This window comes from Pan troglodytes, chromosome 3 (genome assembly GCF_028858775.2).
Source record: "Pan troglodytes isolate AG18354 chromosome 3, NHGRI_mPanTro3-v2.0_pri, whole genome shotgun sequence".
In the NCBI taxonomy this organism is placed as follows: domain Eukaryota; kingdom Metazoa; phylum Chordata; class Mammalia; order Primates; family Hominidae; genus Pan; species Pan troglodytes.
In genome coordinates, this window is record NC_072401.2 from 4,500,237 (window position 1) to 4,572,325 (window position 72,089).

Genomic DNA, 72,089 nt, shown 5'->3' on the forward strand with positions numbered 1-72,089 from the left:
TGACAGATGGCTACAAACCGGACATAGGCCATCACATTCAGGAGCATGTGTCTCTTCCATGCCTCCAAAAATGGCAAAGAGAGACATCTGAGTCAGGCAGCCTGCATAGGAGATGACTCTGCTGTGAGATTGGATGTCCACAATCATCTTGGGGACCGTGGTGGAGGTGAAACCGATGTGAGGCAAGGACAGGTTGGAGAGGAAGAAGTACATGGGGGTGTGGAGGTGGGAGTCAGGGCTGACGGCCATGATGATGAGCAGGTTCCCCAGCACCGTGACCAGGCACATGGACAGGAACAGCCCAGCAAGGACCGGCTGCAGTTCTGGATCCTCTGAGAGTTCGAGGAGGAGGAGTCGAGAGACATCCGTTACATTCTGTGGGTCTGTAGAGTTTGGACACCTTTTGCCTAGAAAAGAGGGTTGAAAAATCGGAAACAAGTAAACCAACACCCAGCATTGTGTCTGCATTTTGGATAGAAGCAATTCACAAGTCATGTTTTCAGATTTCAGAGCAATCCACTCAGCAATATTTTGCAGTTCTGACAAACTCAATTGTCTTCTCATGCTTTCTTCATTGATTTCTGTGTTATTCACTTGCTGTACACACCTGCCTTAGAGACACTAGATTCAAGAATGTTCCAAGAACCAGATCATCATATCTAACAAATTCGTAATTGCTAGAAAATACAGCCTATCTTTTCCGAAGAAAAATATGTAATGAAACCATTCTCTTCACTTTAAGAAAATGGTTATCCTAATTAAAGGAAATTAAGAACTCAAATATTTTATTTGATTCAAAAAGATTGATACAAATTCCCTTGATGTAGAACATTTGTAAACACTGTATAACAGCTGAGACCATGCCATCTGGAAATGAAATGAAAGTTGATAGTTCCTAAGCAGAAAATAGTTCCACATGCCAGTTAGGTCCTAGTGATTTCGTCATTACGTTTTCTGACTTTTCTCTTTCAAGAGAGTAATTGCTTCCTCCAATCTGTGGGTCTTGTTTTAAAATTCATGGAAGCTCTAACTCCTGTCCTTAGCTTAGGTGGACTTGGAGTTCTCATCAGAAAGTTTGGCCGGACGCCGTGGCTCACGCCTGTGATCCCAGCACTTTGGGAGGCGGAAGAGGGCAGATCACGTGGTCAGGAGATCAAGACCATCCTGGCCAACATGGTGAAACCCTGCCTCTATTAAAAATACCAAAACGTCACCCGGTATGGTGGCGTGCGCCTGTAGTCCCAGCTACTCAGGAGGCTGAGGCAAGAGAATGGCTTGAACCTGGGAGGCAGAGGCTACAGTGAGCCGACATCATACCACTGCACTCCAGCCTGGGCAACAAGAGCAAAACTCCGTCTCAAAAAACAAACAACAAAAAGAATCAAGTAAGTCGAAGTCACACGGATGACAGCCAATTTTTGTGAACCAAGGAAGCGTCAATTCAATAATTCACATCGATTGTTACTTTTGCTATCTCCTATGTGCCAAGCAAGATATCGGCTCTGGGGAATCAGAAACAAAAGAGACTCACTTGTTCCTCACAATACTCAGTACTTACTGAGATAAGGACAAAATAAAATGTCCTGTCTGGAATGCAGGGATACCAGAACTTTGGCTCAGGGGATATTTCTGTTGAATTGTGTGGAGTTGAAGCTTAAAATATTAACTAATGTATCTAAAATTCACTTTGCCTTGACTTTATGCATCCATCACATAGAGATCACGCAGCGGGCACCCACGATCTGTTTAATCATCTCTCGCTTCCATTGGATCAACTAGAAATCAACTCAGATGAGAGTGCTGAGTCCAGGCTGGAGTGCAGTGCAGTGATCTCGGCTCACTGCAACCTCCGCATCCCAGGTTCAAGCTATTCTCTTGCCTCAGCCTGCCCAGTAGCTGAGATTACAGGCTCTCCCCACTACACCCAGCTCATTTTTTTCTGTTTTTAGTAGAGACGGGGTTTCATCATGTTGGCCAGGCTTGTCTTGAACACCTGACCTTGTGATTCGCCTGCCTCAGCCTCCCAAAGTGCTGGGATTACAGGCGTGAGCCACCGCGCCCAGCTTCAAAATGTTTTAAGCAGAGCTCAGAGGTCTTAACCACAGGCACATCGGAGGAGCATTTTTGAACTGGTTTCCAGCTTCCTCAATAGGAATGGAAGCCAAACTCCGAATTGATGACTCCTTTGAGGAAGTCGAGAGCTGTAAGGAAAGCCAGGAACAGGGGCAAGGGAGAGATGCGTCCCGAATGATCCTGTGCCAATTCTTTCTGGAATCTTTGACACAGTGATTGTGGCACCCACTGGTCTAGCTGTGCTCTCCAAGGAACCCCCAAAGGGAAGGGCACAGTGAGCAGGGGCATCGTCCTGAGTGACAAGGATTTGAGAGGGCAGGTTGGATGCAGGGAGAGGACTGGCCAAATGCCATGTGTCTGGCCTTAGACTGCCTGGTTCAAGTTGGATTTCACCCTTTTTGACTTCATGATCTGGTGCAAGTTCTATGAAAATGCGTTGCTCCTTTTCTTGTCTGTAAAGTCATCATGAAATGTGCACTCATAACTGGGAGACTATGCAGATGAAATGAAACAAGCTGCATAGAGCACAGAGCTCAGAGCCTGTCCTTTAGGAAGCCCTCAGTTAAGGGTTCATGATGCCATGGTGTCTGTCATGATCCTCTATCCTCATCATCACCTTCATCATCTTTTTGTTGTTCTGAGGGAATAGTTTAGAGGGACTCATTCCCTGCTATCATGGGTGAGATGTCTATGAAAAGGACAACCAGTGGGAGAGGAAAGCAAAATTTTAAAGAAGATTTCTGAGAGAGACCCCCCACCACAACCAAGAACAGAATCTCCACACTCTGCTGAGCTAACAGTTTGCACATTGGTCTCCTCCCATCTGCCCACCACACTCTCCTGTTTGTCCTGAGGATGAGGAAACCAAACAAGGCTCCCGACCATCCCTCAGCACTCACTGAACCGCCCTTCCCCTCGGCTGGGCCATGACCACGGAGAACAGGTCCACTGTCCTCCCTGCGGGTGCACGTTGGAGGCTCAGACTCCATCCTCAAGGCTGGCAAGAAGACAGGGTGAGACAGAAGCCTCCTGATACAGGTGATGGGTGTGGAGCCCACAGTACTGGAACCTCACACTGCAGGGCTGGAGGCACAGACTGACTATTTACTATTCTATGGCCTGGGGGGCTCAAGGCACAGAGCTCCTCATTAGCCAAAGTCACCCATGTTCCCCAAACTCTAAGGATTTCCTCAATATTGCATGAAGAACAAGAGAAAAGTGAGTATCCATAGAAGCTTTGGGGTTCTTCCTCTCATCAGGAGAAAGCTTGTGTGGATTATTCGCTTCCTTCTTTTCTTTTTAAAGATCCAACTGCTTTCATTTTCAGCTTTTATGATGGGAAAATATACCACGTATAAATATTAAAAATTATAAATATATTTTATTTCATATAGAATGGCCAGTATCAACATTGACAATTTCCGCTATTTCTCAGTTTACAGTTTAATCACATTAAGTACATTCACATTGTTTAGCAACCATCGCTGCCATCATCTCCAGAACAGTTTTATCTTTCAAAATGGAAATCACACCCATTAACCAAACTCTCCGTTCCTCTCTCTCGCCCACCCCTGGGGGCCACCATTCTATTTAGCAACTCTATGAGTTTAACTACTCTAGACCCTTGATATAAGTGGAATTATACTGTGTTTAATTTTTTTGTTGTTGCTGTTGTTTTGGAGACAGAGTCGTTCTCTGTCACCCAGGCTGGAGTGCAGTGGCCTGGTCTCGGCTCACTGCAACCTCCACATTGTGGGTTCAGGTGATTCTTGTGTCTCAGTCTCCCGAGTAGCTGGGATTACAGGCGTGCGCCACCACGCCTAGCTAATTTTTGTATTTTTAATAGAGATGAGCTTTCCCCATATTGGCCAGGCTGGTCTCGAAATCCTGACCTTAAGTGATCTGCCTGCCTCAGCCTCCCAAAGTGCTGGGGTTACAGGTGCGAGCCACTGAGCCTGGCTGTGTTTATCCTTTTGGGATTTATTTATTTCACTGATGATAATGTCTTCAAAGTTCATCCGTGTTGCAGCCTGTGTCAGAAGTGCCTGTCTGGTTTTTCGGGGGTTTTTTTGTTTGTTTGTTTTTTTGATTTTGTTTTGTTTTGTGCTTACATGGATTCTCACTCTGTCGCACAGGCTGGAGTGCAGTGGCACAATCTGGGCTCACTGCAACCTCCGCCTCCCGGGTTCAAGCGATTCTTGTGCCTCAGCCTCCCGAGTAGCGGGGACTATAGGCACACGCCACCACACTCGTCTAATTTTGTGCGTTTTCAGTAGAGACAGGGTTTCACCAAGATGGCCAGGCTGGTCTTGAATTCCTGACCTCAGGTGATCCACACACCTCGGTCTTCCAAGATGCTGGGATTCCAGGCGTGAGCCACCGCACCGGCCAGAAGTGCCTGCCTTTTGAAGGCCGAATAGTCTTCCATTGTATGAATGAACTGCAGTGTGCTTTTTCATTCATCTGTCCACGAACCCTTGGGTTGCTTCCACATTTTGGCTGTCGTGAATAATGCTGCTATGAATATGGCTGTACAGATATCTCTTCCACTCCTGGCTTCTAATTCTTTTTGGTAGGTACCCACAAGTGCATCTGTGAGATCATCTGATAATTCTGTTTCTACTTTTTCCAGTACACGCCATACTCTTTTCCCTGTTCCTTCACGATTTTGCATTCCCTCCAGTCATATTCGAGCATTCCTACTTCCCTCTAGTTTCACCAATGCTTGTTTGTTTATCATATCCTTCCTAACTTGTGGTATCACATCCTTGGTTTGATTTGTGCTCCCTATGATTAGTGATTTTGAACATCATTTTCGATGCTTATTGGCCATTGCTATATCTTCTTTAGGGACACGGCTACTCGAGTCTTCTGACCATGGTTAATGGGATGCTTTGGGTTTCTTGTTGTTTAGCTCTAGCTGTTCTTTACATAGAATGGATATCAGCCTCTTTCCAGATAGATGATTTGCAAATACTTTTCCTAATCCGTGGGTTATCTTTTCAATCAATTCACAGTGTTTTTTGATGCACAAAAGTTCCTGTCATTTCGATGTAATCCAAGGAATCTAATTTTCTCTTGTTGCCTATGCTTTTGGTGTCAGATCCCAGAAAGCATTGCCCAATCTGATGTCATGAAAGTGTGGCCAATGTTTTCTTTTAGGCATAGTATACTTTTAGCGCTTGGGGTTAGGTCTTTGATCCAGTTTGTGTTAATTTTTGCACCTGGTGTGACATAGGGTCCACCTTCATTCTTCTGCATGTGGAAATCAAGTTTCTCCAACACCATTTCTTGAAAAGGCTGCTTTTCCACCAATGAACTTTCTTAGCACTCAGGTTAAAAGTCATTTGAACATATAGGTGAGAAGTTATTTCTGGGCTCCAAAACAAGCAAACAACGACAGATGACAGATAAGGATACAGCATGGGCCGGGCACGGTTGCTCACGCCTGTAATCCCAGCACTTTGGGAGGCCGAGGCGGGTGGATCACCTGAGGTCAGGAGTTCAAGACCAGCCTGACCAATAGGGCGAAACCCCCGTCTCTACTAGAAATACAACATTAGCTGGGCGTGCTGGGGCATGCCTGTAATCCCAGCTGCTCGGGAGGTGCAGGCAGGAGAATCGCTTGAACACAGGAGGCAGAGGTTGCGGTGAGCCAAGATTGCACCATTACACTCCAGCCTGGGCAACACGAATGAAACTCCATCTCAAAAAAAAAAAAAAAAAAAAAGAAAGCACGATTTCAAGAACAGAAAGAGAATAGCTTACAAACCAGCATAATGAGAAAGTTAGGAAGCTTCTTACCAAAGCATCTGGAAATATGCAAGAAATTCTTGTGAACTAAAATTTTCATACTGTGCTATCAACCACTAGAACTCACTTATTCCATCCTTCTGTATTTTGGGACCCAATTATCCACTTCTCTTCATTCCCCATCCCACCCATTTTCTTCCTAGTGAAAAGCCTTTTCAAGTATAAAGGAAAACCACCTTTATACTTTCCGCCTTCTTGAGATTCCTTTTGTGTGTAGGTGTGTGATGGAGTCTCTTTCTGTTGCCCAGGTGGGAGTATACAGGCACAATCCGGGTTCACTGCAACTTCCACCTTCCGAGTTCAAGCACTTCTTGGGCCTCAGCCCTCTGAGTAGCTGAGACTACAGGCACGCGTCACCACGCCGGGTTAATTGTTTGTGTTTTCAGGAGATACAGGGTTTCATCATGTTGGCCAGGCGGGTCTTGAACTCCTGGCCTCAAGTGATCCATGTGACTCGGCCTCCCAAAGTGCTGGGATTACAGGCCTGAACCACCACACCTGGCCAAGATTTTCTTGTTTGTTCCTACATATAAGTGAGGACATGAAATATTTGTCATTCTGTGCCTGGCTTGTTTCACTTACAATACACACCTGCAATCTCATCCATTTTGTCTGCAGTGGAGAGGATTTTAATCGTTTTTAGGCTGAATAATACTTCATTGTGTGTGTATACAACAGTTTCTTAATTGAAACCAATTTCTAAAAAGCAAATATTTTTAAAATGTCCCGGAATGTGAAACTTCAGGGATACTGTGCCCATTTTATTCTTTTCTATTTCCCATTTTATGTATATGCAAGTGTAAAACAAAGCAGCAATCAATGTGTGTCTAAATGTATAACTTCGACAAACGTAAAATGAAAATGCTAAGTGGTGGCTGGGCGTGGTCTCTCACGCCTGTAATCCCACCACTTTGGGAGGTGGAAGTGGGCAGATCACCTGAGGTCGGGAGTTCAAGACCAGCCTGACCAATATGGAGAAACACTGTCTCTAGTAAAGACACACACACACAAAAAAATTAGCCGGGCGTGGTAGCCCATGCCTGTAATCCCAGCTACTTGGAAGATTCTCTACAGGAGAATCGCTTGAATACGGGAGGCAGAGGTTGCAGTGAGCCGAGATCATGCCATTGCACTCCAGCCTGGGCAACAAGAGTGAAACTCTACCTCAACACACACAAAAAGAAAAAGGAAAAGAAAAAGAAAAAAATAGGAAATGCTAAATGGTAAGAAAAAACAGCATAATAAACGTTTGTATAGTGTTGATGGACAATGCATTTGAAGATCATATTTGAAGATATATTACTATTAACTTCTGTTCTTACTCATTGGAGCTTGATTCCTCTAAAAACTTCATCATTGGAACCACCTCTGGTGCTTAAAAAAAAAAAAAAAAAAAAAAAAAAAACCCACATACTCACACACGTGCAAGGAAATCAGAATTTCATGTAATGAGACCCAGGCCTCATCGTTTGTAAGTTCCCCAGGTGATTTCACTCAAAGCCAAGATTGAGGATGGGTGACACGGATCTCTACACACAACCTGCCAAAACAGACTCTCTAGAAGCAGTTTATAAAGAAATTCCACGTGAACTCTGGGAGAGGATATGAATATGATGTACAGTATGTCCTCACTTAACATCTTTGAAAGTCTCTTGGAAACTTCACCTTTCAGCAAAATTCTGTATACTGAAACGTTTTTAGCAGGTGACCTGATTTGATTTACATTTTTTAGACATGTAGCTTCACTATCATGGTTATGGTGGTCCGTGTGTTACTAACATTGCTGAAGCCACCATGCCAGAATTACCCTCCCATTTGTGGGTTACAACACTGTGCCCATCTCTCCCTCCCCAGAGTCCTCTTGGTGGCTACTCTTAGGAGGAACTAACATCGCCTACATTCCCCCATCACACCCAGCACAAGTGCCCTCCCAGCCAGCTGCCCCAGCCTCCCCCACCCAACTCAGTCCCACTCACACCCAGCATGCCAGGGACTCTCCCATCAGGGGAACACCCTGTAACCCCCAAGTTCCTCCAAAGCCTATTGAGAGGGACCAGAGTGCCCTGCAGGGAGTGGGTCCTGGTGGGTCCGGTGGAGGGAACGTCCTTGCTGAAACTGGCTGGGTCTTAGCCAGGAAGTGGTGACAGGTATCTCTCACATAACGCTACGGGAACCCAGCGCAGCCAATGGAGTCCAATCAGCACACCTTGCGCCCACCCATTCGTTTGGTACCTTGAGGCCACTGCCCACCTTCCAGGTACCCCGTCTCAAGCTTGCCCTGAAGTTCAGGGAAAGGCGCTGGCGCCCCCTGCTGGTTGCGCTCTCCCATAGCAGGGCTCACATTTTTGGAGAAAGAAACCAGCTGTTAGCAGCTTTCACTCTTCACCATGTTAAGCAAAGTGCAGCATTTTATAACTGGATGAAAAGCCAGATATTCTGTCAGCTGACTAGATTGTTCTGTACGCATATCCCTGAGCTATTGTTTGAAGGATATTTTTACTAAGTTGACTTTCTTCATAAGATGGTATGACTAATGAAAAGGCAATGGAGTTTTTAAAACCGGCATCAGGAACCAAATGCTGCCACTGACCAGCTATGTACATGTGATCCAAAGGTTCCCTCTGTTCAAACAAAATAACAGTGCTTACCTAACCAGGTCATCTGTGAGCTGGGACTTCACAGGCAGGCGTGGAGGGAGATGGATGCGAGAAGGGCTTCGTTAGCTGAGAGGGTCGTGCAACTGGAAGGTAATAGCAAGCATTTTCCAGTTGGAACTTTTGGCCGACATTTGTGGTGGGGAGACAAACAGGTCTAATTTGCCCCCCCACGCATGGGCAGGTAGGAAGATGCTGGTGGGTCTGGTTCGACAGTTTGGAGAATGTCTTGTGGAAGGGGTGTTTTTTTAATGCACACTCAGGCACCGTGGGAGCCTGTTGTCACCCTGGATATCTGGCTCCGTGCCCGTGCCCTTCCACTCTGCCTCGACAAGAGTCATGGCACCCAAAATAAATGAGTTCAAATCTGAGTTTCACATGCCTAGGGAAGAACCCAAGCTACCAAATGCACAGGCCCCTCCTGTATACGGTTACAGCAGGTAAGGGAATAACTTACTCAGTGCAAGCTGCTACAACAAAATAGCACAAGCTGAGTGGCTAATCAACAACAGGCATTTATTTCTCACAGGTCTGGAGGCTGGAAGCCCAAGATCAGGGTGCCAGTGCTGGCATGGTCGGGTTCTGGTGAGGGCCCTCTTCCGGGTCACAGACAGCTGTCTTCTCATTTCATCCTCATATGACAGAAAAGAAGTGCACAAGCTCTCTGGCCCCCTCTTACAGGTGCTAATCCCATTCACAAGGGTCCTACCATCATGACCTCATTACCTCCCAAAGACCCCACCTCCAAATACCACCACATTGCCATTAAGCTTCAATATATGAATTTAAGGGGGAAACAAACATCCAGTCCATTGCAGATTGTCCTGATAATATGTGTGCCCGGGGCATTGTCCCCACAGCAAAGAGCGACATTGGAAGGCAAACCAATGTCAGGTTTCCTAATGTGCACAGAGTCATCCCTGGAAGAGTGAGTCCGGTGATCTTACCAGCTAATTGCATTGAGCTACCCCACCTTGGGGATTTACCTGCCAAGGAGAACAAAACACCACTGGCTTTGACACCCATCTCTCAACAATGATGGATGAATGCTGGAAATTTACCTGCTTGGGTAGCTCTGTCTAAGTTCATCTTCCTTGTATGGACTTTCTTTTTTTCTTGCTCTCAAATACTTGTATTATGAAATATCTCATTTAAAGTTTCTTTAAAATACATTAAAAGTATATTTAAAGAGTATGTTTTAAGAGTGCAGAGAAAACATAATGAATACCTCTTTGCTTAAGAAAAAATATTTCAGACACAGCATGAAATCAGTTGCTCGTTCCAAGCCCTTTCCCTTCTCACTACACTGAACTTGGCGTGCATTCTTTATTCAGGTGTGTTTGTAATCTTACTACATATGGACATATCCCCCAGCAATATCAGGGATTGTTTTGCTTGTTCCTAGACATCATATTAATGGTATCATACCAATTATATGCCTGCGCTACTTAATGTTTCATTCAACATTGTTTTGGGGGACTATCCATGTTGATACCTGAATTCTCTTGTGTTCATTTTTTCCTTTTGTGAAATAGTCCATCATGGAAATAGTCCCTGGTGTGCCTATCTGTACTCCTAATTGACAGGCATTTAGGCTGTTTTCCATTTTCCTAATTACAAGTGATGCTGAGTGAACATTCCTGAACACAGGTGTGAGGCTGTCTCTGGAGCACATGCCAAGGAACAGAATTCTTAGCTCATAAGGAATGTGTACCTCCAGCCTTAGTCAATATTGCCAATTGCTGTCCAATCTGATTTTATTCATTTACGCTCCCACTAGCAGTATATATGAGTCTTTCTTTCACTTCTTGCCAACTCTTGCCAGTCTAATGAATGGGAAGTGATAACTCATTATTATTTCAATTTGTATTCCCTGTATTAATCCCTGAGACCTTAACACTTGTGTATTGCACATTCTGGTTCCTCTTTGGCAAATTGCCTTGGCATTAAGATAGTAAATTTTCCTTGCCACCTAGGCTGGTTGAATCACGATGCTTAATTACTTGGAGGTAAAAAGCACCTGGCTGAAATAGCCATCCCTGAGGCTGCCTGTTGAGGATAAGAGATGCTTCATCCATCTTTAGATCCTTTCTTGGAAACGCTGAGCCCAGCCAGCCATGCAGGCTTTTCCAAGCTCTGATGCTGCCATGTGTCCACAATAGCATCCCCACAACCTGGATCCATCATTCCCAGCATAATGATGGCTCCTTTTTTTCTCCTTGGCAGAGCCCAGAACCCACAGGTGAGGCCTCAGGGCTGTTCTAATGTGCTTAGAATGGGGGTAAAGGTAATGCCAACCAAAATGAGGAAACCGGTATTCCCACTCAGTCACTGCTGAGTCAGCATAAATCACTCCAGAGGACAGTTTGTCACTGACCTCAAAGACTCAATTACAAAGATGATCACCATAGCATTGTTTACAGTAGCACCAAAAAAAAAGGAACCACCTAAATATCTCTAAATGTCCAACATCACGGTTTGAAAAAATAAGGAATTCTTCATCCTTCCATGGAATGTACTTTAAAGCCACCCAAAATCATACTGCACATGGATATACAATGTCAAGGAAACTTGCTCAGGAGTCCTAGCTTGGGGTCCATGGACTCCCAAGGAGATGCTTATCAAAGGGAATTGGCATCCCCTGAGATATTCATGAAAGTGCAGACTTCCGGGCCCCCCTCCAGACTGAATCTGCACTTCCATATTGGAGGGCAGGAATCCTACCAAGTTCCCCAGATGAGTCTCAGGCACACTAAAGCCAGAGCGTCGATGCCTGGGACCCAAAACAGGGAAGAAGCACTCTGGTGTATCAAGAGGAAAAAAGCAAGTTACATACAAACGCAGTATATAAAAAAACCACCCCCTTCATGTGGGTGTGGGTGTATGCGTACTTTTGAAAAAAAAAAATTATCGGCTGGGTGCAGTGGCTCACGTCTGTAATCCCAGCACTTTGGGAGGCCAAGGTGGGTGGATCACCTGAGGTCAGGAGTTCGAGGCCAGCCTGGCCAACATGGTGAAACCCTGTCTGTACTAAAAATACAAAAATTAGCTGGGCATGGTGGCAGGCATCTGTAATCCCAGTTACTCTGGAGGCTGAGGCAGGAGAATCTCTTGAACCCAGGAGGCGGTGGTTGCAGTGAGCCAAGATCGTGCCATTGCACTCCAGCCTGGGTGACAAGAGTGAAAGTCCTTCTCAAAAAAATAAAAATAAATATATATATATATAATTTTTTTTAATTTTTATTTTTTAGAGACAGGGTCCTGCTGTGTCGCCCAAGCTAGAATGCAGTGGCACGATCTTGGCTCACTACCCAATCTCAAACTCCTGGGCTCAAGTGATCCTCTCCACTCAGCCTCATGAGTAGCTGGGACTACAGGCATACTCCACCGCAAATGGGTTTTTTGTTTTGTTTTGTTTTGTTTTTTGTACGGACAGGGTCTCACTGTGTTTGTGTTCCCTGGCTGGTCTTAAACTCTTGGCCTCAAGCGATCCTTCCGCGTCAGCCTCCCAAAGTGTTGGGATTACAGGTGTGAGCCACCACGCCCAGCCTGTGTGCATGTACTAATAGCTACCTAGATAACAAAACTTAACAGCAGTTACCTCTAGATTACCTCAGCACCATTGACAATCAGCCCAAAGACTCTTTGTGGTGGGGCTGTCCTGTATGTTGTAGGGTGTTAGCCGTATCCATGGGTGCAGTAGTGTAACAATCAAAAATGTGTTTGGTAGCACGAAAGCGCAACTATAGTTAACAATAATTTATTGTATATTTTAGAGTAACAAACATAGTGAAATTAGGTTGTTCCTAACACAAAAAAAGATATATACTTTAGGGTATGAATATCTCAGTCACCCTGATTTGATTATTACTTATTATATGTTTATATCAAAATATCACATGTACCCTGTAAGTATGTATAAATATTATGCATAATTTAGATTTATTTTAATTTTAATAAAAAATAAATATTAAAAAAATGTCCTCAGATATTGCTAAATGTCCCCTCAAGGAACAAGGTCCCCAGGTGGAGAACCGATTCTCTAGATGGGACATGTATAGATGATGTTTTCCTTTGTTTTTTAGTATATATGCCTATTTTTTAGTTTTTTCTAAAATAAGTGTACTTTAGTCATATTTTTAAAACTTTGTATTTATTACTGTCCCATTGCCTGCACTGTCTGAAAAAAATACACTCAAATGAAAACATATTCACATTAATACTTACAGTAAGAAAATTAATTTTATTATTATTTTAAAATAGCTATGGAAAAACTATACAAAGTCCTCCCAAATGTCAATATTCCTTAGGCACCTTTGAAATATTTGTAATCTTAATCTTTGGGCTAGGCATCCTAATTGTAATTTCATATCTTAAAGAAGCAATTCTAAATATAGGAAATGCTTCACAAATATGGTTGATTTTTCAGAGTTACTTATAAAAGCAAAAAGTTATAAACACTGTAAAACCAACCATAGGAAACTATGTTAATTAAGGTACATTCACTTGATAGACTATCATACAGCATTAAAATGATATTTATAAAGAATTTATAACAATATGGGGGCAAGGTTTATGCCATATTGTTAAGTGGGAAAATAACTGAATACAAAATCAAATATGTTACGTCATCATTCAAAGGTATAATAATGACAATAAAAAGAATCTCATCAACATGGTTGGAAGAAATACACCAAGATATTAAAAGTAATTGTTAATTGAACAATGGCATCATAGGTGACTTTTTCTCTCTACTTTTCTGAAATATCCAAATTTTTTACAATAAACATGTAAGTATTTACAGTGAAAGAGAGAACAGTGAAATTTCTTTTTAAAAATACTTGAAAATGATCACAAAAATGTGTCAACATTTCAGGTAAGAAATATGTTTTTATATTGGTCTGTACACAAATTTCTATCTAGATGATAAAAATAACTTCAAGAAATTAAACCTATTCAGAAACAATATAAACTCATTGTGATTGTGTCTAAATTCATAGGCTTTGAGAAGGATAAATTTTTAAAGTGTAAATTACTATGCAGGTGGTCAGGAAAAGGTTGTATGGAGTCACGTGATAAATGACACAAAGAAAATGCTTTTTATGAAAAACAAACTGGATAGATTTTTTCCCAAGCCAGAATCACATTCTTCTAAATCATTTAGAAGGAAATAAAATAATTTGGGCTTGATTAGCATTTAACTAACCAAGGACAGATTCCAGCCACCTCATGGATTTTGATCTAACTTGTTTACATTCATCAGGGGTGATGGGCAGTTCCAGCCCACAGGAAGCACAATCTTTGCAGACAAAAGGTGGCCCTTCTCATATTTGTCAGGCAATATTTGCCCAACCTGGCCACTCCTAGTTGGCTCCAATGAACTCTTGTTAGCTCACTCCTAGGTCTCTTGTGGACCCAGACTATATCTTACAATAGACCTCAAAGAGGGAGGCAGCTGCGTGCATTCGATAGAAAATAGAAAAAGGCATGGCCAGGTTGACCACAATTATCCAGGGTTCAAAGCCAAAGACAATCTCCTCCAATCCGTTGTCATACTCAGGTCGACAGCCAAAGGCGGGAGGTATCCAAAGCTGCAAGAGAAGAGAAAATGGCATGTGGTGGGGAGCAGCTTCCAAGCCACCACAGAGGCCCCACTCAAGTCCCAGGCCTCATGGGAGCTGACCCTAATGCACAGGGACTGAGTCACCCCTGACAGAACAATAAGAAGACCTCACGGCATTTCCCATCTCCACAGAAACCACCAAATCCATGTCTGCCATGATCCTGCTCACTTCCTCAACCACCCTTCCCTGCAATCCATCCTGAATGAGCGCTTTCTGAACCCATCCAACTCTTTCCATCCCTACAGCCCTCGCCCAGCCTCGGTTTCCTCATTTGAAAGATGGGAATTCTAACACGTGTCTGAGAGGGCTTAGATGAGAATTAAGTTTGCAAAACTGAAAGCAATGACTTTTGTTTGTGTTGCTCACGGAACCTACACACTGTTCCCTGCTTCTCAGACTCTTTTGTGTCCCAGTTCTCTCCCCCTGTGCCACCTCTTGAGTTGTCAGGCTCCTCACTCCCGCTTCAGGCTGCACCCTTCTTCAGCTTCCTCCACTCCCTGGCTGTGGCAGGCAGCCTCTAGGATGACCCTCAATGATCCCCAGCTCCTGCAGTCACCCCCTTGTGGAGTCCCCACCCCTTGAGTGTGGGATGCACCTAACGACTCAATTCCAACTCACAAAATTTGGCAAAAGACAGAGGAAGTCACTTCTGAAATTAGGTTGCAAAAGGACCTGCTATCCCTCTTGCTCATCTTCTCCTGTAAGACAGGTGGCAGAGCTGCCATGCTGTGAAGCACCCTATGCGGCAAGGGGCCCAGGGAGTACTCCCGTCAACAGCCAGCAAGGAACTCAGACCCTCAGTCCAACAAGCCACAGCTGAATCCTGCCAACAGTCACATGAGTAGATTTGGAAACAAATCCTCTGCCACCTCTCGCAAAGTCAAGCCTTGAAATGAATGCAGCCCCAGCCAACAGTTTCAGCCTGGGAATGGCCCTGTGCAGAGACTCTCAGCTAAAACTGTAGTTGGATTCATAAGTCAGAGAAACTATGAAATCATAAATGTACGTTGTTTTAAGTTGCTGAGTATTGAGGTGGTCTCTTCCATAGCAATAGGTAACTGAGACACATAGCCTTCATTAGTATCCCATACAGAACACTCCCTGGTATATACAGCCGACCTCTGTATCCAGGGACCTGCGTCTGTGGATTGAACCAACCACAGATCAAAAATATTCAAAAAGTAGGCTGGGCACAGTGGCTCACACCTATAATCCCAGAACTTTGGGAGGCCAAGGCAGGTGGATCACCTGAGGTCAGGAGTTCAAGACCAGCCTGGCCAACATGGTGAAACCCCATCTCTACTAAAAATACAAAAAATTAGCCAGGTATGGCGGCATGTGCCTGTAATCCCAGCTACTCAGGGGGCTGAGGCAGGAGAATCCCTTGAACCCGGGAGGCGAAGCTTGCAGTAAGCCAAGATCATGCCACTGCACTCCAGCCTGGGCAAACAGTGAGGCTCTGTCTCAAAAAATAAAAATAAATAAATTCAAAAAATAAAATGGTTGGTTGTGTCTGTACTGAATATGTACAAACTTTCTTCTTGTCATTATTCTCTAAACAATACAGTATAACAACTATTTACATAGCATTTAAATTGTATTAGGTATTCTAAGTAATCTAGAGATGTCTTAAAGTGTATGGGAGGATGGGTAGGTTACATGCAAATATTACCCCATTTTATATAGAGGACTTGAGCATCTGTGCATTTGGTATCCACGACGGGGGCCCTGGAACCAAGACCCCTCTCTTTTACTTTGCTTACTGGCTGCTGTGACCCTTAGGGGCTCTCCTAGCTGTTTGGCGGGTCCCTCCCAGTCTCCTTTGCCATTTCATCCTTTGCTGTGCCTCTTAATGTTGGCCAGCGTCCAGGGATCTTTCCTGGGTCCCTTTCTATTCTCTCTACACATGAGCCCTGGGGCTCTCTCCCAGTCCCTGGTTGTAAATGCCAGCTATAGGCCTATGACTTCCCAGTCTCAATCTCCAGCCTGGACCACTTCCAAGAACCCCAGGCTCATAGTTTCCGGTGGCAACTTGAGTGTCTAAAACACACCTCAAACTCAACCCACCTTCCCCATTTCTCCATCTGCTCAGCTACATCGTCCTCCCAGGTGGTCCATCGAGGCTCCAGGTGTCATCCTTATCTCCCTCCTACTCTCATAACCATGCCCCCCGCCAATCCAGTCCCTCAGCGCATCTCCACTCTGCGCCTCCAAAGCAGTATCTTCAGCCCACCTGTGGCTCTCTCTCTCCACCTGTCCAGCCAGACTTTCTCACCTGGACCATGGCGGTGGCCCCCTGCCTGGTCTCCCAGCTCGCACTAGGGCTCCACTCGGCCACCAGATCTACATTTCATGGAAATCAGATCCTGTCCCTACCTTGATCAAACCCCCAAAGTCTTCCCAAAATATTTAAAATAAAATCTACACTCCCGCATGGGGTGATAAAGCGCTCTGTTAGCTGATTTCTAACCACCCACGCTTCTCCCCACTCACCCCACCCACATGGCACGCAGCCCTTCTTCCTGTTTCTCAAAGCAGAACCGCTCACTCCCACCGGGGGTTTTATACCAGCCATTGTTCCCTCTGCCCTGAACATGCGTGGCCAGCCCCTCCTTGTCTCACCTCACCCTTCAGCGAGGCCTTCCCACTAAGCTGGTCCCTCTGATCTACAGTGGCTGCCCAAGAGCTATTTCCCACATCCTCCTTTTCCACTTCTCTGCTTAACACAGGTACACTATAAGGTGTCTTTCTTGCTCAGCTGATGGTTTTGCCTGCTGTTGCCTGGTTTGTAAGCCCCATAAGAGGAAGACCAGAGATCTTGGTCATTGCTGTACCCTCAACATGCATAGCAGTCCCTGAACCTCTGTAGGTACTCAAGGAACACCTTCCAAAAGAAGGGAGAGAGGAAGGGAGAGGGAGACAGGGAGGAAAAATGAGAAGAAAGGAAGGCAGGAAAATGGGACCTCTTTTCTGAAATCCACATCTTTATGTCTGCTGTTCAGTTGGCTATAAATTCTTGTTACTTATCCTATTGAGAAGTGGCCTATGAACTCTTTCCTTGAATCTAGATGGACTCTGTGACTACATGACTAATAAAATATGGCAGAAATGACACCATGCAGTTTCCAAGCCCAGGCCTTAGGAGACAGGCAGCTTCCAGTTCAATCTTTTGGAGGGTTGGCTCTGGGGCCCTGAACCACCAAGTACGGAGTCCGACCACCCTGAGACGTCATGCTGGAGACCCACCTGTGGGTGCCTCAGTCAAGAGTCCCGGCTGAGCCCAGCCTCCCAGCCACCCCCACCCAAGGCACCAGACCAGACCACGGAACTTCTGCCCAAGGCTTCACCAACTTCACCGGATGCTGTGAGGAACAGAACTGCCTATCCAAGCCCTGCCAGAATTTCTAACCCACAAAGCCATGAGTCACAATAAATCCCATGAGATAAAAACAGTCATGCGTGTTGCTTTTGTCATACATTTGCGGTAGTTCATTGCATGGCAATAGAAAACCAAAATATCTGCCTACTGGGTTCGTCCATTTGGATGCCACAGAGGCACCTGAAACAGAACACGTCCATTACTTAACTCTGGTCCTTCCTTCCACACTGACCTCCACACACTGCTCCCAAGTTGCCCCTCCTCCAGGGTCCTCCATCTCCAACATAGTATCACCATCTCCCCAGGAACTCAAGTGTGAAGGCATGGGTCACACTTGGCACCTGTCACCCTTCGCGAGTTGCAACCTGGAGACCCTGGAGGGTGTTATGATGAGTGAAATAACCCAGTCACAAAAGGACTAATACTACACAAATTCACTTATATGAGGAGTCTAGGAGTCAAATTCCTAGAGACTGAAAGAACGGTGGTTGTCAGGGGCTGGGGAGAATGGGGAGTTCATATTTAATGAGGGCAGGGTTTCAGTTTTGCCAGATGAGAATAACCTGGAAATGGATGGTGTGATGTTTGCACAATGTGAACGTACTTTACTTCACTACACACTTGAAAGTGGGTGCAATGGGAAAGTTTATGTGATGTGTTTTTTGCCACAATTAAAAATATAATAAAATAAGCATGTGTCAGATCCCGTCACTCTCAGTGTAGACCCTTCCATGGTTTTCTGTTGCGTTTAGGATCGAGTCTTGGCTCGCAGGCCCTGTGTGGTCTCCCCTCTGCCCTCTGCTCTGTGCTCCCAGGTCATGTCCAGTGAGCCCTGCCTTGCCTTGCATCCATCCCTTCCCCACACCTGCAGCTCTGCCCTGATAGTCTCTCATCCCAGCCCCATCCACACCCTTCCTTAGTAGAGGCCTTCCCTGACCCATCTCCCACAGCACCCTGCCCTTCCCCATCACCACACCCACCCTCTGTTGTCTCCAGTGCCACAGCTCCTGGAAATTCAACTAATATTTCCATGTCCGTCTCTGAAGTGGAGCCCACCCCACCTGGACATGCACATCAGCACCTGCAGCTGGGGCCTCTGGACTGGCTCCCGATGCTGGAGAAGACAGTTCTTGCTCTCTGCCAGATGCCTTTGGCACCACCTGGGGTCAACCACAAGGTTTCAAAGTGCCACCCCATGAGCCAGCATGGGTATCCTAAGACTCCACCCTGCAATGATTTCCATCCTCTGCTTCAATCCCCCAGAACCCAACCACTGCCTGGGGGCATCACAGGCCAAGCACAGGGAGGAAGAGATGAAGCCCACCCTTCTCCTTGGACTGGGCCCTGGGTCTGGCTTTCGGGTCCTGACAGGCCATCAGTTGCCACTTGATTCTGGTATTTCAGACAGTGCTATCTTTCTTCAAGTGGGTCCAAAAATTTAAGCCAAGTATTTCACCCAGTGGTCAACCAAAAAGGCAACCAGGGAAAAACAACTTTTCAGAACTTAGTTTCAAAAAGATATATTAGGCCAGGAGCGGTGGCTCACACCTGTAATCCCAGCACTTTGGGAGGCCTAGGCAGGCAGCTCACCTGAGGTCAGGAGTTCGAGACCACCCTGACCAACCTAGTGAAACTCTGTCTCTACTAAAAATAGAAAAATTAGCTGGGCATGGTGGTTGCATGTCTGTAGTCCCACCTCCTCGGGAGGCTGAGGCAGGAGAATCACTTGAACCTGGGAGGCAGAGGTTGCAGCGAGCCAAGATCATGCCATTGCACTACAGCCTGGGCAACAGAGCAAGACTCCATCTCAAAATATATGTATATTAATATTAATCACAGGATATGTACAAAAAGCATATGCTTGAGAAAGATTCTAGAACTAGCTCTGACTTTATAAGAATTTGTGTTTTGGAACATGCACCTCAAAAAAATGCAGCCGACTAGTATCTATCTCTCTTGTTAACTCTTTCAATTCTTGGTTCACTGCTGTGCCCCTGACATAGCCCCTGGCATACAGCAGGTGCCTGGCAAATGTCTGTTAGATGGAGAAGAGGGTCTGCCTGCAGCCAAACTCTTCTGGGCCTTCCTCCTTCAGAGCCCCTCCTCGCTGCCTAGCAAACTGAAGGAAGCCGGGTGATCCAAGGTTAGAGTGGACCAGGTTTGCTTGGCAGACACACAGCCATTCTGATTTCAGAAGGGACCTTCCCAACTTTGCATTCTTAGGGTGATATCAAAAGCTGCAGGCCCTGTATGCACCATCTGAAATTCAGGGGAGGAAGCTCAAAAGCCTCTGAGATGCTAGGACAACAGAGAGCAGGCTTGATAACGCAGGCTGGTAGCAGAGAGCTGACTTCACCCAGAGTGATGGGCAGGCACCTCTGTGGACTGGGGCACTCCCCTCCAGCCACCAGTCACCATCACTGCAGAGACTCATACGGTGGCAAAGGCTGCTTCCCCCTCCTCACCAACCCCCACCATCCTTCCTTTATGTGTCTTTAAAAAAATCCCAACTGCACACAATGCTTCTTATTCCTTTTTCTTCTCTCCATCCCTCCATCACTGCCCTGGTTCAAGCTCCTCCCCTTCCTGCCTGGTCTGTTGCAGGGCTTTCTCTCCCAGTCTTTCTGCTTCTGGCCCTATCTGTCTCCATCCTTGCTACACACAGCTACTGGGAGGATCATTCCAAAACACAAATCTGAGAGAGTCCTCCCTTGCCCTCAACATAAAGACTAGACTCTAGCCAGGCCTAGGAAGCCCTGCTCAAGCCAGAGTCCACCTAGCTGGGCCCTCTATCCTATTTCCCATTCTGCTACTCTGCTTAACACATGTGGAATTTATGCCAAACTACTTGGTGCTCCCAAAACATGCCATGGTGTCTTTTGCCTCTGTGTCTTCACATATTGTGTACCACTGCCTGAAATGCTTCTCTCTGCCTTGATAACCTGGTGAACTTCCAATCATTCCTTGCTGATGCAGACAGATAGGTGAGTGACTGTACACCTTCCTCTCCCTGCTACCTTCCATCAGAGAGGCTGGAAAGCAAACCATCCACTTCCCCAGCCTCCCTTGCAGTGAGGGGTGCCCACGTGAGAGACACTGCCTGGCACCAGCCCTTCCCCGCTGCTTTCTGTCTTGAACCCAGATGTGATGCCTGGTGCAGCTGCAGCCATCTCATGACCATGCGGCAACAAGCACCACACCACCCAAGTGACAAGATGAACAGTGCCTGGATGCCTGATGACATGGTTCAGCTGCCAGGCCAACCCCAAGCAGCCAACCTCTGGAATTCTCATGAGATAATTAAACATTGTTAAGACTGAAGACACTGCGAATCAAATTGCCTATCACTTGCAACCAAAAGCACTCCCGATTGACACTGGGCCTCATGTCAAGCACTCACTACTCACTGAAGTCCTTCTGGATCCCTGCTCCTAGTACACATTGCACAAACCCATCTCAGCACTTGTCCTGCTCACTGTATTAGATTTTCTCATTGTCTCCCTCCCCCATTACACTGAGACCTTTTAGAGGAAAGAGACTGAGTCTTTCCACTTTAATCTTTAGTACCCTGCCCAGCCCCTAGCACACAGCAAGTCTTCAGTAGGTAGATTTGTAGAATATAGGTCTATTTTCCAGCCTTATATTGTAATTTTGTACTTACAGTATTTTTATTACAAGCTGCCTCCATTCCTTATTTTAAAAAGGCAAGAGAAACCTAGATGTCCATCAGTAATGGACCGGATAAAGAAAATGTATTATGGCCGGGTACAGTGGTTCACATCTGTAATCCCAGCACTTTGGGAGGCTGAGGCAGGAGGATTGTTTGAGCCCAGGAGTTCAAGACAAGCCTGGGCAGCACAGTGAGAACCTATCTCTACAAAAAAAAAAGTTTTGGCCAGGCGTGGGAGCTCACACCTGTAATCCTAGCATTTTGGGAGGCCAAGGTAGGTGGATCACTTGAGGTCAGGAGTTCGAAACCAGCCTGGCCAACATGGTGAAACCCCCATCTCTACTAAAAATATTTTCAAAAATTAGCCAAGTGTGGTGGCAGGCGCCTGTAATCCCAGCTACTCTGGAGGCTGAGGCAGGAGAATCACTTCAACTCGGGAGGCAGAGGTTGCAGTGAGCCAAGATCGCACCATTGCACTGTAGCCTAGGCAACAAGAGTGAAACTCTGTCTCAAAAAAAAAAAGTTTTTTAAATTAGCCAGGTGTGGTGGCACATGCCTGTGGTCCCAGGTACTCAGGAGGCTGAGATGGGAGGATTGCTTGAGCCCAGGAGGTCAAAGCTGCAGTGAGCTGTGATCATGCCACTGCACTCCAGCCTGGGCAACAGGGCGCGACCCTGTCTCAAAAAATAAATAAATAGAAAATGTGTAGCTCTACACCATGGAATATTATGCAGCCTTAAAAAAAGAATGAAATCACATTATTTGCAGCAACCTGGATAGAACTGGGGGCCTTATCCTAAGTGAATTAACACACGAACAAAAAACCAAATACCACATGTCCTCTCTTATAAGTTGGAGCTTAACATTGGGTACTCATGAACACAAATATATGAACAACAGACACTACCAGGGACTACTAGGGGGAGAGGTCAGAAGCGGGGTGCAGGTTGAAAAACTACCTATCGGGTACTATGCTCATTACCTGGGTGATGGGATCATTTGTGCACCAAACCTCAGCAACACGCAATTTACCCATGTAACAAATCTGCATGTGTACCCCTTGAACCGAAAATGAAAGTTTAAAGTAAAATTAAAAGAATAAGAATAACTTGGTGCAGATTACCGAAATATTGCAGAGGAACAAGAAGGCTGCAATATTCCTCAGGACTTTTCTCTTGGCGTTGCCCTGTAAGAAACGGGGAAGGCGGACTGGGCTTGGGCTCCCTCCCCAGCTGCTCTCCTCCTGCTTCTCCTCCTCCTTGTCATGGCTTTCTCTCATGCACACATTTCCATTGGCTGCTGGTGGCATGTCCTTGCCCTGGGGAGCCTCATCTCTGGCCACACCTCCACTCTTGGGGCAGGAAGAAGCAAGGGGCATGGTGTTGCCATTGCAGACTGTGACCACCCGAAGGGTTTGGATGTCCTCAGAGAGTTTTTCAGGCTCTCGGTGAATGGATTCAAAGATGAAGAGGTTCTGGATGTACTTCTCCACGATCGCCAGGATGGAGTAGGGCAGGTTGTACCAGGTGTAGCGGGGGTGGTCCTCAGCACAGAGGATGGCCAAGATTGAGCCCCAGGAGATAAGCCAGGAGCCCGAGGCAGTGCCCACCAAGAGGTCCGAGTCCAGTTTGCGGGCCGGATTTTTGGACTCATCCAGTGACTTCTCGTCTATCCTGTAAATCCGGATTCCAGCCAGCCCCGCAGCCCCCATAAGCATCAGCAGGGTGATGGCATACAGGTAGAACATGATGAGTGCCGACTCGCTCTTGGTCTTGGAGCGCCCAATATGAATCAGGTACACCACCACCACAGCAATGGTGGCGGCCAGCACGGTCAGGCCCAGGACTGCGCCCACCATGACCCCATCAGACTTGAACTGCATCTTCTGGTGCTGATGGCTGTCAACTTTGCGCCCGATGTTCTTCCACAGGACGTAGAGCATTGTGGAGGCCAGGATCTGATACTCTATGTTGAAGGGGTAGAGGTAGTAGATCCCGTGGGAGATGGCAGTGCACAGAGTTGGGGGCGTGCAGTTACACTGCGGCGTGTGGTCATCTAAAACTAGGGGAGACAGGTAGATCACACAGGAGGGCGATTAGCAGGTGCAAGGGGGAACAGAAAAGCACAGAAAACTGTTTCCACCGTGGATTCAGGCTTGGGTCTTCCCACTGGATTATGAGCTTTAACATGTCATAGCTTATTATCATGTTTAATATCATGGCTAAGTTGATAGCCCTGAGTATCCCCAAAGCATATTCATTACCTAAATCACATTTATTTGGTGAGTTGCCAAAGAGGATAGAGAAGATGACTCTATTGTTGTAAAAAATAGATATGTAGATGATAGATAGATAGACGGATACACACACACAGACAGATGGAAAAAATCTGGAAGGACACAAACTAAAATGTCAACAATGGTTATCTCTGGGTGAAAAAATGACAGATGATTTTTGATCTCTTCTAGATTTTGCTTCCCTGTATTTTCTAAGTTTTCTCTGTGAAGATGATTTACATGTGTGATTTTTCAACATTATTTTTAAAAAATACTTTCTGGAGAAAATGCCCCTTTTAATTAGCAAAAGATGTGCCTCTTAAGACTCCAGTGCAAGCAAGCATGCAGGAGACAGGCGCCGTCCGATATCGGTGCGGGGAAAGTAAACGGGCACCACCTTCTGGAAGAGAAGCTGGCTGCGGTATGGAGGGCCCTCTCATCACAGGAGGGCAGATGCTGCAAGTAAATGATGAAACACGTCACCAAAGCCCTAAAGGCGATGCAGTCTCTGACCCATAATTCTGTTCTTTCCATTCTACCCTTCTACTCAAAGGGACAAATAAAAAAATGTAATCAAAGAGTCAGGTAAGGCCAGGAGTGGTGACTCAGCCCTGTAATCCCAGCACTTTGGGAGGCCAAAGCAGGTGGATCACTTGAGGTCAGGAGTTCGAGACCAGCCTGGCCAACATGGCGAAACCTCGTCTCTATTAAAACTACAAAAATTAGCCAGGTGTGGTGGCAAGCCTGTAATACCAGCTACTTGGGAGGCTGAGGAAGGAGAATCACTTGAACCTAGGAGGCAGAGGTTGCAGTGAGCTGAGATCGTGCCACTGCACTCCAGCCTAGGCGACAGAGCGAGACTCAGTCTCAAAATATAATTTTAAAAAAAGTCAGGTAAAATTGTGTGTGTGTGTGTGTGTGTGTGTATGTGTGAGAGAGACAGAGAGAGAGAGAGAGAGGAACAGCTCAATGTCCAACAATTTAGAAATTGTTAAGTAAATTTTAGTGTATCACAACAATGAGATACTAAACAGCCACTGCACATTATAATTAAGATGTGCTTTATGGTTTTGGGTATTTTGGGGGTTTTTTTTGTTTTGTGTTTTGTTTGTTTTGAGACAGAGCCTCCTTCTGTTGCCCAGGTTGGAGTGCTGTGGCAAAATCTTGGCTCACTGCAACCTCAGACTTCTGTGCTCAAGCATCCTCCTACTTCAGCCTGCTGAGTAGCTGGGACCACAGGCCCGTGCCACCACGCCCGGCTAATTTTTACATTTTTTGTAGAGACAGGGTTCCGCCACGTTGGCTAGGCTGGTCTTGAACTCCTGAGCTCATGAGATCCGCCTGCCTCAGCCTCCCAAAATTCTGGGATTAAAAGCATGAGCCACCGCACCCGGCCAGGATGTGTTTTAATATTAAGAAAGTAATCTCGTTTCAAGGAAAATGGAAAAAAGTAAGAACAAACTGTGTATCTATTTTTTAATGCAAGTCACGACCCAGTACCAGGCTGTAAAATCAGGTAGCAACCAACTTTTTTGTAGCAGAAATAATTTTCAGTGGACTAGAATAGGACAGAATGGAGTGGAGTCAACTACAATAAAATTTGGAAGCGTCTCTGATATAGTAAAACTAAGTATTATTTCATCAAGCATACACACATAGGTACATGCATGTTTGGATTACAATGTAAAATCTGTCTCTTATTGAAGGTTGCAATAAAAAAAGATCAAATATATAGTATAAAATCAACTATAAGTAAATGGCACACTACAAAAAAATAACCAAATGTTCACAGCATTTACTGCATTTCTGGGTAAGTGTTGTGGATTTTTTTGCTTCACACTTTGTCATTGTTTTAGTTTATGATATGTATATATTACTTATAAAATCTGAGAAAAGCAGCTGGGCGTGGTGGCTCACGCCTGTAATCCCAGCACTTTGGAAGGCTGAGGCGGGTGGATCACAAGGTCAGGAGACTGAGACCATCCTGGCTCACACGGTAAAACCCTGTCTCTACTAAAAATACAAAAAATTAGCCGGGCGTGGTGGCAGGTGCCTGTAGTCCCAGCTACTCGGGAGGCTGATGCAGGAGAACAGTGTGACACCCGGGAGGCAGAGCTTGCAGTGATCCGAGACCATGCCACTGCACTCCAGCCTGGGCGACGAGCGAGACTCCGTCTAAAAAAAAAAAAAAAAATCTGAGAAAAACTATATCGTAGCATTAAGTTTACTGTCACAGAACACTATGAAATTTTCTTTTTCTTTTTTTTTTTCTTTTTTATATAGGGTCTCCCTCTGTTGCCCAGGCTGGAGTGCAGTGGCACAAACACAGCTCACTGCAGCCTTGACTTCTTGGGCTCAAGTGATCCTCCTGCGTCAGTCTCCCATGTAGCTATAGGTGGGACCACAAGCCCATGCCAGCATGCCTGGCTTTTTTTTTTTTTTTTTTTTTTTTTTTTTCAGAGCTGGGGTCTCCCTTTGTTGCCCAGGCTGGTCTCAAATTCCTAGGCTGAAGCAATGCTCCAGCCTCGGAATTACAAAGTGCTCAGATTACAGGCATGAGTCACTGCCCCCGATAATAATCTTCAATTCATGCAGGGCTTCCCTAGCACTTACAATTCAATATGGTGTTATGCAGAAGACAAGGGAAGAAATCAGGAGGAAAAGTTCAGAGTAACAGAATGTTAGAGCTGACAGAGTCCTTTTTTAGAAAATTAATCCAACCTCATCTTTCACAGAGGGCCTTGAAGCCAGATTGTTAGGATTCAAATCATGGCTCGATCACGTGTTCACTGTGTTACCCTGGGCTAACTTCTCCGTGGCTTGATGGCTTCATCCATATAATGAGGTTAATATTGTCTACCTGAGGCCAGGCGCAGTGGCTCATGCCTGTAATCCCAACACTTTGGGAGGCCAAGGCAGGTGGATCACAAGGCCAAGAGTTCGAGACCAGCTTGGCCAACATAGTGAAACCCCGTCTGTACTAAAAATATAAAAATTAGCCAGGTGTGGTGGCACGCGCCTGTAGTCCCAGCTACTCAAGAAGCTGAGGCAGGAGAATCACTTGAACTTGGGAGGCAGAGGTTGCAGTGAGCCGAGGTCACGCCACTGTACTCCAGCTTAGGCAACAGAGTGAGACTCTGTCTCAAAATAAATAAATAAAATAGAATAAATATATATATATATACACACACACACACACACACATACACACACACATATATAGCCTACCAGAGAGATTGATACCAAGGAGGACATGAGGCCCAAACACCAAGAGTGGCTGCTGGTTGGGGGTGGTGACTTCGTTGTCTCCACCCCACTGATGATGAAACAGGTTCAAAGTGGCTCTCCAGGACAGCCTGGGTTTACAAAACTGCCACAGACTTGCTGCATGTTAAAGCCGGAAGGGATCTTTGCAAGTGCATGATTTGGATACCCTCACTTTACAAATGAGAAAAGGGAGGCTCAGAGAGATTAAATGTCTTCTAAAGGTCACACAGCTTGTACATGATGGGAACAAACCTGAGACACCCAGTTCCCTGCCCCACATTCCCCTCAGCCTGAATGTTCTCATATAGAAGTGACATATTGTAAATGCTAAAGGATTTTAGATGAAAATATAAAGATTAACCCAACAGGCTTTCAAATAGGAACAAGGTGGAACAGACATGAGCTAGAATTATAAGCCAATACAGTTAAATTAAAACTTTAAATGAACTACAGCCTATTAACCACAACCTACCATTAGACTCCTATGAATTTTTAAAAGCCATACTTTTACTAGAAAGAACTGGTAATAGAGGTTTAATTAAAAACACAAGCAGAGGCAACCATCAATCTTCTGTAGTTGAAAACAAAGACATTTATTTCTGCCGCAAACTGGACCATGAGAAATGGCCATCAGAATAATCACCGTGGGTCTTACAAGTCCCTGAGTCATGGAAGAAACCTTTAATTATGCTCAGTACACATCACTTATGAGAGATTCAGGTTTTGGAAGATTTTCAAAAACAGGGGGCTGTCTGGCTGATGCTGAGTTGGGTGGCCCTGCAGTTCTTTGGAACCTGCACTCCATCTCTGAACACTGTGGACTCTGCAGGTTTCCAAGACATTCCAACATTGCAGAAGGGCCACTCACCTCTCTCACCACTCACCTGTTGTTATGTTCCCAAAACCCAGAGTGATGAGCCGTTCCTTGTGCTCATTGAGTTGGTGCTTTGACTCATTGAGGACGCCGTTGGCCCACAGAAGCAGGTTGGTGAACACCGAGTGGATCACCCCAAACCTGAAAAACACAAGGACTCAGTTCTCAAGCAGCCCTGGGAGAGCCTCAGGCACCATGGGGTGAGACAGACGTGTGCACACAAATACATGGCTCCTTCTCAGCCATGATTCTGGTTTCACCTGGCAGTTCAGGCTCTGGGTGGGCCCCCTGCCTGGCTGGGTGGGGCAGATCCATAGAACCTTCCAAAACCACAGAATCTTGGCATTCAGCCTTAGTCTTGAACTTGCCAGTACTCAACTCAATGCCTATAGGACATCAAAGAAGCTGGGTCTTGGAAGCAGAGCTAGAGGGATGAAAATTTACTAAAAGCAGACAACCCACCCCACCACACCCCAAATCTTTTTCCCAGAAAGGAAGAGGAGAGGAGAGAACAATGAGGGAAAGATGAAAGAGTACCACTGGAAATCTGGAGAGCAGGTCCACCCTTACTGCTGATTGGCCAACCCCAACCATCATCCACACCCTCTGCCATGCCGCCTACTTCTAAGGACACTGAAACAAGCCAGAGACTACTTGGCAGCTAGGCATGGCCATTCTGGCCAGTGAGATATGAGCTTTAGTCTAATGGGCACTACAGAAAAGCTTTTGCTTTCCTGACAAAAGAAACAAGAATAAGAAAAGTCTGCTATGGTCCCTTTCTCCTTTTTATCTAGCCTTGAATGTGGACATGAAGGCTGGAGTTGTGGTGGCCATCTTATGACCATGAGACAGCCAGCTTGGGCTACAGCTGCAGCCCACTGAGGATGGCAGAGTGGAAATCTAGAAAAAGCCTGCTCGGTAATGACATTGTTGAGCTGCGGGAGATCCAGATAGACTCAAGAATGAGCCCACGGTCATATATGGAGTAAGCAGCCACATGGGGGTTTGCAGAGTCGGTAAGGAGCAGAGGTCTTCCAGTCTGACTCCAGAGCCCTGCCCTTGGCTCTTTGCCATGCTGCCTCCTAAGGCAGAAGATACAAAAGAGAACTAAGTGGAAGGTCGACACTGGACTCTGGGTAGCAGGCGAGAGATCCATGGGGAATGCGGTCCCCATAGGGTCACTGATTTCTTCAAATACTCCAAAGTCTTCCTACACCTGCAGGCTTAAGATGTATTCACATTGGTAGCTTTCAGGGTACTTAACAATGTGCCTCACAGGTAGCACGTGCAGCAAACACTGGTGATTTGAGAGAGTTATTCTTTAAAACTTTCTATGGAATTGATCACTCCTAAATTGGAGAGCAGAGGCCCACAGGAAGCATGATTCTGGTTTCACCTGGCAGCTCAGGCTTTGGGTGGGTCCCCTGCCTGGCTGGGTGGGGCAGATCCATGGAACCTTCCAAAACCACAGAATCTTGGCATTCAGCCTTAGTCTTGAACTTGCCAGTACTCAACTCAATACCTATAGGACATCAAAGAAGCTGGGTCTTGGAAGCAGAGCTAGAGGGATGAAAATTTATTAAAAGCAGACAACCAGAGAACCCTCGTCCATGATCTGCCCATGGGGAAAATGGTGCAACCGCATCCTCAACCTTGACCCTGCCTCTCCTCTCGGTTTTAACCTCAGCTGATCTCTCTGGGTCTCTCTCGGGAAACTGCAGGCAAAACCTTGCCTCATTTGAATCCTGGCTTCCTTTGGCATAATGTCCAAGCACAATTGGAGAAGGAAACAGAATCCCAGGGTGTCTGAGTCAGGTGTTTGCCCATCTGTTTGCCCCTTGCGCTTGCCCAGTTGCTGTAGATCATGGCCAGCCTTCCCCGAGGTGTCTGGGAAGCATTATATAGAGCCTTTGACAAACGCAGACAATGCCGTTTGCCTCATACCGGCTGGCTTTTCTTTTACTCATAATGCACACAGCTCCCCTTTCTTCTCTCATTTTTCCTGGTCCAAATGGCCCTGTGCAGTCCCAGGCCCACTGAACTCAAGGAGGTAGCACTGTTGCCACGCATGACTCTAAACTGTTCTGCCACGCAAGCTCCCTGCAAGCTGGCAGCCTCCTGTTGGCTTGATGTGGAAATGGTCCACAAACCAAGGGCAGACGTCATTTTCTCATGCCAGGCTGCCTTTCTCATCACTGGATTTGACAATCCCAGACTACAATAAAGGGAAGGCTCTCATGAGCCATTTCTAATCTCAGTGTATGTTTCCTTCATCTGTGTGTGTGTGTGTGTGTGTGTGTGTGTGTGTGTGTGTGTGCATGGTGCTTTCTTTCTTTTTTTTTTTTCTTTTTGAGATGGAATCTCGCTCTGTTGCCCAGGCTGGAGTGCAGTGGCGCGATCTCGGCTCACTGCAACCTCTGCCTCCCAGGTTCAAGGATTCTTCTGCCTGAGCCTCCGGAGTAGCTGGGACTACAGGCGCCCACCACCACACACAGCTAATTTTTTTTGTATTTTTAGTAGAGACGGGGTTTCACCACATTGGCCAGGCTGGTCTCAAACTCCTGACTTCGTGATCCACCCACCTGGGCCTCCCAAAGTGCTGGGATTACAGGCGTGAGCCACCGCGCCCAGTCCTACATGGTGCTTTCTTACATGGTAACAACACCTTGCAGTTAGGAGATTCACTCCATTACCCTGTCGATTCTTTCCTTCCATCCTCACCATCCCCTGGGAGGGTGGTGGGTGGACCTAGTAACAGATCCTACACTTGCTGAGTGCCTGTTACACGGTGCTTTACATCAATTCCTTCATTCGGTCCTTGAGGCAGTCTATGTTATTTTCTCTGAAAGAAACAAATAGATTCTTCTCTACAATACTGAAGATTATCAAGTGGCAGAAGGTTAAAAATGCGGGGGACATTGCCTCTCCCTGCGCCTGCCTGAAGGCAGGATGGCGATTCACAAAAACAAAAGATCTTGCTACCTCCCCTTCCTTTCCTGCGTACAGAAAGAGATGTGAGTTTTGTTCTTACTGGGGACAGCTCTGGGCTCTTACCAGCTCAGAAAGGAGGCCAGCAGAGATAAGAAAATCTGGGAGCAAACTTAGCTTTGTTTTGTCTTTATAGGATTTATGGCTCTTTGTTAAAATACTGTCTAAGCAAGGCCCCTAAACCACTGCCTTAAGAGAAATATGTTAGAACTGAAGTCCCTCCCACGTGATGGGCACACAGCAAGTGTCAATAAACTCCTGCTAGTTTTTCTCTTGTTAATCTGACCTTTGTTTTCAGGACAGCACCTCAACTGAGAACTTATGAGGGTTAAAAAAAGAAATTACATTTTCTTCCCTTCATCTCCATTTTATAGATGAGGAAACTGAGGGTCATAAGGGAAAAGTGTCTAAGATGCAGATTCAGCTTCAAAATTCAAGCCCACCCCATGCTACTTCTGGACCTGTCCCATGGAGAAGCCAAAAGCAGTGACCCTCTTCTCTCAGCCACAAGTGAGAGCTTAGCTTTCAGGACTGAGGGGAGAGTTGGTCTGTTTTTATAACCAAAGCAAGATGGCAGTGATGAGTTTTGAAAATTCTAAATGAATGCCAAATTCAACATATAAAGCAATTACCCACAATTTTTACCTTTCCAGTGTTTTGAAAGACTGGATAATATCCTTTGCATGCCCCCAAAGAAAATATACCTAGATGGAAATAAAGAAAGAAAAGAAAAATCGGTGAGACACTCATCTTTACACTTGCAAACTTGAGAAGCTATAAAACTCAAAGAAAATGTATGATAAAATGCTGGGACATCGGTGACCTCCTACTCCATCTTAGGTGGCAGTGCCACTCCTCAATGGGGACAATGATCCAGGAGTACTGTGCAGAAAAATAAAGTGAGGCCTCTTGGTTCAGGAAGAAATGGTGCTGCAATTGATTAAGGATGTCTTCTGTGATATGGGGGTGATTGATTGAGGATGTCTGCTGTGGGACAGGGTATGGAAGTAGTAGCCTGCTTGACATTAATCCTATAACTGGTTTATATCACATGTTAGTTTTCATCTAAGAAATATTCACTGTACAGTTACTCTGTGCCAGTGGCCAGAAAGGAAATGTTGAGAGCTTTAAATAAATAATGAAATTGATTTGGGCTGGTCTTTTGTTTCACTCTATTACATATGCTAGGCAGTCCCCTGGTTATGCAGTCACTAGCAGCATACGGGGAAGGGACTGAAATCATGGGTGCTATATAGTATCAGACCTGTGAAAATCCTGACTTCCTCACTGAATAGCCCACGGCCTTGGGCAAGTCAGGGAACCTTGCTGAATCTGTTTTCCCACAGGAACTTACCCTAGAGGATGTTGTGAGCAATTAAATGAAATGATCCATGTCAATCACTTAGACTAGCACCTGAAGAAGCGTGTATGTTTTCAATAAATATTCTCCACTGTTAACTCACTAATTTACTGAAATTGTCTGAGCTCCTCCTATATACTAGGCATTATTTGGGCTTCTAAAATGTTTTGGGCTTCATTTTAGAGATAAACACATATTGAGCACCTATAGCATGCCAAACACTGGTAGGCATTTTATAAATTTGTCTCATTTAATCTTTATTCTCTAGTTAAGAGTTATAAAAATAAAATCAGACAGTAAAATATAAAATACACTTACACATATCACCTCTTTCACATTCTTTTACCTAAGATTTACTGTCTTACTCAGGAATACACATTCAGAGCATTAACTGTCTTGAAACAACCAATAATAAAAACAGACAGCAGTGACTCCTTGTTAAAGCATTCAGCCCAATAATAGGGAAACAGTTAAGTAAATTAGCAATTATCAATGATTTGAAATTAGACAGCCATTTAATTGATGCTTTTTATAAAAACTACCTACCAACATTGAAAACTTTTTTTAGTGAAAAACTTGTAATAGAAAATTCTACACCCACAAACTTTGAGAAGACTGTACACTTTAAGTACGAGGAATGGAGGAAATACATAAAAACAATAGCAAATGCTGATTTCAGTTGATTTCCTTACAGGTGCATTTTTATTATCTTTCCCATTTTTTCTCAGTAATGTTACATTATATTTTTTAAATAAATGCTTTTTGCTTTTTTTTTCAGAATTATCATACGGTCCAGCAATACCACTTCTGGGTATATATATATATATATCCAAAAGAAGTGAAAGGAAGTTCTCACAAAGATATTTGTCCACCCATGTTCATAGCAGCATTATTCACAATAGCCAAGAGGTAGAAGCAACTGAAGTGCCCACTGATGGATGAGTGGATGATCAAAATGTAATATAAACCAAAAAGTACCTGATACAGGTCTCAATCAATTTAGAAGTTTATTTTGCCAAGATTAAGGACACGCATCTGGGAGACAGGTCTGTGCCTTTCATTACAGATGATTTTGAGGGCTTCAATATTTTAAAGAGAAAGGGCAAATACTGGGAAACAAGGAAGAAATTTTTTTATAAAGGTATGGGTAGATAAGAGGCAAATGATTGCATTCTTTTGAGTCTTTGATCAGCGGTTCACATGTGAGAGGGGGTAGAGGAATAGTTGCTTATGCATCCGTCTAGCTCAGTGAACCTGCATTCCTACTAAGATAAAAAAACGTCGGGCACAGGAAGACATCAGGTATGCATTTGTCTCAGGTGAGCAGAGGGATGACTTTGAGCTCTGTCCTTTATCCTGTACCTGTGAGGATCAGCTATCCATTTACATTGTGAGGGTGAAATTCAACACAGCTATTTTAGGGTAAAGATCTTGGAGCCCACAAGGAATTTCCTAGTGGACAAATTGTGAGGGAGGTTTGTAGCTTTTTAAAACCTTTAAAATCTCTGTAGCAATCTTTTTTAGGAATAGAATGGGAGGCAGGTTTGCCTGACACAGTTCCCAGCTTGACTTTTCCCTTTGGCTTAGTGATTTTGGGGCCCCAAGATTTATTTTCGTTTCACAGTGGTATAGACATACAATGGAATTTTACTCAACCTTAAAAAGGAAGAAAATTCTGATACATGCTACATCATGGATGACCCTTGAGAACGTTATGCTGTGAGAAATAAGCCAGACACAAGAAGACCAATACTGTATGATTCAATTTGTATGAGGCATCTAGAATATTCAAACTCATAAAGACAGAAAGTAGAACAGAGTTTGCCAAAAGCCGGAGGAGGAGGAAATAGAGAGTTGTTTAGTGGGCTCAGAGTTTCAGTTTTGCAAGATGAAAAAGGTCCTCAGATTGGTTGTACAACAAGTGAATGTACTTAACATTACTGAAACGTACGCTTAAAATAACTAAGATGGTAAATGTTATGTGATTGTCAACCTAAAAAAAAAGACACTAGAAAAAATTATTGCTAAATATGTTGGATTTACTTGGAAATAGAAATAAGAATTACAATCCAGAACGCATGGAATGGCAAGCCACCAGCGCATTCGGTGAGGGAAGGGTAAGGAGGAGCTCTTATTAGAAAAGAGAAATTTACATAATCCACTGAGAAAAAGAGTTCATCGTTTCTAGAGGCTCAAAGCCAGAGTTGTCATCAGTTCATTGGTGGAGATGCCAGTGCTGGGCAAGTGTACTTCCAAGAGCATCTTACCTGCTTTACTGCCGTCCTAAAGAATGTCTAGTAATGTCTAGCCTCATCAAAGCAGGAGATGCATGAAGGGTTTTTAGAAAGTCCTTGGAAACACTTTGTATCTCAGACACGTAGGCAGGAGTCCCCTCTCCTTGGTGCTTGCCCAGGCCTATTTTGCCTGGGTCTGACAAAAGCAATTTCATCCTGATATCTACAGGTTTGGCAGTATTTGCCACAATTTTAAAATAAATACTCTGTTTTTTAGAACAGTGCCTAATTGTTATATATATATATATATATATATATATACACATATATATACTTTTTTCCATTCTCCAGTCATCTAATGTAGCAAAAGCACATGGTAAGTGTCCAACAGGTATAGAATGATTAATTCATTGACTTGCCTGGCCAATAAAATGCCTTAAATTAGAAAGCTAGGATCTCCAACCCACCAACTAAGAGGGATATTTTGAAAATTCACATCTGTCCCAGTCATTCTTCTGCCTAAAGCCTTCAGTGGCTCCCCACTGCCCTCAAGGTGAAGCCCAAGCCCCTAGGTGGTGGTCAGCCTTGACCAAGAATTTGCTGCACACCTAGCCCTCTGCCAAGTGCTTTCCATACATCTGTGCCTTTAATCTCTACAACGAGCCTATGAAATAGGTACTGTGATTGTCCCCACCTTGCAAGTAAGACCCACACGGCCCAGAGAAGTTAAGTAATTTGCCTGAAGTCACACAGCTGTGGTAGGAGCCAGAGTCATGCAATCTGACCAGAGTGCAAGCTTACAAGCCCTACACCAAACAGGGATCCAGCCTGTGCCCACACATCGCCCCCCTACCCTACCCCACTGTGAAGAAAGACTGCACATCCCAAAGACACCCTCTTCCAGTGGTCTCTGACCCACTACACCTGTGCTCCTCCCTCTCTCACAAACGGTTCTGGGACCTTCCCTGGCAGAAATCGACCCTCACCCCAAGCTGCCGAAATGCCCTCCTTTGTGCTGCCTCATTGCTCTGGGACACTCTGGTCAAAGCACTGAGCCCAGCGTTGTCACTGTTTTGGGGACTGTCTCTCACCTAACTGACACCCCTATGGTGTGTGCCACAGACTTTGCAGCCTTGTATTCCCCATGCTGAGAACAATATTCGTCCAGTATTTAAAGATGAACTGCAAGAAAAATGAACGAATGAACGAACGCAGTTCGTTCTGCCCTCATTAAAGCTTTCCACATTGTCACTGTATCACTATAAGGCTCTGTCTTCATGGGATTTGGCTCCCCTGGAATGAGCAGCCAGTTATCTTTGATCAGCTTGGGCTGCCGTAACAAAGGACCACAGATCATCAGCTTCAATCACAGGAATTTCTCTTCTCAGCGTCCTGAGGCTAGAAATCCAAGATCAAGGTGTTGGTTCCTTTTGAGGCCTCTCTCTTTGGCTTGTAGATGGTCAATTTCCTCCAGTGTCTTTACATGGCTGTCTCTCTGTATGTGTCTGTGTCCTTCTCTCCTCTTCTTATAAAGACACCAGGGCCAGACGCAGTGCCTCAGGCCTGTAATCCCAATACTTTGGGAGGCCGAGGCAGGTGGATTGCCTGAGGTCAGGAGTTCGAGACCAGCCTGGCCAACATGGTGAAACCTCATCTTTACTAAAAATACAAAAATTAGCTGGGCATGGTGGCAGGTGCCTGTCATCGGAGCTACTTAGGAGACTGAGGCAGGAGAATTGCTTCAACCCAGGAGACGGAAGTTGCAGTGAGCCGAGATTACGCCATTGCACTGCAGCCTGGGCGACAAGCAAAATTCTGTCTCAAAAAAATAAAAAACAAAGACACCAGGCATATTGAATTTGGGCCACCCTAATGATCTTATTTAACCTCAATTTCCTCTAAACGACCCCATCTCCAAATACAGTCACATGCTCAGGTACTGAGAATGAGGGTTTCGGCAAATGAATTTCACAGGGGATACAACTCAGTCCATAACAGCTTTCAAGTGCAAGGCAGCCCCTCCAAATGAGCCCCTCAGCAAGCTCCCCAGTGATCCCACCACGCCACCGTGGAGCTAAACTGTTTCCAGGCTCACTGGGCATGTTCTGTCTGTTAGCTTCACTGTTTGAGAATGTGTTTGATGTAGAGAAACACTCTAAGGTCATCCAGTGCTGTCTGCTAAGTCAGCTGGGGGTACAAGCTGAAGGTCACTTTGGATAAAAGATGAAGTTTTAAAAATGTCATCCCTGGTTTTCTAGAGGTAGAAAACTTTCCAAAGAACCTTCTCAAACTGGAAATCCAAAAATATTTCCAGCAATGGCAGTATCACTAGAACAAGTTCATGGTCTTCCAGGGTGACTTGTCAGGAAGAAAATAATCATTGTGTCTCCGCAGTGACTCTGAGCAAGTCGCTTGTCTTCTCTGAGCTCCAACTTCTTTGTTAGAAAAAAATGAGGGCAGAGCCTGCCATTTGCAACAACATGGGCAAATCTGGAGGACATTGTGCTCAGTGGAATAAGGCAGACACAGAAAGAAAAATACTGCATAATCTCACTTATATGTGGTATTTAGAAAAACGTTTCTAATCGAATGCACAAAAACAGATGGTAGAAGCTGGGCATGGTGATGTGGGCCTGTAGTCCTACCTACTAGGGAGACTGAGGCAGGAGGATCACTTGAGCTGAATTCAAGGCTGCAGTGATCTGTGATGGCACCACTGCACTCCACCCTGGGCAACAGAGCAAGACCCTGTCTCTAGAATTAAATTAAATTAATAAATAAAAACAAAATAACCTAAAGAGTAGAATGGTGGTTGGAGGGGAAAAATTAGAAGATTTTGGTCAAAGGGTACAAACTTGCAAATACGCAAGACGAATAATTCTAGAGATGTAATGGACAACGTGAAGACTATAGTTAATAATATTGTATTGTATACTGGAAATCTGCTAAGAGAATAGATTTTAGGTGCCTTACCATACCCAAAAAAAGAAAGGCAACTATGTGAGATGACAGACATAAATATGCTTGACTGTAGTAATCACTTCACTATGGATAGGAATATCACAGAATCATGTTGTATACCTTAAACATATACATAAAAAAGAAAAAAAAATGAGGCTGACAATTCAACAGTTCAGATCCTGACTCTGATAACATTACCACGGATTTCTGCCAAAGGCGAACACTACCCTGAAGGCCCATCTAACATTCTTTTCAACCATGAGATTTTTCTGACCCTAAGCTGTGTATTTAAATTATATTTATCAAATCCTTACTTCTGAGCCACACCAAGTTTACCAGTGCTGTGGGAAACAATCCTCATACATTTCTAAAAGATTTTAATCCCCAAACGAGAAAACAAAAATGTTTCCATGACCCAGAGGAGGCATTGCAATGGCACAAGGTTTCTATGTAGGAAGAATATTAAATTTTTTAGAAAAATAAAATTGATTTTGGCAATGGTTGCATAACTCTATGAACAGACTAAACCACTGAATTGCACACGTTAAATGGGTGAATTATACGCCACGTGAATTCTCTCAATAAACCTGTCACATACCCAGAAAATAAAATTCCCTCAAGCCTTTACTGTAGACTCTGGCTTGGCAGAATTTCCTGACTCTTCATCATTAGAAGTTCTGCCTCATAGGATCCCTGCAAAAATGGCCATGGGGACACAGAGTTTTATTTTGCAATGGAGGCAGCTGAAGAACTAAGCCTCAAAGACAGATTTCAGTTCACTTCAGTTCACTGCAGTTCACAGCTGTGCACACTGTCTCCACTTGCCACACGTCTTGATGTTACAAGTTTCTACACAACCTGGGATACACTTCACAGGAATGAGACAATATAAATAAACATCAGTGGTTTACCTGCAACAAAGTATGCACTGAATGGGTGACTGGGAAAACTCCTTCAGTGGCTGATAAACATTCTGAAAATCCAATGAAGTATCCAATTTTAAGGCATCCCAGGATGACGGTAATGACTGCAAACAATGTGATACTACCTAAACGTGGGATGAAGGGGGAAGTGGAAACACACATATTGCATTAACATACATTGATGTCATTTAAAAATAAATTATATTGTGTATTAAACCCTTATGTATATGGTCAAATGATTTTTCACAAGGGTGCCGAGACCATTCAATGGGAAAAGGGCAGTCTTTTCAACAAATGTGGTAGGAAAACTGGATGTCCACATGCAAACGAATGAATTTGGACCCTCACCTTACACCATATACAAAAATGAACTCAAAACAGATAAAAGATCTAAATATAAAAGTATAAACCTTGTAAAAGAAGACATGGGAGAAAGCTTCATGACATTGGCTTTGGCAATAATTTCTTGGCTATGACACCAAAAATGCAAGCAACAAAAATTAAATAAGATGAACTACATGAAAATGAAAAATTTTTGCACATCACAGGACACTACCAATGAAGCGGAAAGACAGCCCACAGAACTGGAGAAAACATTAGCAAATTATATATCTAATAAGTCATTAATATCCACAATATACAGATTTGTTTACATTAAATACCTCATATAATGAAATCGTACAGTACTGTCCTTTGGTGGTTGAGTTTATTTTACTTCGCATAATGTCGTCATGGCTCATCCGTACTGTATCGTGTGTCAGAATTTCCTTCCTTTTTAAGCCGAGTAATATTTTGTTGTATGTCTATACCTCATTGTATTTATCCATCTATCTGTTGATGGACGCTGGGTCGCTTCCACCTTTTGGATACTGAAAATAATGCTGCTATGAGAGAATTTGTAGAGAATTCTTATATATTAACAACAATGGGTTGGGCACAGTGGCTCATACCTGTAATCCCAGCACTTTGGGAGGCCGAGGAGGGTGAATAACTTGAGGTCAGAAGTTGGAGACCAGCCCGGCCAACGTGGTGAAACCCGTCTCTACTAATAATACAAAAATTAGCCTTTGGTATGGTGGTGCATGCCTATAATCCCAGCTACTTGGGATGCTGAGGCAGGAGAATCCCTTGAAACAGGGAGGCAGAGGTTGCAGTGAGCTGAGATCATGCCATTGCACTCCAGCCTGGGCAACAAGAGCGAAACTCTGTCTCCAAAAATCAATCAATCAACAATGACAAAAGCCAGTTTAAAAATTGGCAAAGGACATGAATAAACATATCTCCAAAGAAGACATAAAGATGACCAGCAAGTACATGAAAAGATGCTCACCATCACTAATTATTAGAGAGGTGCAAATCAAAACTACAAAATACCATCGCACTATCAGGATGGCTACTATCAAAAAAAAGAAAGAAAATAATAGAAAATAACAAGCATTGGTGAGGATATAGAGAAATAGTGCTCTGTTGGTAGGAATGTAAAATGGTACAGCTACTATTGAAAACAGTAGGGAGGGCCTTCAAAAAATTCAAAATACTATTATGGCATGATCTGGCATTTTCACTTCTGAGTATATACCCAAAAGAATTGAAAGCAGGGACCCTAGGGGATATCTGTATTCTCCTGTTCATAGCAGCATTATTTTCAGTATCCAAAAGGTGGAAGCGACCCAGCATCCATCAACAGATGGATGGGTAAACACAATGAGGTATAGACATACAACAAAATATTATTCCGTTTAAAAAGGAAGGAAATTCTGACACACGATACAGTATGGATGAGCCATGAGGACATTATGCTAAGTAAAATAAACTCAACCACCAAAGGACAATACTGTAGGATTTCATTATATGAGGTATCAAATGTAAGCAAATTCATAGACAGAAGTAGAATGGTGGTTGCCAGGTGCTAGAGGGAGGAAAGAATGAGGAGTTAGTGTTTAATGAGGACAGAGTTTCAGTTTTGCAAGACGAAAAAGTTCTGGAGGTTGGTTGCAAAGAAGTGTATATGTGCTTAACACCACTGAGCTGTACACTTAAAAACTGGTAAGTTGGTAAATTTTATATATATAAATGCATGTTTTACCACAATTAAAAATATATTAATAAAATAAATTCTAGCCCAGGCATGGTGGCTCATGCCTGTAATCCCAGCACTTTGGGAGTCCAAGGTGGGAGGATCACTTGAGGCCAAGAGCCTAAGCAACCCCATCTCTACCCAAAAATAACATAATAATTATTTCTAAATAAATAAATGAATTCTACTGTTGAGCTGCAAAGGTAAAACTAGAAGGCAGGTGCTGTGTCCTGTTCATCATTGTACTCACCCCATAGCCCAGAGTCTGACAAATGATACACAATCAACAAAGCCTGGTCCAATCAACAGAAGGCTTCTAGAAGCTTTTTCAAAAAGGAGCAATTTAAGAATGTCACTGCTCTACTCAAAAATCTCAGTTCTCTAATCCTAAAATCCTGTTCTCTAAAGAATAGGAGTGCAGCTGGCCGGGTGCAGTGGCTCACACCTGTAATCCCAGCACTTTGGGAGGCCGAGGCGGGTAGATCACCTGAGGTTGGGAGTTCAAGAGCAGCCTGACCAACATGGAGAAACCCCATCTCTACTAAAAAATACAAAATTAGTGGGCGTGGTGGTACATGCCTGTAATCCTGCTACACGGGAGGCTGAGGCAGGAGAATCACTTGAACCCAGGAGGTGGAGGTTGCAGTGAGCCGAGATCGCATGATTGCACTCCAGCCAGGGCAACAAGAGTGAAACTCTGTCTCAAAAAATATATATATTAATATGAAATAATAAGAAATAAGAGTGCAGAGTGTGCAGGTCATACAGGTATACAGGAATTCTCTGAACTGTCTTTGCAACTTTTCCATAAATCTAAAGCTTTTCTAAAATAGAAAGTTTATTTATTTATTTATTTGAGACAGGGTCTTGTTCTGTCACCCAGGCTGGAGTGCAGTGGCACGATCTTGGCTCACTGCAACTTCCACCTCCTGGGTTCAAGTGATTCTTGTGCCTCAACCTCAATCCCAAGTACCTGGGATTACAGGCGTGCACCACCATGCCCAGCTAATTTTTTGTATTTTTAGTAGAGATAAGTTTTTGCTATGCTGGCCAGGCTGGTCTTAAACTCCTGGCCTCAAGTGGTCCGCCTGCCTCAGCCTCCCAAAGTGCTGGGATTACAGGCATGAGTCACTGAGCCCGGCTGAAAGTATATTTAAAAAAAAAATAGATGGGTAAGGGCTCTATAGTAGTAGCTGAGGAAGGGCCTGTGCTAGGTGTACTGAAGAAAGGAAGCAATCTTTGATAATATAATGAGCATGGTTTTGCCCAAAATATAAAAACAAACTAATAAAAAATTTGCATATAAAAAAGACTGGAAAGGAATATACAAAATACATTAAAAAGACACTCGGTGACAAATGAAGAAATTAGTGACAAAAAGGCAGTGATCATGAGCGCTTGGTCAAGTCAGAGTTCCTCATCTCTCTCCTGGGCTAGCATTGACCGCCATTTATACATTTGCTCCTACCGACAGGAGGAAACTGGATCATGTATGACGTGCATTAAGGCACTGAGCAGAGAGGAGGGCATGAGCCATAACATTGGGCTATAATGTTACATCTCCAGCCTGAGAAGCCTCCTCTGAAAAGTAATGCAATCGCCTGGCACTTTTCCACTGCTCAAAGCCTTATAGAAACAACTCTAACTCACATTTATTTTTTAATCCTGGAAACACCCCAATGAAATCAGAAACTTTGTAAGAGTGGAGATTCGATCCCAGTGCTTTGAAATGTTTTGACAAATACGTGGTTGGTTTTAATTACAAAAAAAACATAGCAAGATGAGGCGAGGCAGCGTGGTTGAGTGGCAAGAGCATAGGCCTGAAACTGTAGAGACCTGGACACTCACAGAATACATGAGTCACTTCCTGCTCCCAGCCTCAGGATTCCCATACAGAAAATGAGGATGGTCTACAGCAGTGGTTCTCAAACTGGAGACTGCATGAGAATCAGCTGCAGGGCTTGTTAAAACACAAATTCCTGGGCTCCGCCTCCAGAGTTTCTGATTCAGCAGGTCTGGGCGGGGCCCCAAAATTTGCATCTCTAACAAATTTTCAAGTGGGGCTGCCACTGTTGATCTAGGCCCCACTTTGAAAACTACTGGTCTAGACCATCTCTGTGGTTGACTTGTCAAGGGTTCAGTAATAAATACTTTACATATTTTCTTATACTCTTCAAGTTCTCCCTTTCTTCCTGTGTTCATTCATCCATGGATTCATTCACCCAGTTATTTATACAACAAATATCTTGGGGACTCCTACTATGCATGAGGCATTGTGTCAAGGGCTCAAAGACAGACATATGAGATTGCTGTAGAAACAAAAATATACAAGTATAATATTGCATAAATTGGGGTGTGCACAAAATATCAGAGAGATGAGCTGGCAACAGACTTTTTCTGTGCGGCCTGGGAAACCAGAAGACAGTGGAGGAATGTGCCGCAAGGAAAGGACTGCACCTCAAAAACCTTATTCCCAGCTAAGATGTCGCCCACGTATCAGGGCAAAAGGCAGAATGATGTTTGAAGATACACAAAATGTAATTTTTTCAACAACTATTTATTGAGCAGAAACCATGGGCCAGGCATTGTCCCAGGCATTGAAGATATAAAGGTCAATAAAATAGAGTATCTGCCCTTGAGGAGTTTCACATCTAGTGGGGAAGGCAAAAAATAAACCAGTAAATAGTAAACATATAAAGAATGTCAGGAAGTGCTAAGTGCATGAAGAAAAGTAAAGCAGAAAAGGGGACTGAGGTTGAAGGTACATGGGCAGGAAAGGAGGTGATTGTTGAACAGAGAACAGAGGGTGAGAGAAAACTGTCATCCATATAACTTGTCTGACAAAGGACTTTAATCAAGCAGCTTGTGAACTGGAAGAGAGTCCCCAAAAGAGGGGAAGATGAAGAGGAGAGCAAATTATAGTGACCAATCAACTTTGTGGAAAGCTGGAGGAGGGTGGAGGTATAATGGATGGAGAGACAGATGGAGATAGATAATTCGATTAATAGGAGAGAAAAGAAGAACTTAAATTCAAATGGATAAACTGCCTGAGATGTGTAATTTACATGCCCTATAAAGACTTGTCATACAGAATAGACATTCTGAGGTGAAATTCTATTAACTATCTCTACAAAACCCCTAAGTTTGGCCGAGCACAGTGGCTTACACCTGTAATCCCAGAGCTTTGGGAGGCCGAGGCAGATGGATCACCTTAGGTCAGGAGTTCGAGACGAGCCTGGCCAACATGGTGAAACCCCGTCTTTACTAAAAATACAAAAATTAGTCAGGTGTGGTGGCGAGCACCTGTAGTCCCAGCTACTTGGGAGGCTGAGGCAGGAGAATGGTGTGAACCCAGGAGGCAGAGGTTGCAGTGAACTGAGATTGCGCCATTGCACTCCAGCATGGGCGACAGAGCGAGACTCCAACTCAAAAAAAAAAAAAAACCCAAGTTGGAAAAGGACTGGATAGGGAACAAAGAAAAACCTTTGAAAGCCCTCATGGTAAATAAATGGAAAAGGAGAGGGAAGAAGGGAAAGGAAGAGGGAGGCAAACGTACCCGAAAGGTCTCATCCCGTTAGGTAGAGAGGAAGTGGGAGCAGCAAACATCTTGGAGTGGGACACAGTGTGGCTCACTGAGGGAAATGTTCAATATTTTGTTTTCAAATAAGAATGCAGTAATAGGAAGCTGAGCGCGGTGACTCACACCTATAATCCCGGCACTTTGGGAGGCCAAGATGGGTGGAACACTTGAGGTCAGGAGTTCGAGACCAGCCGGGCCAACATGGTGAAACCCCGTCTCTACCAAAAACACAAAAAATTTGCCCAGTGTGGTGATGGGCACCTGTAGTCCCATCTACTTAGGAGGCTGAGGCAGGAGAATCGCTTGAACCTGGGAGGCGGAGATTGCAGTGAGCCGAGATAGTGCCACTGCACTCCAGCCTGGGTGACAAAGCGAGACTCCGTCTCAAAAAAAAAGAATGAAGTAATATGCATCTGATTATGAGAGTGAGGGAAGAAAAAAATGGCCATTAATGGAATAAAAAAATCACAATAAATTTTTCAAATGCTCAAAAAAGGCAAACATGTGGAAAAGGAAAAGGAAGAAATAGGAATGTAAAATATATCATCATAAACATCGTAAAGAAAAATGGAAACAAAAAAGCCAACTATATAAATTATTACTATAAATTAGAATGATCTAAATCATCCCACTAAGTAGTAAGCAAGAATAGGAAGATTGAATTAAAAACAAAACCTAGTTACATGATCTTTACACAAATTGCACTTTTAACAAAGTAATAAAGGTTTAAAATAAAGTAGTGGACAAAGAGGAATGCAAACAAAAAGAAAGTCAGAATGGCAATATTAATATCAGACCATATGGGATTTAAAGTTAACGTAATAAGTAGGATAAAGAATCCTTCCTCCTTTATCACGACATATGATAAAAGACAGATTGCTGGGCGTAGTGGCTCATGCCTGTAATCCCAGCACTTTGGGAGGCCAAGGAGGGCGGATCACGAGGTCGGGAGATCAAGACCATCCTGGCTAACACGGTGAAACCCCGTCTCTACTAAAAATACAAAAAAATTAGCCGGGCATGGTGGCGGGTGCCTGTAGTCTCAGCTACTCGGTAGGCTGAAGCAGGAGAATGGCGTGAATCCAGGAGGCAGAGCTTACAGTGAGCCAAGATCGTGCCACGGCCCTCCAGCCTGGGCGACAGAGCGAGACTCTGTCTCAAAAAAAAAAAAAAAGACATACTGTATGAGGAAGATATAACAGCCACATGTGTGCCCAAATAAAACAGTTTTTGCTTTATATATATGCACATATATATGTATAAATATATATACGTGTATATATGTATACATATATGTATATATACATGTATATGTATATACGTATATATGTATATATACATGTACATGTATATACATATACATGTATACATATATACAGGTATATATGTATAAATATATGTATATATACACATATATGTATACACATATATGTGTATATATACGTATAATGTATACGTATATATACATATATATGTATATACATATATATGTATATATACGTGTATATACATATATATGTATATACGTGTATATACATATATATGTATATACGTGTATATACATATATATGTATATACGTGTATATACATATACACGTATATACACACATATATATATATATATATTTTTTTTTTTTTGAGATGGAGTTTCGCTCTTGTTGGCCAGGCTGGAGTGCAATGGTGCAAGCTCTGCCCACTGCAACCTCCACCTTCCAGATTCAAGGGATTCTCCTGCCTCAGCCTCCCTGCTTTATATATTTAACTGCTGGTAATAAAAAAACAGAACGGAAAATTTCAGAACTAGATAGATCAAGTAGACAAAATATAAGACATAGAAGAATTGAATCATACAATCAATGAACTTGCTTTGATATGTATATAAAATCTTGCATACCTCAAAACAGAGTATACAATGTTGGATGTCCGTGGAATATTGACAAAAAATATGCTCTAAAAGACAGTAGAACATAGAGTGGCAGAGGCCAGCTGCCCATTTCCTACCACTTATTAGTTGATGACCTTGGGCAATCACTTAACTTACCTTTGCCTCAGTTTCCCCATCTCTAAGATGTAATGACAGTAATAACACCTATCTCATAGGGGTGCTGAGGAGATTGAGTGAGTCATTACATGGAAGTCACCTAGAACAGTTTTCCTTACCTAGAAACTTCTATAAGAGGGATGTTATTATCATCACTCAATCGCCAAGAAAAAGTTGATGCATTAGAACCAATTAGAAAGTTTACTAGCTACAATACTTGAGAATAATCCAAAGACTACCTAGGGTATCCATCCAGTGATGGCAGAGGGAACCCCCTCCTCTTTGTTAGGCACCCAAATCCCTCCTAGGAGTCTAGAATCTTGAACCCCCCTCTTAGAGGTGGAAAGTCCCACAGAATTAGTCTACATTCTATCCCATGCAAGAATGCTTTCCAATGCATCATGACCGGCAGCCATCTGACCTCTACTTGGACAAGCTCAGGGCTAGGAGGCTCAACATCTCTCAAAGTGTACCCTACCATCACCAGCTGGTACTTACTTTATTTATATATTATTTTATTCTATTTTATTTTATTTTATTGAGATGGAGTCTCACTCTGTTTTCCAGGCTGGAGTGCAGTGGCATGATCTTGGCTCACTGCAAACTCTGCCTCCCGGGTTCAAGCAATTCTCCTGCCTCAGCCTCCTGAGTAGCTGGGATTACAGGCACTCCACACAGCGAGACCCCTGTCTCTACAAAAATCAATTTAAAAAAAATGAGCCAGGCATAGTAGCACACACCTGTAGTCCCAGCTATTTGGGTGGCCGAGGTGGGAGGAGCACTTGAGCCCCAGAATTTGAGGCTGTAGTGAGCTATAATCACACCACTTCATTCCAGCCTGGGAGACATAGGGAGACCCCGTCCTTATTAAAAAATAAAACTAAAATAAAGAAAGAAAGAAGACTGTGCAGGTGTTGCCTCCTCCCTGAACCTCTCAGCCTTCCTGCAGACCTGGGCTCCTCCCAGGTCCCTGGTTGCAGCCCTGCTCAAGGATGCTGTGCTGATTACTCTGTCCCCACCCCGAAGCTCCTAGAAGTTGAGGGCTAAGTCTCACAGGTCATGCTCCCCAGCTTCCCAGTGAGGGCTCATTAGCTGTTTGTTTATTGCTGTTTCTCTGCCTGAACATCAGCTCCACCTGAGCAGAGCCTTTCACAGCTGAAACCCCAGTGCCCAAAACAGAGAGCAGCAAATGATTCATAATGTGCTGTGTCCCACCACACCCAGCTTTTTGTATTTTTAGTAGAGACGGGGTTTCACCATGTTGGCCAGGCTGGTCTCAAACTCCTGACCCCAGGTGATCTGCCCTCCTCAGCCTCCCAAAGTGCTGGGATTACAGGCGTGAGCCACCACGCCTGGCCTGGTGCTTACTTGAGAATGCTTTTCTTTATATTGAAGTGCAGTTGACTTCCCAGAACCATCATCCTCTTCCCTGGAGCTTCTGTCAGCATTCACTTATTCATCCACCCATCTAGTCATCCATCCATCCATCCAATCATTCAATTATTCAGTAGATATGAATTGGCATTTACTACATGTTAGGCACTGTGCCAGGAGCTCGGGATACAATGGTAAGCACAGACAGGGTCTCTGCCTTTAGGGGCTCAGTCTGGCTACCCCAACAGTCACTGAATAATACAATCTCCTGCTTGATTAGTGCTAGAAAGAAAATGAAGAGTGCTATGAGACCATACAACCTGGGGGCTGCCCCTGGTCTGAAACTATCGGGAGAGGCTTCCCAGAGGAAATGACTCTTACTTGCTGAAAGACAGACGATGGCCTGGAGCTGACAGGCGCAAGGCAGCAGCACTTTCTACCCTGTGACCTCCGCATCCTTCTCTCTTCTGGACTGACCCTCCTTTTGCTCCTCCTGCCGCCGCTCTTTCCAGTGGCCTGTGAAATGCTCAAGGAGGATGAGACCCTCCACACACAGTCTGATTTCCTTTCCAATGAAAGCCAAGCCTGCATCTGATTTTTTGGCAGCCACATTTGCTTGTTTGTGTTGAAATCATGACACTATGTCTATATTTTCCACTGGACCAGAAATATCATCTAAGAAAACAAATATGTAAGAAAATGCATGGAGTTAAGCAAGACCCTCATAGTGGCCCCAGAATGGATCTTGGGGATCACTGCTCTTTTTCCTGAGGGACTTGCCCTCTGCCTATTGATCTAAGATTGTCACCAACACCAGGGCAGAGCTGAGTTCCTGAGTCAAACCTGTCTTTCTAGCTAGAATTCCAGAGGAAACCCCAGTCCCTGTTGGGGCTGAAGGTGCTTCCTTTTGGCACCAGGGCCTCCCAACACTAATAATTAGCTTCTTGCTTCTTTGAGGAACCCACAGGAATGGCCAGGGCTTTGCAAACTGCTTCTCTCAACATCCCCCAGCTCCTCCCAGAGAGGCAGCTGGGAGTCTTATCTTACTGATGAGGAAAGCAGGACTCAGAAAGGTGACGGTGATAGAGCTGAGACCTCAAGCCAAACCTTCCAGAGCCAACACCATTTCCATGATACACACACCTCATTTGAATTACATTATTATGGGGCAACTCACTGAATGTCTAAACAGCTGTCATCTACTGAACACCTATCACGTGCTCTCTCTACCTTGCCCATTTATTCCCTCTCTACTTGTGTCCCAAAGACACCTCAAACATAGCATGTCCATAGGAGAAATGTAACATGTCATTGGTTTTGTGTCCCCACCCTGCTCTTCCCTTTGGCTTCCCAATCTTGGGAAATGGTGCAACCATTCACCCATAGACTCAGGTGCCAATGCTCGGAGTCAACCTGAAAGGAGGCAGAGAGACAGGAAGAACAAAAAAACATGGATGGATGGATGGACGGACGGACGGACGGATGGATGGATGGATGGATGGTGGATGAATAAGTGAATGATGATAGAAGCTCTGGGGAAGAGGATGATGGTTCTAGGAAGTTAACTGCACTTCAATATAAAGAAGAGCATTTCTTGGATAAGCACAGACTGAGTAGAAAAAAAGAAGAAGAAGGAGGAGGAGGAGAAGGAGAAGGAGGAACATTCTGAATGCACCAGGCCGGGCGTGGTGGCTCATGCCTGTAATCTCAACACTTTGGGAGGCAAAGGCAGGCAGATAACCTGAGCTCAGGAGTTTGAGACCAACCTGGCCAACATGGTGAAACACTGTCTCTACTAAAAAATACAAAAATTAGCTGGGTGTGGTGGCATGTGCACCTGTAGTCCCAGCTACTCAGGAGGCTGAGGCAGGAGAATCACTTGAACCCAGGAAGTGGAGGTCGCAGTGACCCATGACTCCAGCCTTGGCAACAGAGTGAGATTCCATGTCAAAAACAAAAACAAAAACAAAAACAGCAGGGGAGAGAGGAAGAGAGGAAGGAAGAGAAAGAGAGGAGAGAGAGAGGGAAGAGGGATAGTGGAGAGAAGGATGGAGGAAGGAAGAGAGGAAGGAAGGATGAAGGAGGAGAAGAGAGAAAGATAATGAGGAAAAAAATAAGGAAAGGGAGGCCAGGCATGGTGGCTCACACCTGTAATCCCAGCACTTTGGGAGGCTGAGGCAGGCAGATCACGAGGTCAGGAGTTTGAGACCAGCCTGGCCAACATGAGGAAACCCCGTCTCTACTAAAAATACAAAAAATAGCTGGGCATAGTTGCAGGCGCCTATAATCCCAGCTACTTGGCAGGCTGAGGCAGGAGAATCGTTTGAACCCGGGAGGTGGAGGTTGCAGTGAGCCGAGATCACACCATTGCACTCCAGCCTGGGCGACAGGGCAAGACTCCATCTCAAAAAAAAAAAAATAAAGAAGGAAAGGCAGAGAGGAGGGAAGGGGAGGGAATAGGGAGGGAGGGAGGAGGAAGAAAGGAAAGGAGAAGGAGGGAAGGAAGAAGGGAGAAAAAAGGATGGAGGAGAAAAAGAAGTGAGGAACAGTAAAGGGGCTTTGACTGTAGGAAAACACAGGTAAAGGCTCATGTGTTTAATACTTTTTAGCCTGTGTAAGTCAATATCCTAAAATAACACTTCGTGCCTTGTTTTAAATAGCACCAGATTCACTGTCATTCACAGAGTCACAAAACCATTAACTTCCCTAAAACAACCATTTTCAGGACAGGAATTTGGGCCACGCTGCAATGGTGTCAAATTTCCCCAAAAGCAAGATGAACTAGATCTAGTCCCTGAGCCTAAGAAGTCTAAAATCTCTTCTGGATGATAAGGCTAATCTCCAACAGTCATAATACAAGGCAGAAACGGACAAGAACCAAAAGAGCTTTACAGAAGGGGGCCATGGTGGCCCATAGAAGTGAGGAGTCATTCCTGCCAGGCATTTGTAAAGAAGGTGGCATCTGGCCAGGACCTTTGGAAGAAGTGTGGAAAGGAGGCCTAGTGTGTGCTGGGCAGCCACCTCATCAGTCACTGGATCCTATCCAGTGTGAGATCCCCACTCTGCAGATGCTGAAACCAGGGTTCAGGGTAAGGAAGGCAATCAAGTAACTTGCCCGAGGTCATGCATGCAAGGAACACGGAAGCCCCACTCTAATGGAGATTTAAATTCAGGTCTAATATGAGAGTCCAAGTGGCAATGTGTGATGTGTCTGGACCACGTGGTGTGAAATGCAATTGGCCTCTCCTGGGAAGGTTACTCAGACAGAAGCTTTCTTCACAAGCATGCTCCCCACGGCTTCCTCCCTTTCACCTGCACCATGTCTGTCTCCCACTCAAGACTGGCAGCCCCAGCCAGGCACAGTGCTTCATGCCTGTGATCCCAGCATTTTGGGAGGCCAAGGCAGGAGGATCCCTGGAGGCCAGGAGTTTGAGAAAAGGAGACAACACAACGAGGCCCTATCTGTACAAAATATAACAAAACTTAGCTTGGGCAAGGCCATGTGTGTCTATAGTTCCAGCTATTCAGGAGGCTGAAGTGGGAGGATTGCTTGAGCCCAGGAGGAAGAGGCTGTAGTGAGCTGTAATTGTGCCACTGCACTCCAGCCTGGGAGATAGAGCAACATTGTCTCAAAAAAAAAAAAAAAAAAAAAAAAAAAAAAAAAAAATGTGGCAGCCCCTTGAGGAAGAAAGAGCTCCTATCTTGACAATTTCAGCCAATGCATGTGAGTACCAGCAGGAGCCTCTATCCCTCTTTGCCCCACCCTGCATCCACGCATTCATTATTTCATTCATCCCCCCTTATTTTCTCAACACCCACTTGGTGCCAGGCCCTGAGGTGGCTCTAGGACCGAGAGACAGGGATCACAGAGCTCCCCGGTGGAGTGGAGGGTACAGACATGTTGACAAGAACACTGGAGCCCAGTGCGGGTTGGGGGCATGTGGTCAGACCTGCAAAGCCGGGAGGAGAAGGGGTCGGAGAAGCTTCGCGGGGAGAATGGGGTGAGGCCTGAGCCCTGTCTCGGAAAGCAGAGGGGCAGGTGGGAAAGTGGAAAAGACATTCCTGGAGGAGGGAACCGAAGGTGCCGAATGTGCAGAGGCAGAGATCCTGCGATGGGAGAGAAAGTCCGCGTGAATGACCCCAGAACAGGATGAGAACAAAGGAGGGGATCAAAGGAAACAGGCCCTCGGGGGCCGGGTGCTAGAAGGCTCTGAGTGTCAGGAGAGGCAGCGTGGCCTCCATCATGGGGTCAGTAGGGCCACTGCATGGCTTTAAGTCAGGGAAGGACAAGAGAGGTTTCTGTAACTGTGGCTGTAATGATGGAAGCGTCTGGAAGCGGAGAGGAGGCTCCTGCGGCGACCCAGGCTTCAGAGAGAGAGAGAGGAAAGAAGGAAGGGCAGACAGGAAAGCTAGGAAAGATGCACAGAGAGACCAAGGCAGAAAAGGCTGAAGGGAAGACGGCAGCGGTAGGAAGGGCGCAGAGCAGCCTCAGGATGCAGCCAGCGGGCGAGGAGGCGGAGACCCGCTCGCCCGGCGCCTGGACTCACCGCGCAGCCACCCGGCGCCGGCGTGCGTGTCCTTGAGGCGGAAGAGGCGGCGGTGCGCGGAGCTGCGGCCCACGTACCACAGCATCCACAGCAGCTGCAGCAGCATGAGCGCCGTCAGGAAGCACAGCAGGTCGCTCTTGCTCACGCCCGCGGCGTGCACGGCCCAGGCCAGCAGCAGCAGCAGCCCCGCCACGAACACGATCAGCCCATACTGGCTGCTCAGCATCTCGGCCAGTTTCTGTGGGACGCTGGCGCGCACACCGCCCCGCCGGGGGGCCGGGGATTCCGGGGACCTCGGGGCCGAGGACGAGGGAGGCGAGCAGGCCGCTGGCCCCGACGACCCTGCGACCGAGGCGCTTGCAGCTGCCCGGGGCGAGGCGGGCGACCCCAGGCCCTCGAGCATCTTCGAGACACCCGCGCCAAGTCTGGTCCCGGGGGTGGCTGCCGTCGGGCCCCGCCTGCGCTCCTGGCTCCTGTCCTTGCCCCGACGCCTCTGCCAACCAGCACCTCCCTTTTCAACTCCCTTCCGATTCCTACCCCACGCCCCTGCCAACCTGCCCCCTCTCCTGTCACCTCCCGACGCCCGCCCTCCCCTCTTCTGCCCCTTCGTCCTCCGTCAAGGTACCACCCTGTCCACTTACCCGGCGCCCCACCCCGCTGACCTGGGATTCTACGAGCTCCCTTGCCCGCTGCCCCTCACTGGGCAACGCCCGGGGCAGCCATCTGCCCCCTCCGGGACCCACGCGGACAGCTCCCCGCTCCTGATCCCTGGGACACTGGCCAGCCCTGCCACGACACTAGCGCGTCGTCCCGCACCTCCGCCCGCGCGCCCGGCCCCCGCCCGCCGTCTGCAGCCCTCACCCCTGAGCCGACGCCCGCCCACCCAGCCCCTGTCCGGGCGCCCCGGAAACGCTGGGTGACAAGAAGTGCCTCCCGGGGTCCCGGGGTTGCAGGACTGGGGAGAGGGGGTCTCCCGGAGCCAGCCCGAGGGGGGTGTGCGCGGGGGGCGTGGCTGCTGCCAAGTGGGGCGCCCGGGGCTCCACAGGGGCGTGCGATGCTCCGGGCCTTCCCCGAGGGTCTCCGTTGGGGAACCCAGAGGTCCAGGTGATCCTGCCTGGGTCCGTGTCCGAGCGTCCGACGGTCTGTACTCGTCCCTGCGTATTTCTGTATTGTCTTCTCTGTGCGGGTCACTCTGTGTCTGACCGTCTGTTATCGGGTGTGTCTGGTTAGGGGTGGAGGAGCGCCCGTCACTGGCTCTCTGAATTGGGGGAGGGGCCGCCTTCTGTGGGTTTTTCTGTTTGTCCGTCTGGTGTGCCTGTGTGTCGGCTGCGAGATGCCCAGGCGCAGAATAAGACCTGAGCCACTTTCTAAGAAAAGAGACCATCCCGCACCCTCCCCCAAAGGAGCGGCAGCCGTTCTGGACCCAGAGGAGCTGGAATGAGGGACGCCCCGGCGTCTACCCTGTTGCTACCGGCGCCCAAGCGTCTTCACTAGCCCCTTCCAAAGCCCCGGTGCCCGCCTGGCACCCGCCTGCTCCCGGAAGGGGGCTGAGTCTGCCAGGGCGCCCCGCTCGGGTGCCGCTAAGTGGAGGTCTGGGAAGTTTCTGCCCAAGAGCGTTCTACGGGTCTGGCGTGGCTGACAGGAGGCGCCAGACCCCAGCCCCCCAGCCGCAGGTTGGAGAGGGGAGTTGGGAGCGAGCCTGGGGCAAGCCCACATCCCACCGTGCAACAGCCCAGGGCTGGGCCCGGAAGACACCCTCTCGCTCTTGGTTTAAGGTTCTTGCCGTCTTGAAATTCTTAATTTTTGAACAAGAGGGCCCACGTTTTTGTTTTGCGCTAAGCGCAGCAAATTGCAATCGCAGGTCCTGACTAGTAAAGGAGGGGTGGGGAGTCCTGGGCTAGCAAGGAGTCAACCTGGGGGACCTCACCTTGCCACCATCATTCTTCCAATTCACGCATTCATGCATTTGAGCAACACATATGTATGTGTTGACCTATGAATCATTTGCTGCTCTCTGTTCTACGCGCTGGGTTTTCAGCTATGAAAGGCTCTGCTCAGGTGGAGCTGATGTTCAGGTAGAGAAACAGCAATAAACAAACAGCTAATGAGCCCTCACTGGGAAGCTGGGGATCATGACCTGTGAGACTTAGCCCTCAACTTCTAAGAGCTTGGGAGTGGGGACAGAGTAAGCAGCACAGCACCCTTGAGCAGGGCTACAACCAGGGGCCTGGGAGGAGCCCTGGTCTGCAGGAAGGCTGAGAGGTTCAGGGAGGAGGCAACACCTGCATGGTCTTCTTTCTTTCTTTTATTTTTATCTTTTAATAAGGACAGGGTCTCCCTGTGTCTCCCAGGCTGGAATGAAGTGGTGTGATTATGGCTCACTACAGCCTCGAATTCTGGGGCTCAAGTGCTCCTCCCGTCTCAGCCTCCCGAATAGCTGGGACTATAGGTGTGTGCTACCACGCCTGGCTCATTTTTTTTAAATTGTTTTTTGTAGAGACAGGGGTCTCACTATGTTGCTCAGGTTGATCTCAAACTCCTGGGCTCAAGCCATCCTCCTACCTCGGCCTCCCAAAGCACTGGGATTACAGGCTCCAGCTACCACGTCCAGCCTCCTGCACATTCTTTAGGCTTAGGAGTGGATGGTCAGGCGGAAGGGAGCAGGGGTCTGGAAAGGCAATCCAGAGAGAAGATCCAGCAAACCTACTAGGGACCCTCCACCTTCTCCCCTCCTCTTCCTACCAACAGCCAGAGCAACCTGGGAGCCTGAGCTGAAGATGGAAGAGCCTGTCTGCGTGTCTCCCCAGTGACTAGTGAGGCGGCTTTTCCTTCCGAAGCTGGACCTTACATCAGTGAGAAATAAACTTCCATTGTCTAAGCCACCAAAGTCTGAAATGTTACAGCAGCTAGCAGTACCTTAACCCGTTGAGTACAAAGATAAATAAAGCTCAGTCACCATCTGAAAATCAAGTGGAATGCCTGTCTCCGGGCTACCTGCACTTTTTTGTTTGTTTGTTTGTTTGGTTGGTTTTTTGAGATGGAGTCTCACTCTGTTACCCAAGCTGGAGTGCAGTGGCACAATCAGCTCACTGCAACCTCTGCCTCCTGAGTTCAAGCGATTCTCCTGCCTCAGCCTCCCGAGTAGCTGGGATTACAGGCGCCCGCCACCATGCCCGGCTAATTTCTGTATTTTTAGTAGAGGTGCGGTTTCACCATGCTGGCTAGCCTGGTCTTAACTCCTCACCTCGTGATCCACCCCTTGGCCTCCCAAAGTGCTGGGATTACTGGCATAAGCCACCCCACCTGGCCTGCATTTTTTTTAAGAAGCAATGAAATGAAAGTTTCTGGAGGCTAAAGTCAGCCCCCTTTATTGTAATCTGAAGACAATGTTAAAACTCACTGAGAACCTGTAATCCCAGCACTTTGGGAGGTCGAGGCAGATCACTTGAGGTCAGGAGTTCGAGACTAGCCTGGCCAACATGGTGAAACACCGTCTCTACTAAAAATGCAAAAATTAGCCAGCATGGTGGTGCGCACCTGTAATCCCAGCTACTTGAGAGGCTGAAGCAGGAGAATCTCTTGAACCCAGGAGGCAGAGGCAGAGGTTGCAGTGAGCCAAGATTGTGCCACTGGACTCCAGCCTGGATGACAGAGTGAGACTCCATCTCAATAAATACATAAAATAAAACTGAGAGATTTACCCACACTGTGTTCTACCTTCCACCGGTGAGATTTTATTCAAAAGTCTGAGCTACACGGGGCCCCCAATTTCTTACGACTGACCCCTGCTCCGTGGTGGGCAGATACAAGGGGTCAGAAACGATGCTCTGGTGGCATCCAGGCCTGCTGTTTTCACCACATTTGGCGCATCTTACCCCTGCCCACACTGTGTCCTGAGAGCTGTGTGGCATGGCTCAATCAGTGTAAAAGCTGGAAATGTCCTGACCAGGCAGCTGCCTCCCAGTGATGATTCAGTACCACGCAGATGGATGGGGAGGCATGCTGCCCTCGGACACGGGCTCCCTTCCTCTTTTTTTTTTTTTTAATACTTTAAGTTCTAGGGTACATGTGCACAACGTGCAGGTTTGTTACATATGTATACAGGTGCCATGTTGGTGTGCTGCACCCATTAACTCGTCATCTACATTAGGTATTTCTCCTAATGCTATCCCTCCCCATCCCACCCCACGAGAGGCCCCAGTGTGTGATGTTCCCCTTTCTGTGTCCAAGTGTTCTCATTGTTCAGTTCCCACCTATGAGTGAGAACATGCGGTGTTTGGTTTTTTGTCCTTGCGATAGTTTGCTCAGAATGATGGTTTCCAGCTTTATCCATGTCCCTACAAAGGACATGAACTCATCCTTTTTACGGCTGCATAGTATTCCATGGAGTATATGTGCCATATTTTCTTAACCTAGTCTATCACTGATGGACATTTGGGTTGGTTCCAAGTCTTTGCTATTGTGAATAGTGCTGCAATAATCATACATGTGCAGGTGTCTTTATAGTAGCATGATTTCTAATCCTTTGGGTATACCCAGTAATGAAACCGCCAGGTCAAATGGTATTTCTAGTTCTAGATGTTTGAGGAATCACCACACTGTCTTCCACAATGGTTGAACTAGTTTACACTCCCACCAACAGGGTAAAAGTGTTCCTATTTCTCCACATCCTCTCCAGCGCCTGTTGTTTCCTTTTTAATGATCGCATGGGCTCCCTTCTTCCAGTGAAGATAATGGGATTTCACAAGGCCAGAGGCCCACTGGCACACTCAACTACTGGAGACAATAGAAGGTCCCAAGGGACAATTAGAACATTTTGCTCCCAGTCACCTTTGGTGGTAGCTATGTAATCCCAGTATTTTTAAGAACAAAAGAGTTAGTGTATTCGTTTCTGTTCTTTTCCTTTTTTGAGACAGAGTGTCACTCTATCGCCTAGGCTGGAATGCAGTGGCCTGATCTTGGCTCACTGCAACCTTTGCCTCCCGGGTTCAAGTGATTCTCCTGACTCAGCCTCCCGAGTAGCTGGGATTACAGATGCACACCAGCATGCCTGGCTAATTTTTTGTATTTTTAGTAGAGATGGGGTTTCACCATGCTGGCCAGGCTGGTCTTGAACTCCTGACCTTCTGATCCACCCACCTCAGCCTCCCAAAGTGCTGGGATTACAGGTGTGAGCCACTGTGCACAGCCAAGTGTATTCATTTCTTAGGATGGGTGTAACAAAGTGCCACTAACTGGGTGGCTTTAAAACGATGAAAATTTATTCTGTCACAGTTTGGGAGGCCAGAAGTCCAAAATCTAGATGTCCGAAGAGCCAAGTTCCCTCTGAAGGCTCCAACGGGGGGTCCTCGCCAGCCTCTTCCAGTTTCTGCTTGTTGCTGGCAACCCTTAGCATTCCTTGGCTTGTGGCTATATCACTCCAATCTTTGCCTCTGTTGTCACTTGACCATCTTTCCTCTGCATCTGTGCCTCTTTTCCTCTTCTTATAAAGACGCCAGTCATAATGGGTTAAGGGCCCAACCTACTCCAGTATGACTTCACTGTAATTTACATCTTAATTAAATCTACAAACACTGCATTTCCAAATAGGGCCACAATCAGAGGTACCAGGGGTTAGGATTTCAACAGATCTTCTGCTGAGCAAAAATTAAATCCATAACACACAAATGATAGTCAAGATATGGAATTAACCTATGCATCCATCAATGGATGAATGGACAAAGAAAATGTGTGTATGTATACACATTGTATACATACACAACAGAATACTATTCAGCCTTAAAAAGAAGGAAATGGCCAGGCACAATGGCTCATGCTTGTAAACCCAACACTTTGGGAGGCCACGGTGGGTGGACTGCTTGGGCCCAGGAGTTCAAGACTAGCTGGGCAACATGGCAAAACCTCAACTCTACAAAAAAAAAAAAAAAATGCTGAGTGTGGTGGCTCAAGCCTGTAATCCCAGCACTGTGGGAGGCTGAGGCGGGTGGATCACCTGAGGTCGGGAGTTCGAGACCAGCCTGACCAACATGCAGAAACCCCGTCTCTATTAAAAATGCCTGTAATCCCAACTACTCAGGAGGCTGAGGCAGGATAATCACTTGAACCCGGGAGGCAAAGGTTGTGGGTGAGCCAAGATCGCGCCATTGCACTCCAGCCTGGGCAACAAGAGTGAAACTCTGTCTCAAAAAAAAAAAAAAAATTAGCCAGACCCAGTGGGGCGCACCTGTAGTCCCAGCTACTTGGGAGGCTGAGGTAGGATGATCATTTGAGCCTGGGAGGTCCAGGTTTCAGCGAGCTGAGATTGTGCCACTGCACTCCAGCCTCGGTGACCGAGCCAGACCCTGTCTCAAAAAAGAAAAAAAAAAAATCCTGACATTTGCAAAAATATGGATATGAACCTGGAAGATACTATGTTAAGTGACATAAGCCAAGCACAGAAAGACAAATGCCACATGATCTCATTTACATGTAGATCTAAAAAAGCTGAGGTCATATAGATAGAGAGTAGAATAATGGCTACCAGGGGCTGGGCGGCAGGGGGAATTGGGGGGTTGGGAGATGTTGGTCAAAGGGTACAAAATTTCAGTTAAGTAAGAAGGGTATGTTCAAGAGATCTATTGTGCAGCACAGTAACTATAGTTAATAACAATTTATAGCATTTTGAAAATTGTGAAGAATAGATTTTAAGAAATCTCACCACAAAAAATAAGTATGCAAAGTAATGCATTGATTAATGAACTCAATCTAGCCATTCCACATGTACCCTTGGACTTCAAAACTTGGAAAAAATGAATGGAAAATATAAACTTTATGTCTCAACATAAGCTCCATCAAGTTCAAGACACTTCTATAAGTCATGCTACAGCCATTTAGCCCACCCCTAAGGAACTGAAGGTCCTGAGAATTTAACCATATCAATGCAGTTAAATTCTGAAGATAAAAGGGTACCCTCTATAGATTTTTTAAGATTAGGAAACAAAAAGAAGTTAGGAGGAGCCTAATCAGGACTGTAATGATTTCCCATCAAAATTCTCCCAAAATTGCCCTTGATGAGAGGAATAAGCAGAAGCATTGTCATGGTGGAGGAGGACTCTCCTGAAGCTTTCCCAAGAATTTTTTGCTAAAGCTTTGGCTTTCTCAAAACCCTCTCATAATAAGCAGATGTTACCATTCTTTGGTCCTCCTGAAAGTCAACAAGCAAAGTGCCTTGAGCCCCAAAATACTGTTGCCATGACCTGTGCTCTTGACTGGTCTCCTTTTGCTTTGACTGACCCGCTTCCACTTCTTGGTAGCCATTACTTTGATTGTGCTTTGTCTTCAGGATAGTACTAGGAAATCCATGTTTCATATCCTGTTGCAACTTTTTGAACAAATGCTTCAGGATCTTGATCCCACTTGTTTAAATTTCCATTGAAAGCTCTGCTGTTGTTTGCAAGTGATCTGGGCACAACAGTTTTGGCGCCCATCAAGTGGAAAGTTTGCTTTCAGTCAGAATTGTGTAACCTGAACCAATTGAGACGTCTCTGACACTGTCTATTGTTTCTGCTATTGCTAACTGCTGTTAATCATCAGTCCTCTTTGATTAGGGCATAAACAAGATTAATTTTTTCCTCAAAGATTCATGTGTAGGGTCTCTCACTGAGGGCTTCCTCTTCAACATCATCTCATACCTTCTCAAAACAAGTTATTCATTTGTAAGCTGTTTATTTCTTTGGGGCATCGTTCCTATAAACTTTTCATGAAGCATTAGTGATTTCACCATTTTTTCACCCAAGCTTCACAATAAATTGATGTTTGTTCTTGCTTCGATTTTAGCAGAATTCATGTTGCACTGATGTGGTCTCTTTTCAAACTGATGTCTTATCCTTCTTAGTGTCTCAAACTAGATCCTGTTCGGACATGTTATGACAAGTTAAAGACTCTGTCTCAAAGTCTTTTTTTAAGTAATAGGATAATCTTCATACCATCCTAACTGGCCAGTTATTAGCTCTTGGGAAACTGGGTTTTAACTAATTGTTTTAAACACATGCCAGCCTTAGATTTCTATCCACGTTGTAAACATACTCTTCAAGAAAAAAAAAAAAAAGATATAAAATGTGTGAAGGCTGATACTGGGGCACTCTCCACCCAAGCTCCCTCCAGGGAGTCTGATCCAAATGCCCTACCTTCCAGGGCTGCAGCCTCAGTTGTATCAGACCCTCACATCACTGCCTGATTAATCACTGCCTGACTCGGCTGCCTGATTGTGGCCTTTGCCTGGCCTTGCTCCCTACTTTAAATGACACTCTCGCCACACCTTCACATACCCATGACCACAAACTGGGTTTGCTTCTGTCTACTCATCATGCCTGACTTTCTGCTTTGCAGACATCATGACCAGATGTGATATTCCTGATCCTAGATTCTGCTTTCCCTTTCTTTCCCTCTCCATTACCATTTATTGAGTGGACACCTACTATGTCAGGCACTGTAATTGGTGTTTTACAAACATTATTACTATTATGCACAACCCTATAAGACAGATATTGTTCCCACTTCACAGCTGAAAAAAGATTACAGTCTGACTACCCCTTCTCTGAAATGCTTGGGACCAGAAGTGTTTTGGATTTTGGAATATTTGCATTATATTCCAAAACCCAAAATGCTCCAATGAGCATTTCCTTTGAGTGTCACGTCAGTAATCAAAAAGTTTCAGATTTTGAAATTAGGGATACTAAACCTGTACTACTGAAGGTCTTGCAGCTAGTAAATGGCAGGGTATGATCTGAACCAGACACAAGTGGTGATTAAGTCAGGTCATTATTAGAAGTCACCTTACAGAGAAAACAATCAACATGAGATACATTCTGTCACAATGCTTATGCTGCTTAGATTTAATGTAGACATATTGGCATTTGAAAGTGCAAATACTGTCTTTATAAAGTCTTTGAAGAACAGAGTTAGCCCTTGTTATTGCTACAGTTAATTCAAAGTGCTAATAGCTAAAAACCAGAAGTTATTCCAAAGTTTGCATGAACAAAACTCACAAGAAAGTTATAAAGATATTTTATTTAAATGATACAGAAAAAAATGTATACTTAAAAGTGATTAAAACTTCACATTAGGAAATGCTAAAAACCCAGTAATGTACATAATGATAAAATCTAAAGTGATGAGAAAACATAAAATGTTTTCATTTGGTCCTGTCACCTAACAAAACTATCATAAATATGAGATTATAGTAATTACTAAAGCTGGTTAAAGGCACATGACAACATAATTCCTTTATACACATCCAGTCATTTTATACAAGGAACTGCTATCCCTTAAATGGAAGAGTGAACTATTTGTTTAAAATATTAACAGTGCACTATGTACCTATAATGAAACCACTTTCTCCAAAGACTCAAACAGATTAACATTGCAAAATAGTATTTCTGTATCACTGACTTCTGAAAATTTTAATAATTTAAGCATATGCAAGTGAAATATAATTTATTCTGGTTTCAACAATAGTTATACAAAGTCACAATTTTTCCCAGGAAACCATTCACTTCACAGTTGCAAAAACACACTGTAGCTTTTCTGTTAGGGTCTGCCATGCTTTCAGCTAGCTGGATGTTTAACCATTCACTTCAAATTTACATGTCCAGCCAGGCACGGTGGCGTGGGCCTGTAGTCCCAACTACTTCGAAGGCTGAGGCAGGAGGATCACTTGATCCCAGGAGTTCAAAGACAGCCTGGGCAACATAGAAGACCCTGTCTCTTAAAAAAAAAAAAAAAAAAAAAGTATATGTCCTTAAATCTGAAAGAAAACCAGCATTTATGTACCAAGTAAAACATTCTATCTCAAGCTATTGCATTTAACACTAAAAAGCATAGTTCACTCTGTAATCTACAACATTGTCTGAGTCTCCATTACCAATTATAACTTCATGTCAGAGTAAGAGCTCCCAAACATCCGTAAAAACTCAAAATTCAAGAGTCAAAGAAGGGGCTGAGCACATGAGAAGCGGAGACGGGTGACAGGGTCAGGTGAGGAAGTGCTCTGAGATGCGTAGGATTCCTCCGGGCCCAAAGCCGCTTGTGGCACCACATGTGTACAGGAACGAAGGGCCTCCTGTGAGGGCTCCCAGTGGTCCCAAGACACAGCAAGGTGCCTGAAGGAGGCTGGAGACATTGGCGTGGGCATGGAGGTGCTAGCAACTATTTTCAGACTGCTAACAATGAAACTATGTCCATTTCTTCTTTACACAGTTACCACTGACCTTCCTTTAAAATCCCACAGGGAGAACATGCTGTTTTTAGCAGAAATGTCAGTTTTCATTAACTCCTTGAAAATTTAGCGTATTAACTTTTAGTTCCATGAGCTTCAGTTTCCACACCTGTCAACTGCTGTATAAAGCAGGTTTCCTGCAAGTTCTGATGTAAGTGACCTGACAGGAGGCACTAACTTTGTCCTTCTCACCATGCCCCTAAGCATCTGGAGTGAGTATTCTCAATATACACTTATTTAATAACAGAGTTATCCGACACTCAGAAAACAGCCTCCACTGTGTAAGGCAGCAGATCTCAGGATGGGGTGATCTGTAGGGAGGCAGAAATTCTATAAATAACACCAAATGAAAGCTGATTGTGTCATCCAACACATTTTTATGAGGAAGTCAGAATAATTAGAAGATGGCAGAATTTTTTTTCCCAATTGGGTAAAATTGTTCATTCTTCCTGTATTCCCATTTCTTAAGAATGATCTAGCCAACAGTCATTGAATATAAGCTGACAGAAATTAATATAATTTCAACATAAAATGGTCTAATGTGTGAATTTAACTATATTGGAAGGTACAAATCCTGTCTTTATGAGGTCTTTGAAAGGCAGGGTACCTTCTCTAAAAAGTAGTCACTTAGAACCAACTTTTACAAAAGAAAGAGTCTCAGCCCCCAACCCCCGCCAGCCTGGGCAACATAAGGAGACTCTGTTTCTAAAAAAAAATTTTTAAAAATTAGCCAAGCATAGTAGCACATGTTTATAATACCAGCTACTTGGGAAACTGAGGTGGGAGGATTGCTGGAGCCCCCAGGTGGTCAAGGCTGCAGTGAGCTGTGATCATGCCACCGTACTCCAGCCTGGACAACAGAGTGAGACGCTGTCTCAAAACAAAAAGGAGTCTATCTCAGAGTTCAATGAATGGATAATTCTAGTGTGGACAACTCTGGTGTAAACATGACTGAAAATAATTCACAAATAGTCTGTTACAGCTCCATCCACTGAAAATTGTCATAAAAGACATTTTTCAAACGAGTTCATTTTTAGAAAAACCACTCCAGATATCTTACCTTCGGAAATCATCCAAGGAGTGTGATAAACATGACAACCCCCATAAACTGGGTAAACAACAACAATGGAGTGAAAAACGACCACACATGCCATAAAGCAATGTTGAAGCTGAAAAGAACAAGACATAAACAGTTGACAACTCCAATATGCATCAATAATTTTATTCTAGAATCTAGATTTAAAGAATTCAATGTAGAAAAGTTCATCCAGTCAGCAACCTTCTCTATGTATCATATTTCTCAGGTATGTGACTTAGCCAATGCTGGAAAGGAAAACTCTAGATATACTTACACAAGTATCACAATTTCTTCAAGAAGGCCCTGGAACTGGAACCACTAAAGGTCTCCTAATAGGAGTTGACATGGCTTAATAGAAACTGAAGTCTCTTGGTTTCTGCACTTGAACAAGAATTTAAATGGCTACAGCCCATTTTTATGACATCACACACTAAACTATCATGGTAAAAAAGACCAAAGTATTGTCTCTTAAAAACAGAATGAAAACAGTTATCGCTTATAGGCTGCTATTATATCTTTCATTGAGAAAAACACTATTCCTGTCATCAAAGTAAAATTAAAACACTAATTATAAAGATTTTTAATGACTGAAATTTCTAAGAACAGAATAGGGAAAACTATATTCAAATAAGTTCAGATGGTTATTGGTTTTAATATATAATAGTTTGACAAGTATGAGTATTAAATAACTATAATCACAAATCACACTGTCTAAAAAATTAACATTTCTGGACATGATCTTACCCTCATGGGAAAAAGTAAAACAACATATCTGCATGCCCCCACATACAGGTTAACAATAACCACATCACACTGTCAAACAACCTTGAACTTCAACTACAGAAAATAAGTCATAGAAAGAATATGTATAAAGGTATATGGTTCTTCCAAAATAAAAATTCAATTAGGCCGGGGGTGGTGGTGCACGCCTGTAATCCAGCACTTTGGGAGACCAACACAAGCAGATGGCTTGAGGCCAGGAGTTTGAGACCTGCCTGAGCAGCACAGTGAAACCCCATCTCTACAAAAAATACAAAAAATAGCCAGATGTGGTGGCACATGCCTGTGGTCCCAACTACTCAGGAGGCTGAGTGAGGCAGGAGGATCACTTAAGCCTGGGAAGTCGAGGCTGCAGTGAGCTGTGATCATGCCACTGCACTCCAGCCTGGGTGACACAGTGAGACCCTATCTCCAAAAAGAAAAAAAAATCCAATTGATATAAAGAAAGAAAAAACTAGAGAGCTACACACAACATAGGAAAAGTAGTTTTCTTTCTGGTTGGATCATAGGATATATTTCCTTTGTGTTTTTATGTAATTTACAGATTTTTTTTTCCCTCGGTGAGCAAGTATTACTTTTATAAACCCAAAAAACCCTGTATTTTTCATTGAGTATTTAATTAACTTATGAAGAAGGTTATTCATTGTGGCATTGTTTGGGTATAAATATAACGAAGTCCAGCAACAGAAGACAGGTTAAATAAATCATGTTATGTCCATGCTGTGAAAACTATGCAACTGTTTAAAAAAATGAGACACATCTATATGTACCATTATGGAAGAATCCCAAACTATAAGGATCCACTGAAAAACAAAAGGAAAAAAGGACAAACAACCACTTTGGAAAGCAGTTTGGCTTGATTTACTGAAGTCAAAGGTACGTACATCCAACAATTTTACCCCTTGGGGTACATATATATACATATATACATACATCTCTACACCCAACAGAAATGTGTTCACTGTGCTACAAGAGCCATGTACAAGAATGCTCTTTATAGCATCCTTCATAGTAACCCCAAACTGAAAAAAATCTAAACACAATCAACAAGGGAAAAGAAAACTGGGATTCAATTAAACAATGGAATGCTAAAGAGCAATGAAGATGAGTCACTGTTCCCGGCGACAATATGAAAGAACTGCACACAATGCTGCACACAGCCAGCTCAATGTGAAGGAATACACCCTGTACAAATCCATTTCTATAAAGTTCAAAAGCGTAGCTGAAACAAAAATAGAATATCTAATGGAAGCAAAGCAAGTAGTTACCATGAAGGTCAGGGCAGTATTTACCTGTGGCAGGAGGGAAGGTGTAGTAACTGGGAGGGAGAATGAAGGGGGTTCCCAGTGTGCTGGCTCAGTTTACACCAATGATCACTTCATGAGAATTCATTCACTAATTCATTCATCTCAGTTTTTTCCACTTTTCTATATGTACTGTATGTCATAATAAAATAGATTTAAAAAGCAAAATGCAGAATATGTACAGAATGTCACCATCTGTGCTTTAAATAACTAGATCCATAAATAGAAGGAGAAAGAGATACTAATGAAAAGGGAACCAGAGAGCATGAATGACCAGGAGACTATTTTTCTGTTTTAACTTTTTTTCTTTCGAAGTTTGGACCAAGCATATCACTATCTGATCAAAAAAAAAAATTTGTTGTTCATTCCTGTTAGTCATTTCAAAGTTAACTTACCAAATTCCTGCTGCAATAAAGGAGGCAGTGGTAATGGGTATCAAGGCTGGATACGTGACATCATATTCTCCAATTCCACAATACCATTCCAGGTAGACTATGCAGTAAAATGCAATTGATAAACTGACAAGCAACAAGGCACTGCCACAGAGAAACCAGCTGTGGAGATAAAAACAGTAAGAGGTCTGACAGCACTTAATGAATCGTCAGATATCTTAAAAGTTTTTACTAATAGCTTAAAAATCTGCTTCTAAGAATATCAAGTGTTGCAGAGGGAGCCATACTTAAACAATCCATGCTTTCAGAAAGTCTCAATCTATGGGAGATGGGGGTGAGAAAAAGAGATACACAACTCAGGAAAGAATGAAAAGTAAGACTTGAAATACATGCATTTATATACACACTCTCATCAGCCAACCAACCAAGGGAAAATTCTGGTCATGACAATGCATTTTCTTTAAAAATACAAGGAAGAGGCCGGGCGCAGTGGCTCACGCCTATAATCCCAACACTTTGGAAGGCCGAGGCAGGTGGATCACCTGAGGTCAGGAGTTCGAGACCAGCCGACCAACACGGAGAAACCCTGTCTCTACTAAAAATACAAAATTAGCCAGGCGTGGTGGCGCACGCCTGTAATCCCATCTTCTTGGGAGGATGAGGCAGGAGAATCGCCTGAACCCAGGAGGCAGAGGTTGCAATGAGCTGAGATGGCGCCATTGCACTCCAGCCTGGAGTGCCTGGGCAACAAGAGTGAAACTCTGTCTCAAAAAATAAAATAAATAAAAACAAAAATACAAGGAAGATAGTGGCTTTCTGGTTGTTTCTGAAGTTTTGAGTGTGACAGGATTAAAGAAGTTTATCAGTGGGAAACTTCATTCCTCCAAGTTAAGTGGACTTTCTTGGAATACTGAAAGACAATTAGGAAGATCAATAATTCAAATTTTCTCTCATAAAAGATTTCTAAATGAAATCCTCCCATTTTCAAAATATCTTCTACTCACCACCTCACCCTCAATGCCAATGCCTTTTTACTCCCTTCCAATTCCACCTGTGACCTGATTCAGCAAGTGTGAGGCAAGCTGGACAACCCCTTCCGTCCACCCCAGCTGGACTTGGGGACTGAAGTCCCTTTCCCATTCTCCCAACTCAATCCAATATCCCATCATCATCTGCTTCTCTATGGGAAAAGCCTGACAATCCATGTGGAAGAGAGAGGGAGAACAGATGGCTACAACAGATAAGTTACAAAGGCACAAAGTGAACTTCCAATAATGGCAAGGTTCCGGATTCCATGAAGGCTTTTTACGATGATGCAATTCTGAGATTCGGAGTCATGAGAGGCTGTAGAGGGAAGGGGTTAAGACCACAGCCTCTGAAATCTGTCTGTATGGGTTTGAATCTTAACTTGAGCAAGACTAGTTTTGTGACTCTAGGCAAATTACCTAACCTCTGTGTGTTTCAGAAATATTGACAGTACTTAACTCAGAATAGCTGTGAGAATTAAATCAAGTGGTCAGCAAAGTGCTCCTCACAGCTGACTCTCAATCATAATCATTATTATTCCACTCAAGTTATTTTTATTTTCATTTATTTATTTTTGAGCCGGAGTCTTGCTCTGTCGCCCAGGCTGGAGTGCAGTGCTGCAATCTCAGCTCACTGCAACCTCCGCCTCCCGGGTTCACCAATTCTCCTGCCTCAGCCTCCCGAGTAGCTGGAACTACAGGCACCGGCCACCACGCCCAGCTAATTTTTGTATTTTTAGTAGAGATGGGGTTTCACCATGTCCATGTTGGCCAGGCTGGTCTCGAATTCCTGACCTCAAGTGATCCACCTGTCTCAGCCTTCCAAAGTGCTGGGATTACAGGGGTCAGCCACCGTGCCCAGCCATCACTCAAGTTATATCTATGAGGAAAAAATTTCCATGTTCATCTTCAGGAATCTTCAAAGACCTCTCTTCTGCTAGAGCATGCAATCTCACTGGGGGGAGTATCGCCCCCAAAGTGAAGAAAAAAATCTGGCTCTAATTGTATGTATAAAGCATAGACATGCATGCAGTATATAAGTGAATATATAGTTTATCTAATTCCACATTCCACAGGAATGATTAGGAAAAAAATGTCTAAAAAGGCCTTTTATCATTACCCTAAGGAGTCTTTTTAGACATTTTTTTCCTTTGCCAACATGTGGATATAAGAAAAAAAAAATTTTTTTTTTGAAACGGAGTCTCACTGTTGTTGCCCAGGCTGGAGTGCAACGGCACGATCTCGGCTCACTGCAACCTCCACCTCCCAGGTTCAAGCTATCCTCCTGCCTCAGCCTCCTGAGTAGCTGATATTACAGGTGCCCAACACCACACCCAGCTAATTTTTGTATTTTTAGTAGAGATGGGGTCTCACCATGTTGGCCAGGATGGTCTTGAACTCCTGACCTCAGGTGATCCACCCACCTCGGCCTCCCAAAGTGCTCGGATTACAGGCATGAGCCACCATGCCCGGCCTAAGAAAATTTTTTAAACTGCCTGAACAAAATATAATACTATCAGTCAGTGGTCCTCGGCCCTGGCTTTATATCACAGTCACCTTGCACCTTTCTAAGAGAAACTACCTAGTCCCCAGTTTCCAAAATTCTGGGCCTGAGCATCTAGGATTTTAATTTTACTTTCTGTCTTTAACTCCACTGTTGATTTTGATGCACACAAGCAGTGTATTTTAAACTGTGATTTCTAAAGCATCACAGTGTTGTTTTGTTATTATTTATTTACTTATTTAATTTTTTTGAGATGGAGTCTCGCTCTGTCGCCCAGGCTGGAGTGCAGTGGCGCGATCTCGGCTCACTGCAAGCTCCGCCTGCTGGGTTCACGCCATTCTTCTGCCTCAGCCTCCCAAGTAGCTGGGACTACAGGCGCCCGCCACCATGCCCAGCTAATTGTTTTTTGTATTTTTAGTAGAGACGGGGTTTCACCGTGTTAGCCAGGATGGTCTCGATCTCCTGACCTCGTGATCCGCCTGCCTCGGCCTCCCAAAGCGCTGGGATTACAGGCGTGAGCCACCGTGCCTGGCCTGTTTTGTTTTTAATACGGACCTGCTCTCCCATTTTTGAACAATATAAAGAACCTTAAGGCCTCAAGCTTCTAAATTTAGGCTAGAACCAGAGGAAAAAGAAATCACCTCAGGCATCAGAAGAACGAGCCATTTTAGCCATTTTCCAAAAGCAGAACTCAGCCGGCACTGTCTTTTGTGCAGCCCTCTCATTTCATGGCTGTTCAATGCCCCCCAACCCCCCTTAATGAGTCCTTCCCAAGAAAACAATGCAACTCAAAATCCTCAGCCTTTGAGAATGCATTTCTGCCTTTTTCTCCCTAAGATGACACCTTGTTGAGGACAGATCTATGACTTCTACTTTCTTTCCAACCCCCACAGCCCTGGTCCCAGTGTCTGCGTCCTGGCTTTGCCACACAGCAGCTACGTGGTCCTGGGCACTCCACTTCACTGCAGTTGCCCCCAAATATCTTATGTGTGATCATTTCTTACTCTGCCATTTCTTTAAACTACTAAAAATACCCAATATAAGGACACAAATAGAGAAGTTCTCTCACATCTCCTAAAACCTCAAAAAGGTCTCAGTCCTGAGGTTGACCTGGACTAGATATCCCTCCTAGATGCTCCCATAATACCCTGTGCCTACACTTACAGAGCACAAACCATGCGGCCTGGTAACTTGTCTGCTGCAGCCTAGAATGAGCTGTTGGAGAGCTAGAAATGCACCTTCCACGTGTTTGGCACCGACAGCCAAACACATCTCAGCCTCCATAAAGTATCTGATGAAGGAAAGAGCAGCTGCTATTGGTGGTGGTTAAAGTACCCATCCGCTCCAGCCAGGTGCAGTGGCTCACACCTGTAATCGCAGTACTTTAGAAGTCAAGGTGGGAGGATCACTCTAGCCCAGAAGTTTGAGACCAGCCTGGGCAACATGAAGAGACCTCGTCTCTACAAAAAATAAACCAAATTAGCCAGGCATGGTGGTGTGCGCCTATAGTCCCAGCTACTTGGGAGGCTGAGGTGGGAGGATCACTTGAGCCTGGGAAGTCAAGGCAGCAAGCCATGATCGCACCACTACACTCCAGCCTGGGTGACAGAGTGCAGCGAGACCCTGTCTCAAAATAAAAATAAAAATAAAGTATCCATCCCTCTTTTCCCAGCCCAAGTTCTAAGAAAGATGACTGAGTCAAGCTGATGAAGATTAAATGTCTGTTATACTGATGCAGCCGTGGGAAGAATATGGCTTTGGTGAGTGATGACAAAGCACTTCCTAATACTGGGTCTCTGACACCCAGAAACAGACAGCCTTACCCACTGGGTTCCAGGTCAAAATGAAAACCTAGAGACCTCTTCCTGTGGGGACTGCCCACGTGAAATGACACCATGGGAAGGCAGACCAGACTCTGCGCTTCCTATGGGCAGCCGACTTGCAGCAGAAGAAGGTGCTGAGCTAACTTCGTCCAGTTCTTCATCACACACTCAATCAGTCACGCCACCTCCCACAAAGGAGTGAGTGACATGGAAGGGCAGAAGATGGGAGTGTTTAGGGAAAGTTTCTCCCTTAGAAAGTAGAGGACAGTTTAAATAAACTCCCCTCTGCCTACTTTCCCCTGCGGGCTTTTTCCTTGTGGCTCGACAGTCTCCTCCGCCAGAAGTCACTGCTCCTCCTGAAGGCCCTTGAGGAGAAATCATGTGTCCTGCCATGATACGAGGGGACCACAGTCCTGTCTGCATCTTCCTACCCCCACTGGTACTTCCAAATTATTACTCTTGACCCTAAGCACACCAGCCCTCCCAATGCCATGATGCTCACCAACATACCTCTCCCTTCCATTTCTTATCCAAGGGTCTCCACATCACTCTCCAATGTGCAGTAAGGACCCTAGGATATGATTCCAACCCTCTCCTCCATGTCAACTCTGGAGACTATACTGAAAGGATCTCAGTCCCTGTGAATGAGGAACTACTGGACATCTGGTCTGGCCACAAAGCTCTCACTCCTCCCACTGTGGACCTTCACCTCCACTCTAACGCAGTCACACCCTGTAGTTACCCTGTCAGCTGTAACTACCCTCTGAAACCAACCCTGAGACCCAATTCCCACTGGCCACAGTTCTCGACTCTTCCTCCCAGTACTCTTGTACTTGGTCTTTGAAGACCTTCAGTCAGTTTTTCTCCCTCTTTTCCCCAAACGGATTAGGTTCTTCTTAAATTTACTACCTTCCTACAACACATTTATTTGCACACAAATAATTTCCAGTTCTATTCCACTCTACTGTATATGCCCAGAGCACACACCCTCTCATTGGTTTTATTTTTTCCAGCTTTATTGAAGTATAATTGACAAATTAAAATTTTATATATTCAAGGTATACAGTGTGATGACTTGATATATATATATACACACACATGAATATATACATATATATAAATATATATGTGTGTATACATATACACACACACACACACATTGTGAAATGATTACCACAATCAAGTTAATTATCACACTCATCACCTCACATAGTTACCACTGGTAGGGGAACAGGGGGAGGACACAAGACCTACTCTTAGAAAATTTCAAGTATACAATACAGCATTATTAACTATAGTCACTATACTGTATGTACATTAGATCTCCAGACCTTATTCATCTTATAACTAAAAATATGTACCCTTTGACCCCCATCTCATATTCATCTTCGTATCACCAGCACCTCCAACACAGGGCCTGGCAGAGAGTAGTAGGTGCTTACTGTTTGAAGAATTCAACTAACAAAATATAACACGAAAAATCAGACTTGGGTTTAATTTACAAAGCAATAAAATTTTCTTACCTGCTAGTGTGGAAGTTTTCTTTAAGGGTTTTAAAGAAGTCAACATAATAGGTCACAACAATGGATGCCAAAATCCAGAATCCAGAATGGATATTAAGTCTTGGAAGAGGTTTCTCCTTTTTCTCAACAGCTGCAGAGGTTTCTGCAAATAAGGAAGATTTCAACTTATTAAGTTACCACAATTTTGCGAGGAAAAATTACACTTAAGCCAAATAAAATCATTTCCTAGAGCTAAGAAACAGTCTCTCCCATGATAACAAATCCTTCTGTAAAACCCTTGAGATAGGTTTATATTTACAAAAAATAAGAGCCCACTATAAAATACGGTCAATACAGTCAATTTATTTCCTCTAAATACATTGTGAAATCAAATTTACACTTTCATCGTTTTTCGGAAATAACAATGTCACCTGGAAATGTAAGAATTTTAATATTATGTTTCACATTTCTTCTAGGAAAGTAATTAGTCTTGTTAATTAGGAAAAATGCCAAAGGCAAACATTAGCGCATGAACTGGACTTGTGGTCTTCCAAGAACACTTTTATAACTAAAAAAAATTTTTTTTTTTTTGAGTCGGAGTCTTCCTCTGTAGCCCGGGTTGGAGTGGAATGGTTTGATCTCGGCTCACTGCAACCACCGGCTCCCAGGTTCAAGCAATTCTCCTGCCTCAGCCTCCCGAGTACCTGGGATT

The 72,089-nt window shown here is 44.7% G+C and overlaps 2 protein-coding genes and 1 pseudogene across 5 annotated transcripts in view; all 3 read right to left on the reverse strand.

Moving 5' to 3' along the window:
• Positions 1-3,001, reverse strand: part of LOC741437 (olfactory receptor 7E24-like) — a 3,551-nt pseudogene extending 550 nt beyond the window's left edge.
• A 9,765-nt stretch (positions 3,002-12,766) lies between these two features.
• OTOP1 (otopetrin 1) lies at positions 12,767-52,197 on the reverse strand. The gene is made up of 6 exons (XM_526509.6): positions 51,715-52,197; positions 38,084-38,220; positions 31,263-31,321; positions 27,640-27,770; positions 22,337-23,274; positions 12,767-14,131 (listed from the first exon to the last, which is right to left on the reverse strand). The coding sequence occupies exons 1-6, from the start codon at positions 52,115-52,117 to the stop codon at positions 13,961-13,963; spliced, it is 1,839 nt and encodes a 612-aa protein (XP_526509.2). The 5' UTR covers positions 52,118-52,197; the 3' UTR covers positions 12,767-13,960.
• Positions 52,198-60,743: 8,546 nt separating this feature from the next.
• TMEM128 (transmembrane protein 128) overlaps positions 60,744-72,089 on the reverse strand; it is a 12,849-nt gene continuing 1,503 nt past the window's right edge. For 2 of the 4 annotated variants that reach the window (XM_009447294.5, XM_003310232.6), the window contains exons 2-5: positions 71,399-71,540; positions 65,527-65,685; positions 63,030-63,138; positions 60,744-61,458 (exon numbers count right to left, since the gene is read on the reverse strand). In XM_009447294.5, the coding sequence (XP_009445569.1) occupies positions 63,039-63,138; positions 65,527-65,685; positions 71,399-71,540 (401 nt within the window). In that variant the 3' untranslated portion in view covers positions 60,744-61,458; positions 63,030-63,038. Of the gene's footprint in view, positions 62,281-63,029; positions 63,139-65,526; positions 65,686-71,398; positions 71,541-72,089 lie in introns of all 4 variants that reach the window. The other 2 variants (XM_517083.8, XM_054682723.2) reach the window with 1 other exon arrangement.

Excerpts from the sequence above, each read along its gene's own strand:
- OTOP1 (XM_526509.6), bottom strand. The coding sequence starts at position 52,117 with ATGCTCGAGGGCCTGGGGTCGCCCGCCTCGCCCCGGGCAGCTGCAAGC. Across the intron at positions 23,275-27,639 it reads TTTTGGGAACATAACAACAG|TTTTAGATGACCACACGCCG; the intron begins GTGAGTGGTGAG and ends TGTCTCCCCTAG. Across the intron at positions 14,132-22,336 it reads TGTTCCTCTGCAATATTTCG|CTTTGGATACCTCCCGCCTT; the intron begins GTAATCTGCACC and ends CTTCTCTTGCAG.